The following is a 72089-nucleotide window of genomic DNA, read 5'->3' on the forward strand; positions in this document are numbered from 1 at the left end:
TAATTTGAAAGGTGGGAGATGGGCTCATACGGGCACAGATTTCTCTCTTTTTCTCCCCTTCAGGCCTTCCAACAATATCGGGATTAATGAAGACATACCTAGAGCTTCCTCTGGGGAATCCATTTGAATCTGAAACAAGGTGCTCTGGCTGGCAGTAAGAGGGTTTAGCACTGAGCAGGCCCTTGCACAAGGCACTATCACTTCCCTTTTGTTATTCTCCCTGGCCATTATTCTTTCATTTTCTATTCTTTGACAATAGGCCATAAATTAAAGCAACTAAGAAGAGCATCCATGAAAAGAAGCCACAAAATGCAGAAGTGATGGCAACAATAGGTAACTCACAGTGGAAAATAAAGGAGAGAGGCGGGGGGTCTGTTGAGGCTCCCCAAGACATTAACTTCCCAGGCTTTGGGCTTGGGCTGTGGGTGGTGAGTGGGTCCCTGAGAAACCACAGTGGGTGTGGCCTGATCTCCCTCTGGAATGTGTTGCACTCCTCTTTGGTGGTGATGGCTTCTTTGCCTTATTAAATGATTGAACTGTTATGTGATCATATTTTTTGTTTTACTTTAAAAAAAAGATAGAATGAGGCAAAAGAGCTTATGCTAAACAACGGAAGGTCTCATTTTCCAGCTATCTTTGAATGACTCTTTTTTTTTTTTTTTTTACTTTTCATTATGAGTAATTTTAAACACATACAGAGGTGGAGAATATAATACAATGAACCCTCCGGTACCCATCCCTCAACTTTAGCACTTATCAACTCATGGCTAATCTTTTTACATCTACACCTCCCCCCACTCTCCCATCCCATTTTATTTTGAAACCAATTCCAGACATCATATGATTACATGTGCAAATATTTGAGTCTGCAACTGAAAGTTTTGTTTTTTTTTTTTAACTTAGAAAAATGGTTTTTTTTTGGCTTCCTTTACTACCTCTGGTTTTCTGGTGAGATCAGAATTGCAAGTCGGGTCTCTAGACTCAATATTATGGCAGATTCTTAGGTATTTAAATGGAGAGCTTGTTAATGACATGAGCAACCGGAGTTGCTATTAGCTCTTGATTTATGAAGCCACATGTTCAGCTTGTATGACGGATGTCATTAACATCAGGCATGGCGGGCTCATTCATCTGTCTCTGCCCAGCGCTCTGCAGTCATGAACGCACTCAACAGATGGGGAATTTCATGGCCACAAATGGAATTGTTTATCCTCTCATTGTTCCCGTGTCAGCAATCAAACTAAATCCATTACCCACCAATAAAAAGATCAGCCTGCTGCCAATTCAGCTGTGGAAGGAGCCAAAGCTGTGTTGAAGGGATTTAGAGTTTTAGAAGGGATAAAAAGGTAATAAGAAGCCACATAAAAATTAAGATCCCAGAGAAGAGTTTAGTCTCTCATTGTAAAGCTGAAGGTTTTAAGGAATTTAAATGAGAAGGCCTAGCAATTCCATATGTTCTTTAACATAAATATACTCTAGAGACCCCTGATTATAAATATTGCATAGCTTTTATTGTGTGTTGATGGCTTTATTATTTCATTTCAAAAAATCAAAAGCACTCAAATTAGGCTTTGAAGAAGGAGGAAATGTCAGGTGCGTAATGGAAAAGCTGCGAAGATGTCAATAATGTTACTACTGGTAGGAAGATTTTCTTTTGTGTGGATAAATTGTTGTTCTTTATAAAGTTGTTCCTCACAGCTAATGGGTTCTCTGTACATTGATTTAAAAGAGGAGGCTCCTAACTTCTGTGGATCCATCCCTAGGCTTCTCTCCCAACGTTCTCAATGGACCCCATGGACTGTGACTTGAAAAAGTGGACCCTGGACACGTTTTGCTTTTTGCCAGATTGATTTTATATCAGGATATTATGGGCAAGAGATGTTGGTTCCACCATTCATTGGCTACAGCTGAGGATCCTGGGCATACAGATTTCACATTTATTTACTCAAAAAGGTTTCAGACTTTGGCCAGTGAAAAATCAAGTCGTCTGACTGAGAAAAAATCAGACTGATTGTTTCCATTCTACTCTGCAAATATTTTTTGCTAACTTATTGCTGTATATGCCAGGTGTTATGCTAGGTGATAAGGATCTGTGATGATTAAGACAGACTTTTACCCTCTGTTAACATATTAGTGGGGGAGAGAGGCAAGAAAATAAATGATTGCACAGAGTAAGATGTGTTCACGGCACAGAGGAGTAAGTGGAGGCACGCAGAGGATGTTACAGGAGTTCAGAGGAGACCTCATATTTGGGTTCCTTGGCTTCCCTAGGGAGGTGGTGGAGGTGACAGGGTACGGAGTTTGGGATGAGCTTTGGAAGGATGTTTCAGGCACAGGGAACAGCCTGAACAAAGCTATGGAGGCCTGAAACAGTTCTTGAGTGTGTGAGAAGCTGGAGAGACAGGAGACTGGGCAGGGAGGCAGGGGCAGGACCCTGATGGCCCTGCCTGTCTGTTGTGGGGCATGTGCCTTCTCTTGAAGGCCATGAGAAGCCACTGAAGGATTTTAATTAAGGAAAAGCCGTGGTTAGATAATCTGTGTTTTATCAAAACCCTCCTGGATGCAGGGTGAGAATGGAGACAGGGAAACCATTGAAGGCAACTGTAGTAATCCAGGTGAGAGGTGCTGGGCTCCAGCCAAGGAGCACATGTGTGTGTCTGTGTGTTTGGGTGAACAGGAAGGTGTGATAAAAACTCATGAGGCTGCTGAAATGACAACATTGAAAAATATATAAAGTGCTTAGAACAGAACTTGTATAATCTACACGGAATTAAGGTTAACTCATATTTCTCTTTGGGACTGTCTTGGGCAGGGTGGACTGCTATAACAAACCATCATAGCCTGGGTGGCTTAACATCCATTTCTTACAGTTCTGGAGACTGGGAAGTCCAAAGTCAAGATCCTAGCTGGTTCGGTTCCTGGTGAGGGCTCTCTTCCTGGTTAGCGGGCAGCTAACTTCTTGCTGTGTATTCACGTGGCAGAGAGCGAGCGAGCACTCTGGTTGCTGCATCTCCTTCTAAGGGCACTAATCCCACCATGGGGACTCCACCCTCATCACCTCTTCCAAACTTAATCATCTCCCAAAGTCCCCACTTCCTAATACCATCACACTGAGGTTAGGACTTCAATATATGAATTTTAGAAGTACACAAATGTGCAGTCCTTAGCAGGGACTGAGTAAATCCCAGTGGTTATGGCATAGTTATGTTTTGAGTATTAAATAACATGATGGATGTAAAGCACTTATAGTGCCTGGCACTTAAGTGTTCAATCACATTATCAATATTAGGTTTATAAGAAATGTTATTGAACTAACACCCTAGGACCTAGTCTAACAATGCTGATTTGTATGTAAATTTGGGCAAGACATTTTCCCTCTTACGGGTCTCTTGTTTTTAAAAACTTCACCTGTCAAACAGAAGTATCTGCATGGATATATCTAAATATCTAAATAGAATTATAATGGAGAAGTAAAAGATTGCTTTGTTTTTGATTACAGAGATAATCCAATGCCAGTAAATTATCTAAGCATAAATACCGGAGAGTAATAAAAGCTACTATGTTGTTATAATATTTTTAAAAGATGACACAGTTCCTTAAGTTGATAAAGAGTATCAGAAGACCTATAGCTAATGTCATACTACATTTGAAAGACTGAATGCCTTCCCCCTAGGATCAGGGACAAGACAGGATATCTGCTCTTATCACTCTTATTCAACATAGTACTGAAATATTATACCAGTGCAATAATGCAAGAAAATGAAATAAAACGTATACAATTTGGCTATGAAAAAATAAAACTGCCCTTATTCAATGACGACAATTGTCTACGTGGAAAATCCCAAGGAATCCACAATAAAACTTCTAAAATTAATAAGTGAGTACAGCAAGGTTGCAGGATACAAGATCAACATACAAAAATAAATCACATTTCTGTACAATAAGAATGAACATGTAGAAACTGAAATTCAAAGCATACCATTTACAATTGCTCCAAAGAAAATGCATACTTTAGGTATAAAGGTAACAAAACACATACAGGATCTGTGTCCTGAAAATTTTAAAATTCTGATTAAATAAATCATAGAAGACCTAAATTGATGGATTGATATACTGTGTTTGTGAACTGGAAGAATCAACATATAAAGATGTCAGTTTTCCCCAAATTATCAATAAGTTAATATTGATATGCAATTCCTATCAAATTCCTATCAAGTCCCAGCAAGGTTTTTTGTTGACATAGATAAATTTATCCTAAAATTTATATTGAATGGTGCAGGACCTAGAATAGCTACAATTTAAAAATATCTTTAAAAATTTTTGATTATTTGGTACATAATAGTTGTATATATTTGTAGGGTACATGTGATGTTTTGATACAGGCATACAATATGAATTAATCAAATCAGGGTAATTGGTGTACCCATCACCTCAGGCATTTATCATTTCTTTGTGCTAGGAACATTCCAATTCCACTCTTTTAATTATTTTAAAGTATACCTTGACTTATTGTTGATTATAGTCACTTTGTTGTGCTATCAAATATTGCTCATTCTATCTGTCTAACTGTATTTTTGTACCCATTAACCATTCCCACTTTATCCCCCCTTCCCTGCTACTCTTCCCAGCATCTAGTAACCATCATTCTACTCTCTGTCTTCATGAGATCAATTGTTTTTAATATTTACCTCCCACAGATGAGTGAGAACATGTTAGATTTGTTTTTCTGTGCTTGGCTTATTTCATTTAACATAACGTTTTCCAGTTCCACCCATGTCATAGTTACAAGAATTTTGAAAAAGAAGGATAAGTGGGAGAAATCAGTTTACTCAATGCTAAGGCCTACTATATAGCTACAGGAATCAAAACAGTGTGGATCAGTGGAACAGAATAGAAAACCTAGAAGTAGATCCACACGAATATACCCAGCCTATTTTTGACAAAAGTATTAAAAAAATTCAGTGAAGGAAAGATTGTCTTTTCAACAGATGACCAAATGATACCAGAGACATCCATAGGTTCTCTCTTTCTTGGATGTGTGCATGCATTCACACACACACAGTACTTCAATACTTCAGTCTTGTAGCTTATACAAAAATTAACTCAAAATGGATCACAGACTTACATGTGAAATGAAAACTTTTAGGAAAAACTTGGGAGACAATCTTAGAGATCTATGGCTAGGCAGAGGTCTTTGATTTGACACCAAAAGCATGATGCATAAAAGGAAAAAGTGATACATTGGACCTCATTAAATTAGGAACTTTTGCTCTGTGAAAGACCCTGTAAGAGAATGAAAAGACAAACAACAGATGGGGAGAAAATATTTGCAAACCACATATCTGACAAAGAACTTGTATCTAGAATAAATAAAGTATCCTCCAAATGCAACAGTAAAAAAACAAACAATCCAATTAAAACATGGGTGAAAGACATGAACATTTCACCGAACGGAATAGGATCTACAGATGGCAAATCAGCATGTGAAAAGATGTTCAATATCACAAGCCATTAGAGAAATACAAATTAAAACCACAACTAGAGCTTCCAACACACCTACCAGATTGACTAAAATACAACATAGTGGTTTGCTTTACCAACATTGTTTTCTAACATGCAAGGCATGGTATGAAGCTCACGCTGGTCCCCAGGCAATGTTGCCAAAGCCATCCTGGGGCCCAGGTGCACAGTTGCAAAGCTTCCAGAGTTTCTGATTACAGGAACACTTAGACCTTTGGAAGGGATCTTGGTGGTGTGTTTCCTTCGCCTTACTCACCTCCCTGATAGTGCAGCAGTCCTTTTGCTCACAGGCCTGGATGGTTCTAGAATACTCTTACAGAAAATAACATTTATATGTTGCCTTTTGGGGTCTTTTTTCCTGGCCAGCAAAACTGAGGACCGTGAATGTAATAACACAGGCCTATAGGTTTAGGGACCCAGAGAAGGTCCTAGAAGGGGAAAAAAGTAAGTGACAAAGAGTAGATGTGGTGATTTATAGTTTCACTTGAGAGGCAGTGATACAACACTAAAGCACGTTTCTTAAGGTCATTTGAAAATTTGAAGTTGTTCATGTGAACTGTTAAGATATATTGACATGAAAGAAAAACCACCATTGATTTTTGCAGGTCTGTACAAATAGTCTAGTCCAGTCTATCCATGGGAATGAACTTTGTTCCATTTCTTGTTGCTTTGCACTAATATTTATTTTCAAGACAAGTAAGATTAACGACAGAGGATGCAACACTTAAAACAACAGTGAGTTACGTATAAGTTGACAATATGAACCAAGAGCCATAAAAATGTCTGTATTATCATCTAAAATTTCAATCGAGGGGAATATAACTTAAGAAATTGATTTGGAATAAGAAAAAAGCAACATACACATTATTCATTTATTCATTGCTAAGTTATTGGTAGGAAAAAAACTTGGAAGAAATCTTGACGGCTTATAATAAGGATAAATTATTAAATTTCTATTTGATGAACTATGGTGTACCTTTTAAAATAATGATTATGAAGATTATGTGACAACATGGAAAATGCTTTAAAAAAGAGCTGAACATTACACCACCCAAATGGAAAAGATGGAAAGGAAATATATCAAATGTTAACAGCTGTGTTTGCGTAATAGAATGATGAGTAGTTCTTTTCTTCCTTTTCTCTCACGATTATTTTAATCAGTTTCCAATTTTATAAATTGGAAAACCAATTAAAAAACCCAAATTAAAAAGCCATAAACTTAAAGCCAGAATGAATGAAATGGAGTTACTTTCAAGTTAGCTGTCCTGCACATAGCTTCATGAGGGATTTCACATGGGACAAAATCTCCAACAGTTACTGCAATTTGTAGGGAGATTGCATTTATTCTGACAGTGATTGGGGTGTTCAGAAAAACAGGGGAATAATAGCAGGAGAAACTAGGCCCTCCCACCCCCAGCTGCCAGTAATTCAACCCAGGGCTTCAAGAACCGGATTTCTGTCTATACAAAGTGTGCTTGGCTCTGGAGATTGCCTCCCCCGGGCCATTGTGATGGTGATGGCCTGGTCCCCTCAACAGCTCCCAGAGGACCAGGCACTTACTGGCGGAGCCCAGGCAGCTGTCTAGCTTGGGGTTGCTGGTCATCAGAGACTCACAGCCTGTGCAATGTCCACCCGCAGGTGAACAGTCCCCTTTCTCATACCTACTCCCCAGAGGCAACAGCCCCTCATTAGGGTACAGTTTCTAATCCAAACAACCATTAATCTTTCTCAGGGTTAAAAGGCCAGAAAAGCAATTTTTGCTCCCTCTCTCTATTTTGATACTATACTTGTCTATATTTTACAAGAGTAGACTTCACTGACCACTAGAAAACACCCCACAGCTGTGTCTACAGCCACTCAAACAATGCCAAGCCCAACACAGCCCTTCCTGAGCACAGAGAAGGGACAGGCGCAACTACTTATTGTGGCACTTGACAATAAATCATAGAAACATGACCTGCTTGGAACAAATTAGTATTTTGCATCAAACGATAGATTATAGATGTGCATGTATTTTAAGAGAAAATGCCACCATAAATGACAGTTTTATGAAAATAGTATTTTAAAAACTGTTTAATACCATTCTATTAATTTTCCTTACCTTGGCAAATAAATTCACCCATATGAATGGGGGTGTGATTCCTAAGAATATTTCTTAAAGGAAATCAATAGAAAAACAGGATATGAAATTAGAAAAATGCACTCAATTGTTAATCTCTGAGACATGAAAGTGTTTGGTTTATAGAAAGAGACCCAATTTCCTATCTCACACTTCTATTTAATAGCTGGTTAAGTCACAAAACACATCTTTTCCATATTCTCTATTTGTAAGGGCCAGAATGATGGGTATCAAGATAAAAAACATTAAGGCTTCCTAAATCTGTTTCTTCATGCTTGACCTTTAAATTCTTCCTCTACAGAGTCATCATCAGTATGAATATCAAACACTTCTCTTGGTGAGTCACATTTAGACGTCTGGCTACTGTTAGCAAAGACATTGAATATTTAAGAGGAGAGAATGCATTTCTGTATCTTAAATTATTTTACATTAAATTTCCCAAATTCAAAAGTCTCACATTAAGGACTAGGTAATACATAAAATCTAGTCATAGCACTTTCAAGCCAGAAGCAGCCTTGGTTGAATAAAGTTAGCCTCAGGCAAGACTGGAGCAAAACCCAGGGTCCTCAACCTCTGGTCTAATGTTCTTCTATAACAATAATGTCCTATCACATTGCAGAACATGTTATGAGTTCTCTGACTTACCTAGACTGTTTTTGAGGTGGTTATGGTGAGGGAAAAAGCATATAAATAAATATATATATTTATATAAAGGTTTTGCTATGCCAAATGTATTTTGAGACATTCTTTAACAACTTTAACTAAAGTTTCCTGAAGGATCGCAGATTGGCAGCATTTAGCTGTTCTCTGCCTCACTCGCATACAGCTTCTGCTCTCAATCTCCATGAGCCCCCAAAAAGCTGGAGGGAATTCTAGCTAGATATGGTCTGCAAGGTGCGGCTGAAATTCTGTTGGTACTCTTACACTTGCCTTTTGGGCACTTGGTATAAACCATTTGAATGTTTAAATTAAAATTACAACTTAATGATATCATTTCTAAATAGAATATGTAGACATATATATAACTATTTATATAATATATATTTGTGCATACAAAATTACTCAAAAAACATATACAAAAATTTTAAGTAGCCATGTTTTGGATGGTACAATATGAACAATTATTAAATATTTTCTTTTGTGTTTATCTTTGTATTACCAGATTTTGGTACCGAATATAATTTCTGTTTGTAATTAGGGAAAAACTCCAATAAACATTATTTTAAAATCTCAATAAAATAAAGACTTTTATAGAGATAAAGTGGGCCACGGCAGGTTGAATGGTACAGTAATACTTTCCTCACCTGTTTTTAAACATCCTGATGTAATTATGTATACAATTACTCATTTATAAGACTAAAACTTTAATTCAATTTAAAATATGAGTAAATCTGCAAGTACACTGAAATTTATACTGCCAAAGCTTGAGCAAGCAAACATCAGTGGCTTAACCTTTGTGAGGAAAAATGAGCTCTAGAGATTTCTGTAGTCTGGAAATAACAGGGAGGAAGATTATCATGCTATTTAGATTCTATTGGTGAGCCTGAAATCTATAAACTACAAAAATGCTTGCTTTTGAATTAATTTATTCTAAGCACCAGAAACATTTTTCCAAAGAGGGAATTGCCACATAGTATGTCAGTGTTTTTCCTCAAAAGAACAATGTATTTACCAGAGGATTGGTGTCTAATAATTTACCCCTTTGGATTTGTTTTTACCTTTTAAGTATTAGTTACTAGTACTTTAATAAAATAAATCTAACCTAAAACATTAAAATAATATTTTTCTTTCTTTCCCCTCCTCCCTTTTAAAATTAGAAAAGTAATATATGCTTGTTCTAACAAACCCAAACAATACAGGTTTATAAAATAAAAAGTGAAAGTATAAAATATAAACATTTTCTCTTATTTCTCTATACCCTAAATTCCATTTCTTCAGTGATAACTTTTAATATTTTGATGTGCATCTTTCTTTTTATGTGTATAGACTTAAGTTTATATATAATTGAAAAAGTAAAAACCAGACCGTACTAATATATAATTATTCTGCAACTTGCTTTTTTGCCAACTTACCAGTTTATTATAGACATATTTTCAACACATTTACTTCATACTTATTAAGAGCACCATAGTATTCCATTGTTTAATATACTATGATTCACTTATTTATGAATATCAATATCAATGAATATTAAGGTTGTTTTAAATTTTTCATTATTAGAAAGAGCTGCCAGAAACATCCCTATCATATTTCTTTACATACTTGTGCTAGTGTTTCTGTAGGATATATTTCTAGACATGCAGCTAGTTATTCAACATAGGACATATACATTTACACTTTTGATGGATACTGAGTTTTTGCCCATTTGCTACATGGAGGAAGGGCAGAGTATTCTGTAGGGTTTGAGACAGGAACTCCTGAAATCATCCCAGGGGTCTGACATAGTGGGCATTTGTCCAGCCTGTTTTATGGAAGTAACTTGACTCCAGGCATCAGGGAATATCCTGCAGGATACATTTATATTACATTCAAATCGGTAGCAGGTAAGTTGTGTGGTGATAAAAGACAAAGCTCTAACTAGATCAACTTTTGTTTTCAGAACTAAGATGGCCAGTGGTAATTCTTTCAGTTAAAGTGACAATTAATACAGTTTCATCGAAGCTTCGAACAGAGCAGACAGATCCTCTTCTGACTGGGGACGGGGTGCAAGCTTGGTGACCCTTTCCTGAAACAGTAAATAAAAGAGTTACCCAGGGCTTTGAAAAGACATTTTGTAAGAGCTATAGAATTATGTAAATTAACTTGGTTATAAGAAACAATGACTTGATAATAGTCATAACTTTAAAAGTGGTATTTTTTTGTATGCTTTGCACTGGTTGGTCTTCAGCTTAGAGGTTTATCAAGTAATGCCTCTTCCCCAGAAAGCTTTTGAAAGCCATCACCCCTTGCTTTATGCCCTGGCAACAGCCTTCTGCCCAAATGTACAGACCCCAACCAGCCATGGGAATACACCTCCTTATAATGACCAAACTAGGTCAGTCAACAACTTCTGCCAGGTTCTCTGTGCACAGAGAGCTCTGTCCCAGGCGCAGCGAGTGTTGCCAAGGAAAAGAACTGGGTCGCCCTTGACTTCCAACTTGTATTTAAAATATATTCAAAAGAACTTCAGTAGAACATTAACTTTTAAGCTAGATGCAACAAGTGACTCCTTTTTTCTTTCTCTCTCTCCTTTTCTTCCTTTTTCTTTCTCTCCCTCTCCTCTCTCTCTCTCTTTAGAGAAAGGGTCTGGCTCTGTCACACAGGCTGGAGTGCAGTGGCATGATCATAGCTCACTGTAACCTCAAACTCCTGGGCTCAAGTGATCCTTCCTCCTCAGCCAACCGAATACCACGCCTGGCTAGTTTTTAAATAATTTTTTGTAGAGACAGGGTCTCGCTATGATGCCCAGGCTGGTCTCCAACTTCAGGGCTCAAGGGATCCTCCCACCCTGGCCTCCCAAAGTGCTGGGATTACAGGCATGAGCCACTGTGCCTGGCTAAGTGCCTCCTTTTTTTCTATTAACTAAAATTTTCTCTCTACTTTCCCAAGCAAATTTGCTTAATTTCTCCAATGATTATTGATGAGTCAAGTCAGCGAAGACCGCCAGCGCATCCTATTGTTATTTATATTCCTGCCAGTGGCTCCTTTATCCCGCTAGGGCAGGGGACTACAAGACTTGATGACTACCCTGTGGCCTACACGGAGTTGAGAAATTTGCCGTCTGGGGGCTCCATTTTCATGGGTCTCGGGGTGTGTTTCCGAAGACGCCCCGCGCTGGGGAGCGGACCTGCAGGGCGAGGCGGCCGGGAGGACTCCGCTGTCGGCGCGTCCCGGCGTCGGCGCCCAGTCAGCGGCCAGGGACGTCACCGACTTAGTGAAGACGGTGGGGAGGGGATGTCGCCTCTCAAAGTTCACGTCTACAAGATGGAAAGCTGAGTCCGTGCCAAGCCCGGCAGCCCCAGCTCTGAGGGGAGCCCGTCCCGGAGGTGGGAAGAGAAAGAATCGAGCACTTCCGGCCGTCCTCGCCGTCCTGCCCCAAACGCCTCCCAAACGGTCCGTTTCCGCGTGGCCTTCCTCTCGCCCCCTAGAGGTCGTTCTCCCCGCGGCGGCCAGTGTGATTTCTTTTATTCCCAGTATAACTCGGATCATCCATTCCCGTGTGTGACGCTCCGGGATAACTTCCTGTCGCGACTGGAGCAAAGCCACGGCCCGCGCGGCCGCCCTGCTCTGGCCCTGCCCTCGCCCCGCTGCGACTCCTGTCCCCTGCGTCCACCTCCCTTGGTCCCACAGACCCGATTAAGTTCCGTGACCATCCTGACCTTGACCCTGCCCCAGGGCCTCCCCCCTCTGCCTGGAAGTCCCAGGCCGTCTGGCCTCCCTCGCTGGGGCTCCCTCCACGCTGTCGCCACAAGATCATTCTCTCATTACCCAGGTTTTCCTTCATATCACTAATCATTATCTGAAATGACTTCATTTATATCTTATCCATAGCTAGCTGTTCACTGTCTGTCTCCCCTCACTAGAACATAAGCTTCATGAGAGAGAAAAGGGACTTCATTTTCCCCCTCACTGTATCCCACACAGTGCATGGTACACAGCAGGCTCTCAGTAAGGATTTGCCAAGTAAAGGGAAGAATGAAAACAAAGAAGGATGTATTAAAAAATTAACTCAAAATGGATCAAAAACCTAGATGTAAGAGCAAGAACCCTGAAATTCTTAAAAGAATACATAGGGGAAAATCTTCATGACATTGGATTTGGCAATGATTTCTTGGATACACCTCCAAAAGCACATGGAACAAAAGAAAAAAGATAAACTGGACTAAATAAAAATTAAAAACCTTTGTGTGCCAAAGCACACTATCAAGAGGGTGAAAAGACAACTCACAAAATGGGAGAAAATATTTGCAAATCATATAGCTGATAAGGGATTAACATCCATCCAGAACATAAAAATTATTCCTACAACTCAACAACAAAAAACCTCAAGCAGCTCAATTAAAAAATGGGCAAAGGAATAGATATTTCTCCAAGGAAAATATATAAATAGCCAATAAGCACATGAAAAGGTGCTTAATATCATTAAGCATTAGAGAAATGCAAGTAAAAATTTCAATAAGATACCACTTCACACTCATTGGGATGGTCTATTATAAAAAATGGAAAGTAACAAGTGTCGGTAAAGATGTGGGGAAATTAGAACCCCCATGCATTGTTAATGGCAATGTAGAATGGCACAGCCACTACAGAAAACAGTGTAGCAGTTCCCCACAAAGTCAAACATAGAATTACAATCCAATCCAGCAATTCTATACCTAGGTATATACCCAAAAGAATTGAAAGCAAGGACTTGGACACCAAAGTTCATAGCAGCATTATTCATAACCGCCAAATGCCCAACAGTAGATGAACAGATAAATAAAATGTGGTATACCCATAAAATGGAATGTTATTCAGCTATAAAAAGGAATGAAATTCTGACATGTGCTACAGGTGTCAGAACACTGAAGACATTATGCCAGGTGAAGTAAGCCAGTCACAAAAGGATAAATATTGTATGATTTCACTTATAGGAGTCACCTAGGATAGGCAAATTCATAGAGACAGGAAGTAGAATAGAGGTTACCAGGGTTGGGAGAAGGTGAGAATGAGGAATTAGTGTTTAATGGATGGAGAGCTTCTATTTGGGATGATAAAAAAAGGTTCTGGAAATGGATGGTGGTGATAGTTGTGCAACATTATGAATGTACTTAATGGCACTGAATTAATTGTACACTTAAAAATGGTTAAAATAGCAAATTTTATGTTATGTATATTTTACCGCAATTTAAAAAATAAATTTAAAAAACAAAAAGGAAAGGATGGGTGGACCGATGGGAGAGAGGTATGGGATAATGCTGATGAGTGTGGGTGAGGCGAAGGCAAAATTTTACATCCCAGCAGACCTTTCAGAGACCCTGAGAAATTCTAGAAATCCATAGCAAGGTAGAATCTTGTTCCCGGTTACATATGCATATGTTTGTGGTAGGGTCAAGAATTGAAGTTCAGCATTTGCTACGACCACAGAGGATCATCACATTATTCTGTTTATAACAGAAGAGTCTTATCTGATGAGCTCCAAGGCCCTTGCCATGGTCCTGTGTGTCTTTGGTGAAGTAGTTCAGCATTCCCAGAAATACCTGAGGCCCAGCCAGAGCTGAGTTTCTCTCTCACATTTCTGGTCTCCAATGACTGGTTGAACAGGGCAAGGACATAAAGTTTGTGACATGTCCCTACACAGATCAGCTATGCCATATGAAAGCCAAACTCTCTGCAAATTAAGATGTATTAAGCAATGATGTGCTATTATTTATAGACATGGAAAATTGGAGGACTACTGATTAACATGGGCACTGAAATAAATTCAGACTTCTACTTTTAGTACATTCATAAAATAATATTTCAGCTGGCCTGTCTACCAAGGAGTGGAAGTGCTCATTTGGGTAGACAGCTCTGTTCAGTAATGAAATGTTTTGATTTGAAATGTAAATGTTTCTTTCCAGAGGTTTCAGAACTCCAGCTTGGAAGATTAATTTATTCTTGCCTGTTTGCCTTATAGCCTGGCTCTGGCAGTTGGAAGCCTCTGTACACAAGGCTGCTATTTGCTGCCACCAGTATGGGCTGTGGTGTTTGGTCAGGAATACTACCCTGGTTGTTCCTTCCAGAGAAAACCAATCCCTCATTGCTAAACAGAAAAGAACCTTTATCAAATGTCAACTACATTGAATTACCTTCTGGCAATGTTCTTTGCAGGAACCAATATATCCTCATTGCTTTAAATCCTGTAGATACTAATAAGTGAACATTACTCTGCTGCATCTGATTAGTCTACCTCAAATTTTTTTCTGAAGTTGCCATAGCATCCCTGTAAAATGTTCACTGCTGCCAAAAATCCCCCAAACACTAAAACAAAACAAAACAAAACACCCTTAGTAGTTCTTCATCTGCAAAATGGATGAGCTTGTTTCTAGGATATTTTCCAAAGTCCTACGAATCTATGAAGTCATACATACCTCAACCACATCGACTCTAAAATGGAACTAGTACTAGTTAATTAAAATTAACTATGTTTCTCCTAATCATGACAACATGATCAAATGAAAACAGGCAGCATACGCCTTGGCGCTGCTTTATGAATACAGCTTGAGGAAAACTTGGCTTCCAACTTTAAGACACAACTTATATTCAAAAGATTCCATTTACCTCCCATCTTTTGCAGAACTAAAAAATTCATTTTTTCTAATTAAGGTTTTGCTATCTGTGGTTTCCCAGTATGACATGTGCACTGAGGCATTCAGAATGATTCCTAAATAACTTGCTATTTTAGTGGGGGGTCTTAAATGTTAGTCTGGGTCTGTTGCTGTCATAGCTTCTGAAAGTGAAAGTCTGATCACAGATAGAACAGAAAACACTTGCCAATGTATGCTAATAGCTGGAAGATGCCTTGCCACCAGCAATCAGATAGCCAAGAATATCATACAGGTTCATCTGAAAATCATGGCTACCATTCTTGGAGATGGAAAAACATATTCCTGAATACTTTCCTGGGCTAAATAAGCAGAACCTTTCAGGAGGGGACCTTGCAGAGTGGGCAGTGTCACTGGGACCATGCCGTAAACCCAGAAGCTACATTAAAATCATGGTGACCACTCAGTCTGTTGTGTTCCTGGATGAACTTTCATGGCTCCCCTGTCTTTGGTTGAGTCCTCATCAGTCTAAGGAAACATCTCAAAAAGTTACCACTGTTCAGCCATTAAGCTCACCTGGAGAGGAGAGGGCAGCAGGTATGTGTTCATGTAGCATGTTTACTAGCCTGTACTAGGTGCAGTGAAGGATGGGTGAGCAAAGCAGACAGATTCCTGCCCTCGTGGAACTTATAGTCTAGTGGGTTTGGGTAAAATAACTGTGACGGCCTTAAAGAGTCATATTTTTTGGCTATTAGTCCCATAGACTTATGGGTTAGAATTAGGGGGCTTTGCTACACTGGAGACACCTCTGTTTCTCATTAATTTATATTTCTAGATGCAGTTGAACCCACTGAGCTTGAATCTAAATCAGGGAAACCGGTAGCTCTTGGACCATGTTTCATGTGTGCATTGGAAACCAAGGAACTCAACACAAACATCCAGATTGCTGATTTTTCTTGAAAGTTGGAAGTTCTACCAACACTGGGAGCTGAATTTCTGCTTGGTGATAATAAACTGTAACTGAACTGTGGCTCACCCAATTAGACCGGTCACTTGTTTTCCAGCTCACCAAAGTCCCCACCACTCCATAACACCTTAAATTACTTTGTTCATTGCTGTTTCCTACCTGGCTCCTGTGGATAGATGAGTCTGTGAACCTAATCTAGACAAATATTGTCATGTGAATGGTGAGGCTGTCAACATTCTAAGCACTGATGAAGTGGGGAAGAAGCAGCTAGTCTGAACTCTTGCTTCCCTGGGGTAGAAGGAGGGAAAAGTGCTGCTGCTTGTGTAAGCAGGATGCTGTGTGAGTGGATATTCCAGCTGTTAAGTCTGTTCCAGGGTCAGGGAGAGATCCACGAATGCCTTAATGTTGGACAGGATGGCCTTATCCTCCTAGCCTCATGGTGTTGAAGTGACTTTCCCATGTTGGCCAGCAGGACTAAAGGAGCATCCTGGTGTGGCAGGTATGGTGTGGTGCACCAACCAAGGGCTCACACTCTGAGCCCTCTACTTTAGGGTGAACTGCAATGAACAGGATCTTGGCCCATTAGGATCTGATGTGCTAGCTCAACATGGGGCCAATGAGGGGTCATCTCCTTCATGAGAACCTGGGGAGAGGAAATGTCATAGCTAGTATGGTTCTGCCAAATAAAGGATGACGGCTCAGTTTACACTCTTTCGCAACATTTAACAAATAAAATAAGACCCACAGTGACACAGATAGGTATAAAATATAGAATCTCCCACATCCATTGAAAAGAAATTTTGTAATAGTGTTAGTTTAAAGCCATGCCTACTCTTCACAAAGTAGTAGAAATTTGTGACTCCTTTATAATGGAAAAGAACATTAGTGGTCTTTTTGGAACAGCTTCACATACTTTTACAGGAACACTCAAAAAAGCAAAATGGGGAAAAGGGAAATTTTGCCATAGCTCAAGATCGATTTGGTTGTTTTTACCTTGAATTGTCATAAAGGATCTTTTCAGGTGTACCGTGAAAGCCTCACCTTCACCACAGTTGTGTGGAAGAACATAAAGGCGAAGAGCCTTGGCCCCTTCCACCAGGGCCGGGAAGAAGAGAACCACTGTGTTGTCCAGGAGACCTGAGAACCGCTGGACGACCCCTGGTTTCATCCTCTCTGACACGCCCCAGTTGGAGCATGTCTTTCTGGAAGCTCTGTGCTCCACTGCAGGGAGTGAGGAACCCGTGGTCTCTTACCTGGGGCAGCGTTCCTTTCACTAATGCGGGAATATCGGCCTTGGTGTAACCAACTGCTGCTAGGCCATCATCAACATCCAGATCGAATAAGAATTTCCGGAGTGTGTCTGCTAACACAGACCCGGCATCTTGGGTCCTGGCATTGCAGATGTCAGCTCCTAGAGGACATAAACCACTGACTGTAGAGAGGAAGAAACAGGCTCTGGGCACAGTTCAGTCACAAGGTCAGCTGAGCGCATAATGTGCATGTACTGATCTCCCTAACACGGAGCAGGGGCACCGCGTGCTGCCCCCAGAGGCCAGCCCAAGTCAGCTGCGGGAGCTCACTCCACTCAGCGCTCACATTTCCAAGGGACTGCCAGTTCCTACGTGCCAGCCCCTCGTGTGGTGGGAAGAAGAGGAACAGAGCCAAGAATAGAGGAGCAGAAGAAGACCAAGAAAGAAGGCTGGTGTCTGGATGAGGAGGAATGAACACACCTGTAGGACAAAACGCAACCTACATAATTTTCAAGGCTTGGAATTTGCTGACATCTAGAGGTGTATGTGTTCAACGTCTTGGCTCACAGCAACATTTTAGAAAAAGGCTAACCCTTTGTGAACACTTTGTGAGACACGGATATAGAAGTACAAAAACTCCAAAATAAGGCCGGGCGCGGTGGCTCACGCCTGTAATCCCAGCACTCTGGGAGGCCGAGGCCGGTGGATCGCTCGAGGTCAGGAGTTCGAGACCAGCCTGAACAAGAGTAAGACCCCCGTCTCTACTAAAAATAGAAAGAAATTATCTGGCCAACTAAAATATATGTAGAAAAAATTAGCCAGGCATGGTGGATGCCTGTAGTCCCAGCTTCTCGGGAGGCTGAGGCAGGAGGATTGCTTAAGCCCAGGAGTTTGAGGTTGCTGTGAGCTAGGTTGACGCCACGGCACTCACTCTAGCCTGGGCAACAAAGCGAGACTCTTGTCTCAAAAAAAACAAAAAAACAAAAAACGAAACTCCAAAATATACCACCAAAAAGGAAGAAAATAGTCTGAAAAGAATGGATTACATATGATGAGGGAAGAAAATATTTCCTCTCTATAGCTATACAACTTTTTATTTTGGACTCTGTTGCCAAAGGGCATGGTAAGTTCCTCTAAATAAATATTACAGAACCAGTTAGGCAGGACTAAGAACAGGAAGACTGTCAGGAAACAGTGTTTCATATGTAGGTAATAATAATGACAGCAGTGAAGTGGGAAGAAGGTTGCTAAAGGTTGGAGATTTGTAAAGCCAGAATTTTGATACAATTTTAATAATTAATACATGTAATCCAGAGATGGCGATGTGGAAGAGCCATGCATGAGGTTCTGCCCTTGGGTAGGGTGGCTGTGAAAGTCCCCAGAGGAAGGGCACCGATTTCACAACTCTCAGCCTCCCCCAACCCCCATCTAGTCTAGTCAAACACATTCACTGCCCAGAAGCGAAGTGCTCTACAGACAGAATGTGGCATTGTACGAAGTCTTTCCAAATATCTCATACACTTTCTCTTGTATTATTTAAAAGGAGACCTGAAGGTACAGTTCACCCCCATATTGAAGCACAGTATTAAATTGGTTTTGAGCTGCTTGTCTACACCAGTGAGAACTGTTTCAGTGATCCAGGAAAAGGTATGAATAGAACGAGGTACAGGGCTAGCTGGGAGAGCAGCTGGATGGAAGGTAAACCTTGCCTGACAAGACCAGTCTGTGTTACCCAGCGGCTGCTAAAATATGGATTAGGTGGAGAGGTGACACATGATACGGGGTTTATGAGGTTTTTATGTTCCTGGGATTGCTGCCATAAAACACACCATCAAAACCTCTGCGGTTTCCTACGAAGCGTTTTAGAAAAAAAAGAGGTGGTAGGAAAGAGAATACATTGGTCTCAAGCTAAGAAAAATCTAAGATTACGTAGAGAATCAAAATACTGAATAGAAAAATGTGGACTAATATTACAATTTCCTATTTAAGAAGACAGAATGGGTGGGTTCTTCCAGCCTGGAGTTTGTCTAACAGAGGATCTACTTTTTCAATAATATTGCTGGTTGTCTGGAATGTTAGCTTTAAGTTCTCTAAGGTTTTCCCTTTTACCATAAATCTCGCCTATGATTTGAGCTCCCCTCTATTTACTTGGTTTGCGTATTTACAAATGGAGCTGAGTTCCAACATATGGTTGAACAACATCTCCAGTCTGAAAAGGAACAGGGACACAAGATGTTTGGTGCTGTTTCCCTGCAGCACCCGCTAGGAAATGAAGCCTCCCCCACCTTCCCCGGCCAGAGCTCCTGTCATTAACATTCTCTGCACAGCACCTGGGACTCCTGGCAAGAGGATGTCTGCGGTTCTTCCTACCTCCCTGGAAATAATCTCTCCAACGGCTGGGCTAGAAGAATATAATGAGGTTTTCTTTTTAGCCTTTCCCTTCCTACTCTAACTAAACACAAGCAGTGGAATAAGATGTTTTGCAAGTTAAGGAAATCCTCAAGTCTGCTTAAAAGAGTTTTTGTATTAGAAAAACACCTACATTTTACTTACCACTAAAGCTATCCTGAATATCATTTTATTTCTGGTAAGATTCAAAAGGCATTGTGGATATCTCATTACAGACATTATTTATTTTACAGTTTCCTCTTTTGGGATATTTTTACAAAGTTTCTAGTTGTTTTGACTCTCTATGATTGAGAATTTACTGTTGCTTCCTGATTTTGTGTCATTTTATTATCAATTAAACATAGGAAAAGCCATTCATAACATTAAAAGTATATAGAGTTATACTTTCCTTTGGGATGAAAACAGAGGAAAAAATATTATTACAAATGTAACAGAATCAATATTTGGTTCCATTTAATTGTGAACAGACTCTTAGAAGCATAAGATTACAGAATTTTAGTGCTAGATAGGACTTGGGCAAGTCACTGGTATTTTATTATTAAGTGATCCCAAAGCAATATTTTTTGTTATTATCCTTTAGGGTGGATCTTCAGAAATGCTCCATCTGTATGGGTCATAGATTTATGAGTAATAGTCCATACCTAATATTTCTGCTGTCTCCAGGTGCCGCTCTGGAAACATCTGGGCAGTGAAAGTGAACACGGCTGGGGCTGTGAGCACCACAGAAAGGCCATGGGGCTGGGGAGAAATGACACACGGTGACTGATGTGTTTTCCCTGCATATTCTAGATATTATATTAAGCTACTTTACCCTGTACTCCGAGCAGTCAAGATTTGACAAATATATTTATGGAAATTGGGAGGAACATAAGATTTAATTAAAGAATTTATTAATATTAATCATTTTACCACCAATGGGTGATCCACATTGTAATCCTTTGCCTTATACGTCTTCACTAAACCCGAAATTGGGTAAGACATTCCATGGCTAGAAAAGAAAGAAAATCTTTATATTGACATACAGATGCTAAGATTCAAGTCAACAATACAAAGAAAAATCTCATGACAGAGCCCGTAACAGTCTCTGGACAGTATTATGATTTCACAGAGTTATATGTTCTGTTTTCTTGGATGTCAGGATATATTATGATGCACAGGATGTTTAGTGTATACATTAACAAAATCTCTGAAATGTTCAGATTCAAATGGTCAGAGAACTGTACGCCATTTAAAAGTATTGATCCAGAAGTAGCTCCCCAAACACTCTGGTTAACCTGATGATCTTGAAGAATGGAGAATTCACTTTGAAGTTTCTGTCATAAGCTCTGGGCATGTGTTTTGTTTTGCCTTGGCACCTCCTTGGCAATGTGCTCCTGCACCAGCTGACGATGTTGGGGGGAGTTTTGTGAGCCAAGATGTGCTGCATTTGATGACACGCAAGGTGGACCCACTAGTGATTTGTCCCACCAATAACACATAGATCCTTTCAAACATTTCATACTAATGGAGTCGAGCCATAAATGAGTATTCTAGCCTGAGAAGCTATGTTAAGCAGTTCTATTTGACTGATTTCTTGTGCCTGAATTCTACCTTAAGGATTATTTAGATTTAGTTGTCACCAAGAAAGGCCATCATGGTTTTTGTTTGCACTGAAGTTCTTTATATCCTCTTAAATTCTCAGTGAACAAATAGGGAAATATGATAGTTGGCTAGATGATTCAGAAGATAAACACTGTGACAAGTTAATATATTGAAAACGAAATGCTTTACACAATTAAAATGGTCGGTAAGTCTTAATGTGGGTTATTGGATGACTTTGTGGATATTCAGCAAAAGAGTCACATTTCATGGAAAGAAGTATTTTGGTGAGCTTGATGAATATCTATCCAACAGAAGGTGTTCCCTGCCCATCCTTCGTGAAGCAGATTGGAAGCTATTGGTTCTCTGAGTTGTTAGGTACTTTGAAATGTGATTTACTTCTCTTGGGCTCCATAGTGTTCAGAAAATTACTGCTTAGTGTGCTTTCATGATGTGAAAGGGTTCCTGAAGCTTTCAAAGGTAGCTTCCTAGCAATATTCAATATTTTAGGCTGACTGTTTTTAAAAGTTGTTTATGTTCTTTGTAGAAAATAAAAATTACCCATAATCCTTTTTCCTTCTAGTCATTTGATCCGTATATTTAATATATAATCATATGGTGCACATAGTTTTATACATTGCTTTTATCAATTAGTATTATTTGTAAACATTTTGTTATATAATTTTCTGTCTAAAATATTATTTTTAACAGTCTTATTTTATTCTTTTTTATTTTTTAAAATTTATATATATATATACATTTTTTTTTTTTTTTTTTTTGAGACAGAGTCTCACTTTGTTGCCTGAGCTAGAGTGAGTGCCATGGCATCAGCCTAGCTCACAGCAACCTCAAACTCCTGGGCTTAAGCGATCCTACTGCCTCAGCCTCCCGAGTAGCTGGGACTACAGCCATGTGCCACCATGCCCAGCTAATTTTTTTTCCATATATATATTTTAGTTGGTCAGATAATTTCTTTCTATTTTTAGTAGAGACGGGGTCTCTCTCTTGTTCAGGCTGGTCTTGAACTCCTGAGCTCAAGCAATCCATCCGCCTCGGCCTCCCAGAGTGCTAGGATTACAGGCGTGAGCCACTGCACCCGGCCTATTTATATATTTTTTATTATTTTATTCTTTAAGTACTGTACTTTAGTTAATCATTACCAACTGTTGAAATTTAAGTTGCTTCCCAGTTTTTCAATTATAAATAACACTTAGGTGTATATTCTTGTACATTCTTACAAGGAAATTCTTTGATCATATCAATGGGTATTTCTTTAGGCTAAGTTCCTAGAAGTGAATTAGTGGGCCAAAGGGTATAATATTTTTCTGGCTCTGGGTACATTTTGCTGACTTGCTTTTTGGAAAGGTGTTAACTAATTTATGCTCCCATGAGTGGCAGAGTCTGAGGATGACTATCTCGTTGCACTCCTCCTACCAAAGGACTGTTCTTAATTCTCAGTGTTCACTGGTTTTCAATTTTAAAGCAACATATCAATAAAGTTCTGATCAAAGAGATTAATTCTGGGCTATAGACAAACACTCTGATCCCTTTCTTTTTGTGAGCATTTAGGAGTAAGAAATCCTGCATTTGAGTATTAAAAATCCACAACATGTGGTGAGGATGTAGAGAAATCAGAACCCTCATCCACTGCTGGTGAGAATGTAAAATGGTGCGGATGCTGTGGAAAACAGTCTGGCAGTTTCTCAAAATGTAAACCAGAATCACCACATGACCCAGCAACTCCACTCTTATGTATATAACAAGAGAAATTAATACCTGGACACAAATGTTCATAGCAACATTATTCATAATAGCCAAAAAGCCTAACAACCCAAATGTCCATCAACTGATGAACAGATAAACACAGTGTGATATATCCATACAATGGAATTCTATTTGGCAGTGAAAAGGAATGAAGTAGTGATATGTAGATAAACCTTGGAAACCTTATGCTAAGAAAAACAAGCTAGACACAAAAGACCATATATTATATGATTCTGTTTACATGAAATGTCCAAAATGGGGAAATCTATAGAGATAGAAAGTAAATCAGTAAATCAGTAGTTGCTCAGTACTGGGGGAAGTGGAGGGATTGGTGAGTGACAGCTAGGGGCTATGGGATTTCTTTTTGGGATCATAAAATGTTAAAAAATTCCAGCCTGAGCAAGAGAGAAAACCTGTCTCTACAAAGAATAGAAAAATTAGCCAGGCATGGTGGCGCATGCCTGTAGTCCCAGCTACTCATGAAGATGAGGCAGGAGGATCACTTGAGACCAGGGGCTTGAGGTTGCAGTGAGCTATGCTGACATCACTGCACCCTAGGCTGGGCAACAGAGAGAGACCCTATCTCAAAAAAAAAAAAAAAAAGGTCAAAAATTGATTAATTGATTGTGGCCTGTCTATACAACTTTGTATATATACTAGAAATCATTGAACTATACATTTTAAATGTGTGAATTGTATAGTATGTGAATTATATCTTAAAAAGCTGTCATTAAAAAAATCCATGATCCAATAAACTGCATTTGAATTAAGAAAATATTTAGGGATCTAAAGTTAAATTTCTTCCTTCTACAGCATATTTAAATTTTACCACCTATCCTGAATTATAAACATTAAAAATTTTAAAGCAATAGCTTGAGTAAAGAAATAAAATCTCACATTCACTTACCACAGATGAACACCAGCATTTCCAAAGCCAATGCCAGCAAAAGCACTTGCCAAGTGCATATGAGACCTTGCTTCAAGATCATCAGGATTTCTGACAGCCCTGTGAATGATATAAACACCTAACAATAACACATCAACATTGGCATTTCCTATTGAGTAAAGAGTCGCCTTAAGGAAAGATCTGGAAAAACAGAAATGCTGCTCAGCAGGAAAAAAAATTAGGCAAGTTATTCAAATGATGCCTTGTCTTCTAAATCAAAACCAAAGGGAAGCATATTTTCTCATCAATGGTTTTAGCAAAGGCATAATAAATATGCTGTCAGGCTGCTCACGTGATATAAAAGGACCAGGGGAAGCAAAACACTGATCCTTGGATTGTGAGAGGTGCTCTAGGAAAGTGCCCGGAGACTCATTCTTCTTCTTCATTTGTCAATGACCTTGACAGCAGCTGTGAATGAGCGTAGAGTAAACTTATTCTCAAAATGCACCAAGCGAGACTGGCTTGCTGAAGTGACCCCTGTTGCCTGGGGCTACCTGCAGGCCAGACCCAACCAGGCCAGCTATCCTTGGTGACACTGCCTCAAATGCACCCACCCGCGGCCTCTTTTGGTGCCTCTGGGAGCTGCACATCTTTTCTTCCATTACTGTGGAAGTGGATATTATTGTAAGACACCCTTGCTTGCTCTGGGGTCCCCAATGCCACTTTGGAAAAGCAAATCCTCAAAGGCCCCTTTCAGATTCTGCTCAGCCTTCCTGTGCTCACTGTTTAGAAATCCTGCCCCAGGGAGGAAGTCTGAAGACTGCCGAGCAAACCCACTTCTCACTTTTTTTTTTTTTTTTTTGTGATTCTGTCGAGTAAGGGTTCCTGTTATGAAATAAAGGTGCCACAGCCTTTTTTCCTTTTATTTGGAATGTTTAGACATTCATACCTTCTTTGCAAAACCCAATGTTAGTTCCCAGCTCCCTGAATGACAAGGTGAAGCGGCAGATGATGGGGCTCTCAGCCTTTCCTCTGTGCACCATACTTGCTCACCTCCCACTGTGGCTCTCCAAGCCTCTGTCACTGCCAGACAAGCTGGCTCCCTGTGATCTGTGTCCATTTCTACCTGGTCAAATGTTGCTGTCCTTCACTGGGGTCTCCCACAGCCTGAAATCGTTCTGGGTCCCTCCCTGCTGCTCTACTAAAAAACGCAATTCCAAGGCCTCCCTAACCCCTGACCAGTGGAGCTTCTAGCTCAAGGCCAGAGCAGACACCATGTTCACGTCTAGGCCTAGCCTGCTTGTGCTCTGTCCTTCCCTTATGTGTGAATTCAAAAGTCAGTCCGACTTTGCATATGTCCTAACGTCGCAGGTATCAGCCTTCGTCTCTAAGAATATCTTTGCTCTCTCCGGAGCCTACTGCCATGTGCTCTCCCATAGCCTATGGCTAGAAATGCATGTATGTATGTATTAATATTCATAAATCTTTCACAACTTTTTAGTAATACTTTTACATTTTCTGCCTTTTATATTTCCTAGGACACTAATCTCACATTCTCTTCCACCAATTTCTTAAGTTTAGTTCAGGTGAGTTCACTCAGTGGATATGGACAGGGCCTTTGGACAGGGCCTGGGTGGGCACAGCCAACATCTGCCTGTGTGGTTCTCAGTTCCGCCCTGGGTAGCCAAATCTCAAGGGACCTCTCCCCTCATCCTAGCTTTGGTTTGAGGCTTTATGAACACACTTCCATTCATTCTATCTGCACCCTTAATAAATTAGGGACTCCTGTTTGTCCCCTGGCAGCCTTTGCCTTTTCAGACTGAAGGATCCAGTTTTCATCTGCTAGGTCCCCTGACCCCTCCAGAGGCTGCTGGTGTCTGGTGCTTCTGTAGGTCCATGGACTGATCTTCTGTCAAAAAGATCAGTGAATGGATATTGCTCGGGACATTTCAGGATCAGGCACTTTATGCTTCAGGTGAGGGCAAAACGTGGGTTTTCTGTTCCGTTTCTATCCCCTTTGGGGTGACGTACCTCTTCATATACTTAGCAACGATCCGCAGCGCATGGACGGCCCAGAGGTCGCTGATTGGGTTGCTGCCCTGGTACGCCGGCCGCATGATGGGATTTGAAGGGCAGGGGCTCCGCATGTGGTAGGGGAGGGCAGTGTATGACTCCAGAGCATGGCTAACATGAAATATTTGAAAGACACAGATTGAAAGTGTGGTCTTCCTCCTTCTCTCCATTAGGATTACAAACTGTCGTGGAAACGTTTGGTACTTGTTCTGCTGGGGATACGCTGTCTAATGCTGATGATCACAGTGCATTCCACCAGCCAGCCTCCCCTCTACGACAGTCATGGCTTATTATAGAAATTAATAGACTCAAGTTTATATTAACAGCACTACAGTGTTTTTGACCAGTATGTATAAGATCATATATGGCCTTTTCCAGTGTAAATAACTCATTTTGATGCAGAATTATTATACAGTTGAGCCACAAAAAAGCACTGACTCTAAGAAATGACTACCTTGTAGAACGTATTTACCATTTTATAACTTGCATTGATCAATTATCATATTACCAAAGGAGGGTCATAGTTAGACGAGACTCCTATTGAGAGCACAGTATAGTGGGTGAGAACACAGGCTTTGGGGTCAGCTGCCCAGATGTAAATCCTGGCACTGGACCTTCCTGCTGTGGCCCTGGCAGGAGGCACTACCCTTCCTGTGACTCTGGGACAGGGATAAATGACAGTCCTACTTCATGATGCAGCTGTGAAAATTCAATGACTTGACACATGTATTTAGAATAGTGCCTGGCACATTGAAAAGCTTATTATTCACTATTATTATTAATTCCTGGCCTGAAAAAAATCTGATGCTTTCTTCTTATGTACCTGAAACTCAGAGTTGGTGATTTCAAGAACTAAGCTTCAGAGCTGCCTGCACCTGCTGGCCTGCCACGGATTCTAGCTCATCAACCGCAGAAGATGAGAAGAGCCCTCACCATCCAGGTCAGTGAGGCAGTGGGAACACAATGTAACGCGAACTATGTTTTGCATGAGTTATAGTTTTCAGTCTTAGAATGGAGGATTTACTTTCTTCTACATGTGAGAAGCAGATAACTAGTTTTTGAACAAAGCATTAGAAAAATTTCTGAAAAGGTGTTGGTAGATGGATGCTATGGCTTTGTGGTTCTAAACAGGGAATGCATGAACAATGCAAGAATGAGGGTGTCCACATAGGAAGGACAGGGTGGCCTCTGAGTCAGCTGTGGTCCAGAGTGTGACCCTAGTCTTGCAGCACATCTAGATTGCATCTAGATTCTGAATCCGACAGCAGATCTGTTTCTCAAGGGCAGGCTCGCTGAGCTGAGCTTACAGAAACTATGTGGAAAGCCGGAAGCCAGATTATTGATTTACAATGAGAAGCGTAACTGTTGAGGAGGATAGACCCAGAGTCTCACGACGGCACCCTCTCTCCCTATGGTCAAGCCCAGGATGGCCAATTGATGGTCAGCATGCCCATGGAGTCCTAGCGAGGGGAACACCTCGAAGGTTTAATACACGGCTTGTCTGCCTTCAGAACAGGCCCCTGGGCCATGGGGGCAGACTCCTTGGGCCAGGTGTTTTCTCCCTTGGACATCACCTAGAAGAGCAACTGCCATTCTCCTTCCTTCTGAGCCCACTTTCCCCTTTGATTGACTGTGAAGTCTTCGGGCCTCTGAGTCATTCACCTAAAGTGATTGCTTTGGGCCATGATGTGTTTATTATACAGTTTACACTTAGGGAGGGTAATCTCATTTCCTTTATTTCCAGATTATTATGGGACAGCTCATCAAAATTCTAATGATATTGAACAGAAAGGAGTCTGACACGATTGTCTACAGTCTCTTGGCAGGCAGCATAACACAGTGAGGAAAGCAGACCACAGACTTGGACAGACCTGGATGTGAACCCTAACTCTGTCGCTGCCTGCCTGCATCAACTTCATTCGACAGGGACTGATTCAGCACCTGTGATGTGACAGTCACTGTGCCAAGAGGCAGGGATAGAGAGGTGAGTGTGACAGCCCTATTCTCACCAAGGTCACAGTGCAGTGGGGAGACGGGCACGTGTAGACAGAGTGTCTCAGAAACAATATGCAGGCCACCCCCGGGGCAAGAACAAAGGACAGATGGTCAGTTGTACTGAGGAGAGGGGCAAGGGGGGTCAGTAAAGGCTCTATCAAGGAGTGGATGCTCCCATGGAATTGAAAGATGAGTTCTCCAAGCAGATAAAGAACTGAGTGTTGGGGATATTTCAGGCCTTAAGGAGTTTGGCTTTTAGACAGTAGGTGTGGAAAGCCACTCAAGGACTCGTAAGGTAGCAAGGTATGTCTGTCTGTGTGTGTGTATGTGTGTGTGTGATGGTGAGATCACATTCCGGAAGCTTGTGGAGGCCAGTGTGGAGGACAGACAGAAGGACGATGGGAGGGAAGCATCGAGGCCAATAAGGAGACTACTGCAACAGTCTGGGCGAGAGCTGGGGCGGGACTGAGCTGAGGCAGGGCAATGAAGCTTGGGAATAGGGAGCAGATGGAAGAGAGACTGAAGCAGGACGAGAGAGAGGATCTGCAGGCCGGGAGTGGGCATGAGAGGAGGGAGAAGTTCATATTGAGTCCTGACACTTGCTGAGCTGGGGGACTCAGGAGGAGAAGCTGTGGGGTGTAGGAGGATGCAGTGAATTGGCAGATTTCATCAAATTTAAGATGCCATACATTACAAGATGCACCATTTTTAAAAATGTACCATTGAGGATAAAAATATACTGTCATGCCATAGACTTTAAGATATGTCCTGATTTCAGAAATGTTAAAATGTGGAAAAATGTTCATGTGCTTGTGGATGGACTAGGATAGCTCGGGGACACGCTGCATGTGAGGTGCACATGGGAACTCCGTGAGGCCCGGGGCCCAGGAGGGAGGTCTGTGGTGGAAATACTGATTAGGGGGCCGTCAGTATGTTGCATCTGAAGCCAAGAGAGCATGCAGTAAGACTGTAGGCAAGTTACCAAACATCTCAAACTGTTTTCTTTTTCAATAAGACAAAGGTCTTGTACTGCACAGCCCTGCGGTGAAGTGATGATGTGTGTCAGGTGGTGACACAGCGTGCATGGTCTGTGGGTGCCCTGGAGGTGTCAGCTCCCTTCCCTGCCCTCTCCTGTGGCGTGCAGCCTGGGGCGTTCCCTAGTTAGGGTGGCCCTAAAGGCAGGTGGTGTGCTCCTGAGACGCTGCATGCCAGCTCAAACTGCTCCTTTAGCTGCGTCCCTGTGGCCATGACTGTGGCTGGGGTGGTCCAGCCTGAATTGCAGGTTTGTGGCCCACACCTCCCCTCACCTAATCACCACCCTCTACAGCTTCAATGTTTTCATCTAGGAAAGGGGAGAATGACAGCCAAAGCCAGGGGTTGTGGGGTGTTAATCAACAAACGCTTAGCAAGTGCGTTGAGCAACAAAATACTGTACAGAGACCCAGTATGGAGCAAGCCCCTCTAAATGGCACTGGTACCTACCAAAGCACATCGAAGCCACTGTTGGCAACCAACCGTTCAGGCATGTGCAGGGTGTGCAGAGGGTCAATCAGTCCCAGTGTGGGTTTGATGGCTCTTGAAGCAATGCCTAGAACATGAGGATTTGTCATAGAGGCTAAGATAGGAGACTTTAGTTTTAAAAAATAAATAAATAATAATAAACAATAAAATAAAAATTAAATAACTAGGATAATAAATCACCCTGAAAATATAAAAATATGAGAAAAGATTCATTTTCATGTAGGGAGGCAGCAAGGAACGGTGGAAAAAGATTTGGAGTCGGAAGCCTGGGGCTTCAGTGCTGTGCTGGGGACGCCTCCTGCACGTTCCCAAGAGCCAAGTGTATGCAACTTTTCTCAACTCGTGGACGAGTGACATCATTGGCCATGGTGCAAGTATTTACACTACAGAAATTGGCAAACACTATAAATCAGGGCTTATTTGTTTATTATTAAATTCCAGAGAGCTGGTTTATTAGCACATCACTGCCGGTCCTTGCTCTGTAACTTACTTTGTGTCTTCAGGCAAGTCACTTAGCCTCTCTGAGTTCTCTGTAAGATTAGACTGTAATAATACAGGGCTTCCATCCCTCACAGGGCTGTTGCAGGGATCAAATAAGATAATATTACATAAAAGTGTTTTTAAAACTGTACGGTAGAATATAAGTGATGGCTACTATTATTGTCTTTTACAATGTCAAAGGATAATGTAATTTAATTTCAAAAAATGAAGTTACTATAAACATGCAGTTGAATGGCAATTTATTCTGCTACAAAGGCCTGAAAGCAGAAAACTGAGCCAGATTCAAGGACAGGGACATCTCTATCACGTTATCTCAGAGTCAGTGAGTGAGAAGAAAACAGCATAAAAATGACCAAGAAGACAGAAGCAGAACAGAAGTTACCTGGGAATAGGGCTGGAGGGATCAGCTGGGATGGAGCATGAGGGAACTTTCTAGAGTGATGGGAATGTTTTACATTTTGATTGGGTTGGTAGTTACATGGGCATATATATTTGTCAAACTAGATTCTTAAAATGAGTGCATTTTATTATATAAAAATCACATCTAAAATAAAATTGATTTGAAATGTAAAAAAGTTGTCAGAGAGAGGGAACACCTATTTATCATTGATACGCAGTCACTAACTTGGGCAGAAAATAGCCAACTAAGGTTCGTGGCACTTCAATATACTTTTGTAGGTAGTTCTCAAAAAGAAAGATTATTAGACTGCTTCACATTTTATATGTACTTCAAATAAGAAAGAAAATGTGCATATGTATATACCCTTTCCTTAACTCCATAACTCCTTGATTTTTAAATATTAGGATTAACGAGAAGGATATTGAAAGGTACGAGAGAGAATTTTAAAAAAATTATAGGCAAAGTTCTTACCGGTTTTTACTTTCAAGTGTTGATAGTCAAAAACGGCAACCCCGGTAGTTTCACTCCCAGTTCCTGTGGTAGTTGGAACTGGAACAAAATAATATTAATGCTAATAAAGCATCTAAATAAAGGTCAGTGGAGATATTTAATTCAGCCTTAGGAATAAAGAACAAAGTTAGAGAAGGAAGTTCTGTTGACCCTCTTGCTTGCCTGAAATATGTATCTGTATGAACATGTATGTAAGGCTAACGTGTGTGATGTCTGTGACTGCATTAATAGGCATGTGTGAGGTCTGTATCTGTATTAGCACACATGTATGTTCAACATATAGGTTGATGTCTGTGTCTACATTAATGTATATGCATGTTTAACATGTATCATGACTGTGTCTGCTGCCTGTGTGTGTTTAATGTGTGTGATGTCTCCATTAACATGCATCTGTACTTACTACGCATATGTGACCTCTGTACCTGTGTTAACATGCATGTATGACGTCCATGTCTGTATGAACACACATGCCTGTTTAGCATGCCTATGTGTTTACTATGTATGATGTCTGTTTCTGCATGAACATGTGTGTTTGATGTGTATGGTGTCTGTGTCTGCATTAACATGTTTGTGTGTTTAATGTATGTGTGATTTCTCTGTGTTAAGCATTTATGATGTCTGTGCCTGTGCTGACATATATGTATGTCCTTCATACATACATGTGATGTCTGTGTCCGTATTCCCAGCGATGAGCTCTGGGAACCTCGGGCTCCTCTAGTGCCAGAACTTAAGCAGCTGCAGCGGGGTATTCAAAGGCAGGCTGCTCGGCACCTCCAGGAACAAAACTCATACATGCTTGCCGTCTTTAAAAGACATCTTTATTCCCTCTTGGCAGCAAGCACAGGAACACTCTGCCTTTGCTGGGCTCTGTGGTTTTGTAGTTCTGTCAAGTTTCTAAACTTTACTAATCATCCCTCTGTGTGATGCTGACACGGTTTCACCAGAGGGTTCCATTTGCCAGACGCCAATTACGCTGCTCCCCGCTGCTCCCCATTCACGGCAAAGCAGCTCATCTGCCGTCACAATGCGCTTCACAGTTGGGTGGGGGGGTGGAGAGAATAACACTTTAAACTGAGGATACTTCCCAGGTACCAGTTAGTGCATTTTAGCTCTAAAACTTTAAATAGTAATATGTTAGCAGCCCTAAAAATGGGAGAAAAGAAAAGACCAGAAAACCCCAGGGTTCCCTGTGGAAACAAACAAGCTGTTCTGATTTGAATTTCTATGTCTGTGCCCTGGGCAGCCACACAGCAGATGTCCCAAGGGCAATGTGGCCATGCTGGCCACATGTCTCAGGGAAAAGACAAAGCCTGAGGTCAGCCGAAGAGCCATTATGTGGAAGAAAGGGTTGAGTCATCACCAGAAAAATAACAGCCAATGTTCTCCTTGAAGTCCACAGGGGCTTGCAAAATGGGACAAAGCAGAGGGGTTTAGAGGACAAACCTGCCAACAGAGGGATCTAATCATTCGTAAACGGTGACCCTCATCCTCTTCCACATGGTGACCCCATAGCTTAGATCTGCAAACTTTCCTACCACTGACCCAAATTGTCTCTAACAAATTCTGATAATGAAGATCAGAATTTTAAAATGAATGAATTGCTATCTATTTTGATTTCTAAACAAGGCATTGATTTGAAATGTACAAATCAGAAAGCTTTAGAAACATATATGCTAAAAGGACTGGCTTGCATCTCTCCTAAGGCCTTTAGCCAACTGCAAAATAAAACAAAGAAATAAACAGTCTTTACCTGCAATTAGAGGCTTAAGAGGCACAGACACAGGCTTTCCCTTCCCAATGGGGGCGTTGACATAATCTAGGAAGTCAGAGTGAGGGCTGGACGCATACAGGTTAGCAGCTTTACATGTGTCCATGGTGGAGCCGCCTCCCACAGCAACGTAGGCATCAAAAGCTCCCTTTTTGGCAAATTCAATAGCTTCCTTGAAGCTTGGAGAAGGGAAAATAAAGACCATTATGTCATATTTTCAGAAATAAATTACCATGCCATCAAATAAGGCCTGGGGCAAGTTTTAATCCATAGGGATGTATTGGCTTCTGCTTAAAGGAAATGACAACAGCAATATAAGAATACCTTGTATCTGTTGGTTCTACCCTCACATTGTCATAAACCTGAAAGCGGATGCCATTCTTCACTAGGGAATCCATAACTGCTTGGACGGGAGGGAGCTGGGAGAGGTTCTTGTCTGTCATCAGGCAAACATTTTTAGCACCCATGTTTTGTAGGTCCTACAAAAAATTATAAGTTAGACTTGATTGCATTAGAACTGTAATAAACTCTTCTGGCAAACTTAACATGGTACATTTTAAAAAATAAAAGACTCGATTGTCATCAGTTAGCACTTGTTTTACAGGATATGTAAAATTTACGGTAGGAGACTGGAGACATCTCAAATACTTGCCATGCCCACTTCCTTTGTAACTCCTGCTCCATATCTAATATTTGAAACAGCCATCTGAAAAAAACAAACAAACAAAAAGATTTAGGTGTAGGGTGTATTAAAGAGTTGATCACTCCATTTCCAAAGCTCTAAAATGATTCCTCATTGTCTAGAGCACTAAGTACATAGTCCTTAGCATGGTCTTCAGGGTCATCCCTGCTCTAGCCTCAGATGCACCACACTTGGCTCCAGTCACATTGGACTGACTTGTCTTTTCCCAAATACATCATGAACTTTCAGTTGTTCCCTCAGCTTCAAATGCCTGCCTTCCCCACCTCCACACTACATTGACTCTTAAATTTCTCACTTTCTGAGTTAAAAGTTGTTATCTTCCCTGTGTATTTTTTCTTTTCACTCACTCATGCAGCTCTCCAACTCCCCCCAACCATGTATCCATCCATCCTCCCACCCTGCCAATGCTGCTGACTGTCTGCTGTGTTCCAGGCCCAGTGCTAGGCTCTGGCCTAATGCTCACAGGTGAGAGAAGAGCTTTTATACTGATGGTTGATGGGTCTCCTTTGGCCTGAAGACATGTTTCATTGTATCCATGTTATGTTTAAATTTCTTTTTCTGAATGGACTTATAACTCTTAAAAATCAGGATGAAAAAAATCCAATGTGACCATCTCAATTTCATTCTCTCTTGAGCAACCTGGCGACCCTGGCACTGCATTCCCACGTGGCAGCAGCCAGGTGGGGATGTGTGGAGCCACAGCCTCCACCTGTGGCCTGTGCTCTCAGGGAGCTCAGCACCCGCCTCCCAGAATGAATTGTACCTTTACTCTTGCTTCAACAGATTTCTCTGACCTCTTTTGGGATTGTTACAATTACAAAATTAAAGATTTAACATATAACATATATAAGTTGGAGAAGTTGTAGAATTGAGAATTTATCCTATTTTCATGGCTGTACAGAAAGACAGTATTTTAGACATTTTTCAGAAGTTCTCAGAAGATTTATATTCCATTATTCTAACAAGGTACTTTGTTAAATAGGCAAAATAGAGATTATTAAACATTAATTAATAACAGATTAAAAATGAAATAATAATTTATTAGCAAAATACTCTAGTTTTATTTTTTCAGGTCATTTATGAAAGAAAGAATGGATTGATTAAAACTACCTCAAAGGCATAATCTGTTGTTTTCCCAGAAGGTGAAAGTCCAGGAGCTAAAAATGTAAAAATTAACATCAGAGTAGGCCTCAGAAATAAAGCACACATATTGTTATTTGATAGTAAAATCCAGCAGTAAACATAAGCATTTCCTTTGAAGTCTTATGTAAAATATATTTTGCAGGTTTCACCTGTATCAAATTATATAAAATCAATACTTGCATTTTAAGATAGAATGCTAATTTGAGGCTAACTTAGTGAAGATAAAATATTTTCTCCCTTGAAATTAAAATATATGTTGGAAAACATAATGTATAAAAATCCTCTAGGAAAAAAAAATTGCCTGGAGTCTAGAGTTGGATTATTGTTAGAGAATAACCATTAGCAAATTCATTAGAGGCCTGCTCACACTTTTTATTGCAACTGTTATAATTTGTGTGAACCAATTTTTTTTTAATAAGGATAACTTATCACAGTAAGATATTTATGTTTCTCAAACTTATACAAAATTTAGTATTCTTGGTAAAATTTAATAAAGATTTTTATAAACTGCTATTTCTTTGCAAAGTATCAGGTTTTAATTATGATAAAAATAATTTTCTGTCATATTGGAACAAGAAGGACCTCATTAATAATTTTTATCCTTGTTTTTATCTACTTATTTATGTTAGTCCTTGTCAGTTATATGATAAAATCTATGGAACAATTTTCACTTTTTTTTTTTTTTTTTAAGAAAAAGAGACCGGAACTAGATAACAGTCTACGTTGGGCTCTTTGAAAGCAAGTGCACCCTTTATGAAAACTCAAATATCTTTGATTCCTCTTGGCTTCAAAGAAATAATATATTAGTCCTATTACTAAGATTTAGATATAGACACAAATATGATCCTAGAAAACAATGAGGTTATCTTTCTCTAAATTATTAATTTTATTCCCCCAGTAGGAAATTTCTGATTCTTTGTGGAAACCAACTAGAGTTAGAGAAAACTAACTGACGATAAAATTCTGCATATGTTCAGAAGCCTTAAAAGCTGGGCATGCTTCTGCCTGGTAGATGGCGGTCAGTGGCCGGGAAGTCCCTAGGCTTGTCCTAAAGGGTGAATTATTCCTCAGAGAGGAGAGAGCCCTCGGCTAGTTACGCCTTCTGTTCTACTCCTCACTGGGCTTCTCTGAGGGTTTCTGCTCAGGATCCTGTAAGTTCAGACCCCACCCCTTTCCATCCCTTGCCTTGCTGTTTAGTTTTGACCTTCGAAGAGACAAAAATCAGCTTTTGTGTCTGTAATTCATGTGACATCCTAAGGACATCCTAAAGCTACATGGAGCTTCCTGCTGCTCTCTGGACTATGGAGTTTGGAGAGTTTGGTAATGATTAAGACATTTGTGGCAAATGAAACATGTCTTTATTCTTAAGAGATGGAATATTAGTTTAAAAATTGATACAAGCAAGCATTTTCTTTCTAGGAACCATCTTGTTCTTTAGTCTCTTTCTTTTAGAGATGTCTCAGAACAATCTAAAGACTTCATCTTGATTAATTCTGTTTGATGAACTCAGACATTCTTAAAATCCTATCTGTGCACTTTTAGCTTTCGCAAAGAATTGTATTTAAAATAGAAAAGCATTATAAATGACACTGAGTGTATATTTGAGCCAAACCTGTAACTAGCAGCTTACATTCAGCTAACAATGCATAGAGCTACATATGACCAATCTCGTAGTGAACAGGTAAGCATTTCATCAACCTCCATCTCACTTGCCTTGGTTTTCTTGCTTTACAATTTGCCCAAATGGATATAAGTGCCAACTGTAGAAACCAAAACTGTGGCTAGTTTAAAAAACACAAAAGTATTACCTTGGGAGTAAGTATGAGAATGAGTTGGGCACTGGCATCTAGGGAAAAGAAAAGAAAGAAAGAAAGAAAGAAAGAATAAAAAAATGTAAAGTGAGAGTGGAAACCCCAAAATGAGAAGCTGTAAATTAAGTAACTCACATTGCACTCTGAGATGCTATCAAACTGGTGGTTATTGGCAGACACTGTACGATAGAAAACCCCCCAGAAATCACGACGGACAAAGAGTTGACTCAGAGCCTTTCCAGAGCTGTAAGATTATTTTACCACGAACTCATTTATTCAGGCAGTGCCTACGAAATGCCTGCGGGCGGCTGCGGTAAGCACTCCGGAGGGACACCCAGGTTTAAGATGGGGTCCCCGATTTCCATGAGGCCCAGCTCTTACTGGGTTAGGGGCCTTGACCAAACTGACCCAAGGTTCACTGTGCCCGTGCGCCTCTCCTCAGCCCCCCACGCTGGGAATGCGCCTTGTCCCAGTGTCTCCGAGGCGTTTTCCTTCAGACAGGCTCCAGCCGCGAGCCCGGGGCAGCCTTCCCTGGTCCCCGGCTCGTCCCGCCCCTTCCCCGCCCGGCCCCGCGGACGCGCCTTGCTCGCCGGGGCCCCGCTTCTCAGTCCGCTTCTCTACAGTGTCCACGTCCTCCTTCTGGAAACTTTCCCGGCCCTGGCTTCCGTCTCCCTTTCCTGTCCTGGTCGTCTCCTATTTCCTGGACCGTCCCTTCTCTGGCTTCTCTTTCTCCTGCTCGCTGATGCGGGGGGCGGGGGGTGTCGGGACAAGCTTTTCAGTTGCTTTGGGGGGCCCAGGGGACCCTGTCAGTAGCGGGGTCTCGGTGGATACCGCGTGCGTAACTCCTTCCTCCCCTCCTCCCCGCCAAAAATTCAAATTTGGAATTAAAACATCCGACGCGGAAGACGGGGTCAGGAAGGAAAAGGGTTGATCCTCAATAGCCGTGCAGATCTCAAAAATTCGCAGAATTGTGAAGTCAAACCGATCCGAGGCGCGGGAGGCAGCGATCCCGTGGGCCAAGGCTGCCACCTAGCGGCCCCGCCGCGCAGGGCTCCCGCGCGGGAGAGGAAAGCGGCAAGGCCACGCCCGCTGCTCCACAGGTGGCCTTTACTTTCGAGAACGTTCCCTGCTCTGCGCCCTCCAAGGACAAGACAGGAGAGGCAAAGGGGAGAAAAATACCCAAACTCAAAGCTTTCTAGCGCGAATGCTCCTGGGAGCATATGCTCCTCCCACCCCGCTTCTCTTATTTATTTTTTTATTTTTATTTATTTCTTGACAGTTTTCATAACTCAAGCTCTGAGACCACCTCAATGACTCATTTCCACCCCTGACTTGCGGTCTGTCTCCTGTGCCCTCGTGCCTTCTCAGGCCAGCCATCTGTCTGTGTTTCCTAGTCCCCACCCGCTCCATCCTCCTCAGTATGTTTTGGAGCCTCCCGCCTGAACCCTTCCCCCTCCCGCGCCCTCTGGCCTGCTCACCCCGTGCTCCCCTCCTGGCCCGCGTTTGTTGGCTCCACTTCTCGCCGCGCACACGTTCCTCGGCCCCCGAAATCAGGCTGCTGCGCCTGCAAGTCCCAGCCTCCCGGCTGTTCCTCACCTCTCGGACCCCAGCGCCTGCCCCAGCAGCACCGAGCGCCGCGAGCCACCCCTCCGCGGGCGGGGACTCTTTCCTTGGTGTCCGGGACTGCCCGCTTGCCTGGCTTCCCTCCAGCTCCTCTTTCTCCGGCTCCTTTTCCACTCTGCCATTCCTAAATGTTGGGTTCTGTCCAGGGCTGGCTTCAGCCCTTCTGACCCTTCTTCCTCCCTCACCCTTTGTAGCCCACCTGTTTCTTCACCCGCATCCACCCCCTTCTCTAAGGACCCTTGCTGTCCCCTGGTTCCTGGTGTCATCTCTCATCTGCGTTACTACCAAAAGTTCCTAACTGGCTTCCCGAGGCCCCCGCGTTGTGCTTCTATTCCCCTCACTGTGGTGGTGGCGGGGTTTGTTTCCAGTGATGTCCCTCCCTTGTTTAAAGCTGCTCCAAAGGCTCCCAGAGCTCTTACAGAAGATTCTGACCTGGCCTCTCCACCCTGCATCTAGCTCCATCTTGGGCTAGAGCTCCTGGAAAATTATTAATAACTTTGTTTTTTTCCTTGAATGAGCCACAATCTCTCTCTCTCTCTCTCTCCTCCAGAACTCTGCCCTTGTATTTTCCTTTGTCTGGAACATACTTTCCTTCCCTCTTCTGGAATAACTGCTGTTCTTTCCCATCAGGGGCAGTCTTCCCTGAGGCTGGAGGTCCCAGGTAGACACCCCTTCTCTGCGATCATAGTACCGTGCCTCCCTCCCTATTAAAACTGTTACCACACTGTGTTGCTGGTGCGGTTTTCCTGTTTCTATCTGCCTCTGGATTGTAAATTTAGTGACACCAAGGCAAGATTTACCCTTTCTCACAACTTTATTTGTAGTGGCTAGCACAGTGCTGGGCACAACGTAATTAATCAATCAGTAATCAGTACTGATTAAATGAATAAGTAAATGAATGTAAACTTTTTTTTTTTTTTTTTTTTTTGAGACAGAGTCTCACTCTGTTGCCCGGGCTAGAGTGAGTGCCGTGGTGTCAGCCTAGCTCACAGCAACCTCAAACTCCTGGGCTCAAGCGATCCTCCTGCCTCAGCCTCCTGAGTAGCTGGGACTACAGGCATGTGCCACCATGCCCGGCTAATTTTTTCTTTATATATTTTTAGTTGTCCAGATAATTTATTTCTATTTTTTAGTAGAGACGGGGTCTCGCTCAGGCTGGTCTTGAACTCCTGACCTCGAGCGATCCACCCACCTCGGCCTCCCAGAGTGCTAGGATTACAGGCGTGAGCCACCGCGCCCGGCAAATGTAGACATTTTTATCCCCCTGACCGTCTTCTCTCTTTTCCTGGTGTGCCAACATAGAGAGCCTGAACTGGGGTGGGGAGAATAGGCTGTGGGCTCCCCACCTTCTTAGGATGGCCTGAAACCACTGAAGGGCTTCTCTGGACTCCCGAGGAAGGAAGTCTTCCTTTTCTCTCCTGCGTCATCAGAATTCCCCTCCATGTTAGATGTTACCTGTCTGCATCTAGCATATTTTTAGCCTATCCATAAGCATATTTCCCCCATATTACATTACAAAACCAGAAACCTCTTGTCCCTCTTTCCTCTCTTGTTCCTGCTCCTACCTCTCTCCCCTACTGATGACCATACCCACTCTTCCCATTTCTATTCTCCCATACTCTCTGAAACCTCCTGCAATCAGCTTTCACCCCTGACTCTAAAATGACAAACTTCCCAGCTCACTAATGTCCTCTGTCTGGTGAGTTCCCTGCTAAGTTCTCAGTTCAGTCCTCACCTTACTCGACCTATAAGCAACATCCTCCTGTTCCTCTCCTCCCCTGGAAACATATTCTTCCCTGGCTTCCAGAACACCACTCTCGGTTTTCTTCCTGCTGCATTGGCTGCTCCTGAACTCGTTTCTTTTCATGCTCTTGACTCTGACCCCTGGAGGATTCAGGCTTCAGCCAGTGGACCCTTCTCTTCTCTCTCTACACTCACTCCCTAGTGACCTCCCCTGGTCTCATGGCTTTTTTATTTTTATTTTTCGAGACAGAGTCTCATTCTGTCACCTGGGCTTGAGTGCCATGGTGGCATCAGCCTAGCTCACAGCAACCTCCAACTCCTGACCTCAAGGGATCCTCCTGCCTCAGCCTCCCAGAGTGCTAGGATTACAGGCATGAGCCACTGCGCCTGGCCAGTCTCGTGGCTTTGAATACTTTTTATGTGGATGACTTTATCACATGTATTTTTCCGGCTTGGGCCTCTCTCCTGAACTCCAGATTCAACTACCTACTCGACATCTCCACTTGGGTGTCTATGAGGTGTCTCCCATTTTCCATGTTACAGACTGAGCTCCTGGTCTTCCCCATCCCAGCTTAATGGTGATTTCATCCTTCCAATTGTTCAGTCCAGAAAACCAGGTCATCCCTGGCCCCCTCCCCATCTGCCTCAGTCTCTTGTTCTGAAACCCCACTGGGCGTGCTCCACCTCTGCATACCTTTCCCAGGAGCTACGTGGTTTGCTCCCTCCCTCCGTGGCCTTTCTGCAGCAGTTACCTTCTCAGCGAATGTTGTGGGCTCCTGAAGACAAGATCCTAATCCCGGGAACCTGTGACTGTTACACTATATGGTAAGAGGGACTTTGCAAGTGTGATTAAGGCTCTTGAGACGTGGAGATTATCCTGGAGTATCTGGGCCCTAGATGCAATCATAGGTGTCCTTATATAATAGTATTATAGGAAGGCAGAGGGAGATTTGACAGAGACAGCAGAAACGTGACCACTGAAGCAAGATGTGGCGCTGTTGGCTGCGAAGATGGAGGAAAAGGCCGCAAGCTAAGGAATGCAAGCTACAGCTATAAGCAAATGAATTCTCTAGAGCCTTCAAGCCCCCAGAGGGACTGTGGCCCTGCTCACACCTTGATTTCAGTTTCGTAAAACTAATTTTGGCCTCTGACCTCCAGAACTGTAAGAGAATAAATGTGAGTTGTTTTAAGCCAAGTTCGTGGTAATTTGTAGGAAACTAACATGGTGAGTGCTGCTCTGACCAGCTCTAAAATTGCATCCCTTTCTCAACATCCCACCTCCCTTTATTTTCTCTTTAATACCTGTCAACAGCTAACGTACTTTAAATTTTACTAACTAGTCTGTCCCCCATGCCCCACGCAGGCAGGTAAGCACCATGATGGCTTGGTTAGGCTGTTCTGGTCCCTGCTGTGCCCCAGGGAGGAAAACACAGCCAGATAAAGGGAGGCTGTACACCTGTGGACAGTGTGACTCCCTCCCTCCAGGGCTTTCCCCCACCTCTCTGGCCAGGCCCTGCCTTGCCTGTGTCTCTCAGTACTGGTTCTTGTCCCTCCACTCAGCTGCCTGGCAGTGCACCTGCTTTGTGGAGTGAGTGGTGATCGGAGGCTGGAGTGCATGCCATGTCCAAAGGAGGTGGCTGTCATCTCACCTCAGCCCCAGCTCACTTTCTCTGGATGAAGTGTGTGCCCAATGATGCCATTTTCCAATTTTCCAAGATTTTTATCTGAAACCTCCCACTTTTTAAATGTTTACCCTATTAGAAAAATAAACCCGTGCAGAAGAAAGCACCATTTTGCTGCGCCTGCTATGGCGGTGCGGCTCCCCGGGAGTTCACCCCTCAGCCCTTTCCTTCTGGGTCTACAGTTTGCCGAGGCCTTTGCTTCCACAGGTTTCAACTGTCCTATACACACTGTGAATCCCCAACTCGCTCTTGAGCTCCAGAACAACACTTTCAATTACCTACTGAGGGTCTTCACGGGGATATGCCAGAAGCACGTTCAACTCAAAAGTGCCCACGACTGCAGTGACCATCTTCTGCCCAGAGCTAACCCTCCTACAGTCCCTACCTTGGTGAATGGCCCACCGTTTACCTGATGCCCCAGCCAGAAATCTCAACTCCTTCCTCTGTGTCACTAATCAGATACAAAATCCTGTGGATTCTAACCAAGTCCTCAACAGTTCTATCTGCCCCTTGTACCAGCTGCCTCTCCTTGGCGCCTGAAGCCATTACCTTTAAGCTGGAGCACTACAATGAATCCTCATCCTTCTCTTCACTTCACGCTGCCGCCAGAATGTGCTAACATAATTCTAATCTTGCCACAACTCCCTTCTTATGCAACCATTCCAAAAACTTTGTGTGACACTGGTTCCATGGGATATGAATAGTGTTGCACGATAAAAAGAGTTCTATGATGACACAGGCTTAAAATCAAGAATTTGAACACAGCTAAACTTTTTCCTTCTGCAGAATTTCTTGGAGTCCTTCCTGTTCTAATGTATATCTCGACTTTCCAAGAGGGCAATACAGCTATTAAGTAGTTTCCCAAACTTATTTGGCCATGGCATTCTTTTATCATGAGGCATTTCAAGGTATTAGTGTTTCATGATGAGAAATATTGCCTCAATAGCTTTCCACTATCTACAGGACACAATTCAAATTCCTTAGCATAGGCCTGAGAACAAGGACTGTGAGGCCAGAGTACAAGTTCAAATTATGACTGTGCAGTTTGCTTAACTGTGTGACACTGGACAAATTATTCTTCATGCCTTAATCTATGAGGAAAATGATACCGTATGTCACAGCATTGTTGTGAGGGTTAGAGTTACTATTACTTAATAGTGTATGCAAAGTGTGCAGAACGGTACGTGGCACATGGTGTTAGCTATTTTCTTATTCATGATCTTTCACCAGCTATCTTCTCCTTCTTCACCTCCTAGGAAGGTAGGTCCAGACTTGACTTTTAGATCCTGGAACTACATCTCTCCATCTGTGGTGTGGCTCTTCCCTCTGCCTGAAATTAATCTCCCGTGCCTCTCCTTTCCCCCTTTCCGTTTTTCCAGACCTACTTGTGCACTTGCACAAGCAACTAGTCGTCAGGTGACTATTATGTACCTGGCATTTCTGGAGAGGCATCCAGGGATGTCATAGCATTGAACACCTGGACTGTCTGCACCTGCCAGGCAGAGTGACTCCTTGTGATTTCTCACATCTATTTTTCCCTTCTACCCCCGTCTGTTGCCTTGGAACAGGCCCGTTTTACTCCTGTCACCCCATCCTGTTCCCCACTAGACTTTAAACCGCTCCAGAGCCTTTCATCTTCGTTATCTCCAGCACCTAGAATAGTGCCTGGTGCTTACTATACACTCGATAAACGTGTCAATTGGATACAAGAATTTGTCTTGGCCACCGTGCCGAGCTCTCCTCTGCCTGCCACGATGTGGGGCCAGGCACTGTCCTCTCTGGGCTTTGGTTTCCTTAACGGTAGACAAGCAGAGCAAAACCTGCCTCACTGCATCGTGCAAGGTGGCATCGCACACTCTGTGACCTGGCTGTCCCACGTGGTGCACGGCCGGAGCGCACTGCAGTATCCCTTTCCCCAAGTTCTTTAACCAGAGAAGACTGCGCGGGGCCCGGGTGGGTCACACCTGAGGGCTGCGTGGGCACAGCGGCCTCCCGCGGTCCCCCGCCCGCCCCCGGCCCCGCACTCACGATGCGCGCTGCAGTTGCCCCAGCAAGTGCGCGACCCGGGCCCGGGCGGCTGCGGCCATGGCTGCTCGGAGTCCTCCCCTCCGCCCGCGGGCACCGCCCTCGCCGCCGGCCAATCCCGGCCGCCGCCCTCCTCCCGCCCCCTTGGCCACTCGGCCCGCAGGCCCCGCTGGGTCGCCTGCCCAAGTTCTAGCCCGGCCGTGGCTCCGAACAAGGAGTCACAGCCAGACCCACAACTGCCTCAGCTGTGGTGGAAGGTAACTGCTCCGCAGGGTCTTGGGTACTGCCTTAAATCTCTCTACTTAAAATACTCTATTTTTCTTATGTTGGATACTTCAGGAAAAGTAGAGGAACAAGGGCATTGTTTTCACTTTGCCTTCTAAAATTATTTTAAATTATGAAGACCCTGCATTTAGTCCGTTTTAACAGTAAACAAGAACCTTGCAGAGTCTTTTTTTTTTTTTTAAACGGCCAATGCTGCATCCCACTGCTAAATCAAGCAAGCCTAAAAACAAACAAAACAATAAGCAACAACAGAAAAACCCAGGAGAATTTAAAAGTTGTTATAGGCTCCGTGAATAGATTTGCTTTTCACGGTGCCATTAAATGGGTTCACCAGTAGTTAAAACTTGCCATGATTATATTATATTCTGAGAGGGCCTAGGAGTGCCATATCCGTCATGTCCCAGTGGAAAAGTTAATTAATGATGGCAAAGTTCAATTTTAACTTAACCAGAAAGCATCCAAAGACAGTAACAACTAAATATTTGCATTTTTAGTAATCTGTTATTATGAAATCTGAATCCTTCTGAGATATTTTTACAGAGTTGTTTACTGGGATCAAACTGGAAGACTGATGGACAGGAAGGCAACCCAGTACAGGTATAAACATTTTGCCTCCTAATCAAACCAGCTCAGGCCAATTTGACAAGTGCATCAAAAGATAGTGTTTGAATTAAGGATTTTTTGTTTCTTTTTCTCTTTCCAAAACAGACTCTACCTGAAGCCAAACTTTAAAAAAACCGGGGATATAGATGTTAAGAAACAGCTACGTATTTTCTGGATTAATAAGGATTGTTACCATTATTTAATGAGGCCCAAATTTATCATTTACAGCAAATCAATGTGTTCAGTGTTGAAAAGCATGAGATCCTTTTGAAAAGACTTCAGTTGTAGTACACTTTCAATATGTTTGATATCAAAACAAGTACGAATTTTTCTAATAAAACCGGTCTCGCTGAAACCATTATAATTTAACTGCCTGTGTTTTTTGGAAAGTAAACGAAAATAATCTGTACTAGGTATCCAGGTAACTGGCTTCACTTACAATTTCTACCAATAGTTAAAAAGTTAAAAGCAGCACAAGATACGCACACACACTTTTATTAAGTAACTTTTAAAACAGTTACTTGTCAATCCAGTTTTGAAAAGGGTTGTAGTCTTTCCTCTCTCCCTCTGATAAATACATAAACTTGTTATAAAAATAATGCAGAAACATACAAATCAACCTATTGTAAATCTCTGAAATATGACCAACTCTCCCTCACCCCATATCCAAAGTTACAAAGAAAGAAAAAAATGGCTATTTAAGAATAGAACTCATTCCCAGTCTCGACCAAATTATTTCCCTAATTCTTATGTCCACAAATGCATCCTCAGTCTCCAGCCAAAGTTTTGGTTGTGGGAAAACTGATTTGTCCAACACTTACATACTCTTTTGAGGGGAGGACAATCTTGTCCCTTCAAGCTCAACGAAGGCGGCAGCCACATCCTTCTGCATCCCCTACAGTTCCTAGAACTTAACATTTAGTATATATACAGCTTTTGGTTTACAGTAACGCGTGAAACTATTACTTCCTCCTCTTTCCTCCTTGGTGCTGTCCTCCCTTCCTCTTGCCACCCAAGCCAGGCGGCCTGGAATTCATCTTGCCTCCCAAGCCCCCTTTCCTCTTCCCTCCCTGGCTGGGCGGGCCCCCTCTTCTCTTGCCCCCAGGACCCTGCCTGCCCCCCTTTCTTTTGCCCTTCTGGCTCATTTTCCTCCTCTTGGCGGCCTCCTCCTGGTCCTCCTCCCTCATCTGCTTATTGGTGGCCCTCGTCACATCCAGCCGAGGCTTTTTGCTGTTCATGACTCGAAGCAGCTCCAGCTGATTCTTTTTCTCGGCTGCAAAGTCCCCGAAAAGGGGCTGAAACTTCCTCTTCTTGCCGGAGCCCCGGGGCGCCTTCTCCTTGGGCAGGCGCTCCTGGAAGCGCCCCACAGAGGCGGTGGAGACCTTAGCCACCTCCATGGCGCGGCCCAGCTCCTCCTTACTCTGGTGGCCGGTAGGGTGCATGCCGGCCGCGCTGGGCAGCTGCATCTTGTGCGCGCGGGCCAGGTTCCGCAGCCGGTTCAGCTCGTTCTTGGCCACCCGTTCCTTCTTGGCCTGAATCCGCTTGGCGAACTGGTCCTCCATGGGGTCGGCACCGCCCGGCACCTCAATCAGCCATTCCTTGGTGTCGTCCCGGGCGCGCTGGTAGCCCCAGCGCCGCCGCCACTGGCCGCTCACCTCGTCCCACACCAGACTGGTCTTCTTCTTCGGACGGATGCCCTTCAGTCGTGCGAACTGCTGCCAGCGAGTAAGTGGTCGCGGCCGGGGCACCGGCTTCTCCCGCGGCAGACGCGTGGTGGGCTCAGGCAGCCGCGCCACCAGCGCCTCTTCCACGCGCTCCGTGGGCAGCTGCCACAGCTGGTTGATGAGCAGCTGCGTATTGTCCCGCGCCAGGGCTCGCAGCTCGGCCTCCGGCGTGGGTCCTGCGCTCCGCAGCCCCGCTGGGGGGTTCCGGTCGGAAGCCAGCAAATTGCCCAGATCGAACTCTAGCTCTATCTCCTTGTTCACGGTGATGCGCTGCAGCTTCTCTGCCTCGTCCCGCTCCGCCTTGGCCAGCAGCTCCTCCACGCTCTGGCCCTCCATGGCTCCGGCTCGGCTCCCTCGCTTCGGGGCCGCAGCTGAAGTTACTTCTTGGACCGCAGCGGCCCCAGCACCGGCAACACAACCACGTGTAGACGCCCGGAGGCTCAATCCGGAAGAGGAAGGTTCGTTTCCGGAGCAGCCGGAACCGGCTCATAGTCCGGGCGGCCAGAGGCGAGGCCGGCAGAGGGCGGTGTTGGAGAGATGATGGGATTAGAAGCGGGCCCTTTGGGCTCGTGCCCGGATGAAGGTGGAGCCGGCGCGAGGATCCCGGACTACAAGCTCCAGGGAGCGGCGGGGCAGAGGGTGGCCCAGAGGGTGGGCCCAGTTCTGGGGCTGCAAATGGCGTGGGTTCTGGATCACGTTAGTTACAATTTTTGTGTTACAATTTCAGTGTAAATCTGTTGCAAAGACGTTTAGCTAATAAGCCCTTCTTAGGGCTAGACAGGTTATTTGACTGGAATCAAAACCCGCTTTCAGAGTCCTAGATCTAGGCCAAGAAAGACATCCCCTAGATACTCCTAAGGCTAAGCATGAAAGAAGACTCAGTTTACTTTGGGAGTCAGTGGGGCTGGCAATTAGACCGCCCTGGGTGGGCGCAGGTGTGCATCGACCCCGGTGAGGTGACTCAGAGCTCTGGGGTCACATCCTCTCGTGGCAAAAGAGTGCCAGGCTTTTGTTTTTTGAGACAGAGTCTCTGTTGCCCGGGCTATAATGCCGTGGCGTCAGCCTAGCTCACAGCAACCTCAAACTCCTGGGCTCAAGCAATCCTCCTGCCTCAGCCTCCGGAGTAGCTAGGACTATAGGCATGCGCCACCATGCCCAAGTGTCAGGCTTTTAAGTTACAGTGCCTCGGTTCCAATCCTGACCTTGCCACTGTTTGATCTTCACCTGTTTAACTTGTTTGGGCATATTTCAAAACTTGTAAGATGGGTATACTAATAGTACTCACCTTCTAGGGCTGTTATAAGTGGGCTAATATACCTCAAAGGAGGCTTAGAGTAAGGCCTGGAACATCTAGTGAGTACTCAATAAAAGTTGGCTAAATACCAATTATTATTTAATCTTCACAACGGCTCTGGGAGCTAAACTGAAGAGGCAGTGTTATTATATACAGGTTTCTTCAGTCAAACTGCCTAGAATCAGATCTCACTTTACCATTTACTGTACTTACGTGGACAGGTTGTTTGACCTAAACCTTATTCATAAGTTGACAAATATGAAACATTAATTCCCGGTACCTAGTAAGAAATCAGTGTTAGCTATTATTATAATTAACTATGTTATCTTTTATTGTGTTAACGATATTATTTCCACTGGTCAAAAAAGGAAGGCTGAGAGAGGTGACTTATCCAAGGTTATACAACTAGGAAATGTGGGAACAGGAGGTATCTTAACTCTGATTTTAAGACTATATATTAATACATATTCTTGGCAGTGTCATCCCAGCACTTGATACTCAAAAATGTGGTTCACTAACCAACAGCATAGCATCACCTGGGAGTTTGTTAGAAATGCAGAATATCAGGTCTCATCATAGATATAATTTATCAGAACCTTTATTTTAATAAGATCTCTAAGTGATTAGTATGTACATTCAAGTTTGAGAGGCACTACTGATTGTGTGGTTTACAGGATTTATTTTCCTTTCACTGGAGGCTGGAGAATTTTTTTTTATTTTTTAAAACTTTTTTAAAAATTTCAGAATATTATGGGGGTATAAACAGTTTGGTTACATGAATTACTTTTGTGCATTTTGAGTCAAAATTGTGTGTCCTTCACCCAGATAGTGTGCATTTTACCAGTTTAGATGTGAATTTACCCATGCCTCCCCTCCCCAGGCTGGAGAATTGAAGAATAGAAATTAACACATTAGCAGTTAGGAAATAGACTCATTTGAGTTTAAGGACTACTAGACTCTCCTTTCTTTCTCTTATCCAAAGCATTTTAGGATTTGCTGTTTTTTTTCCTGAGCTTTTCCCTTACCACTCAGCATCAAGTTTTTAACATCAGTCACCCATGGGACCAAGACCATGTTAGGTAACTGCCTTGAACCTTAAGACTTTTGGGATTTGTCATAAGAGAGAGTTAAGAATATTGACATGACTGCTGTGGGTTTAACTTGGCTTCTGATTCATTGATTCACTTGACAACCATTTAATTGAATGGCTACTATGTGCCAGATACCAGATACAAAGATAATTGAGACCTTATAGAATGCTGGAGATAGGAAGATAGAAATTTATGGCTGGGCGCGGTGACTCACGCCTGTAATCCTAGCACTCTGGGAGGCCAACGCGGGTGGATCGTTTGAGCTCAGGAGTTCGAGACCAGCCTGCGCAAGAGCGAGACCCCTGTCTCTACTAAAAATGAAAGAAATTATATGGACAACTAAAATATATATAGAAAAAATTAGCCGGGCATGATGGTGCATGCCTGTAGTCCCTGCTACTCAGGAGGCTGAGGCAGTAGAATTGCTTGAGGCCAGGAGTTTGAGGTTGCTGTGAGCTAGGCTGACGCCACAGCACTCTAGCCTGGGCAACAAAGTGAGACTCTGTCTCAAAAAAAAAAAAAAAAAAAAAATAGAAATTTACTATACAGTATGGTGTAATTGGACTTTAATAGGAAGTATTTAATATAACTATTAGATTTAGCTCCTCTGTAAATCTAAATTAGGAAAACAAGAATAGAGGTATTTCTCACTAGAGGAAATTCTGTTTGGTCTTTTAGTCTGGATCATACTGGTCAGCTCTTATTTTTTATTTTTATTTTTTTTATTAGAGACAGGGCCTTGCTCTGTCACCAGGCTGAAGTGCAGTGGCCCAATCATAGTTCACTGCAGCCTCAAACTCCTGGGTGATTCTCCCACCTCAGCCTCCAGAGTAAGTAGGACTACAGGCCCATGCCACCACACCTTGCTATTTTTTGTCAAGATGAGATCTCAGTCTTGCTCTGTTGCCCAAGCTGGTCTTGAATTCCCGGCCTCAGGCAATCCTCCTGTGTCAGCATCCCAGAGTGCTTTCTGGGATTATAGGCGGGAGCCAACATGCCCACCAGGTCAATTCTTAATTGAACTCTAATTGTTTTATGTTCAGTGGTTATTTATTTATTTATTTATTTATTTATTTATTTATTCATTCATTCATTCATTCATTTATGGAGACAAGGTCTTACTCTGTCACCCGGGCTAGAGTGCAATGGCCTCATCATAGCTCACTGCAACTTCAAACTCCTGGACTCAAGCCATCCTCCTGCCTCTGCATCCTTAGTAGCTGGGACTGCAGGTGCATGCCACCACACCTGGCTAATTTTTCTATTTTTTGTAGAGATGGGGTCTCACTCTTGCTTGGGTTGGTCTTGAACTCTGCCTCAAGCAATTCCCCCACCTCAGCCTCCCAAAGTGCTAGGACTACAGGCATGAGCCACTGTATCCGTCCTGTTCAATGGTTTTTAATAGTCCAAATGGATTTTAATTTCCTTAAAGACTAGAGACTGATTTTCATTTCCACATAGTGTTGGATACATGTTAGATATTCAATATATGATTGTTTGAAAGAATAATAATTATAGGTTTTTCTAATTAAAAGAATATTAATGTTGGCTGTTTTAGAGTCAAGGTGAGCAAAAGTAGTAAGATTGGGATTTGAGGCTTTAAAAAAAAATCTTATTGAGGCAAGTGGTAAGTTGTGGTCTTCAGCTTGCATTTGTTACCATCCTTATTTTAGGTAAGATTATACCATGTCAAGAAAAAGAAAGCCTGCCAGAGTTGTATAAATATATGTGAATATATTTTCATACTACAGCAAATGGTGGTATATGTTGTCTTTTCCTTTTGTTGGTTTCCCTTCCTCCTTTGTCTCATGAATGCAGATAAATCCCAACTTTTTGTTTCTTCTCGGTTTCCCTTCCTCTTTTTTGTCTCATAAATACAGAGAGATCCTAAGTTTGATCGTCAGACCCCACTTCTTTTTTCTCTATATCTGCCGTTTCACCTACTTGTGGTGTTGGGTGGTACTTTTGTATGGATGGTTCTTAGAAGTACATCTTTATTCCTTTCCTTTTCAGAGCTCTAGGCTTAAATCTCCAACTACCTGCTGGGGTCTTTCCCCATACTCTAAACTCAATATGTCTAAAAGTACGTAACACATTATTTTCCCTCATCCATCCACTCCTTCTTTTCCCCCCAAAATGTTTATGGAAGGCCTTTGATGCCTGAGGCACTTGCTGGCAGTGGGAATACAATGGTTAGTAAAAACTGGCTCAGTTGATGTTATCATCATTTTATAGTCTAGCAACTTTGGCTTGAAATTATGAAGTCATCCTTAACTTTTCTCTTCCTATCTACAAAACCAATCAGTGTAAAAGCCCTGTTAGGTTTGTCTCTGTATAGTACCTTTCCATTTCCACTGCCATGACCTTCCCATTATTCTCCTAGACTAGATCTCTTCTATCTGCTTCTCCAGATTCTCTCTCCACTCTGCCCCCTGGCTTCCAGCTGGGTTCTGCCAGAGGAGACAGTGATAGACCAGAAGATGTGAAGAGAGTGAGGGCAGGGCTTGTATGCCTCAGCCTTCTGCAGATTGCCATCAAAAGGCCATGAGAGGCCAGGTGTGGTGGCTCATGCCTGTAATCATAGCACTTTGGGAGGCCGAGGTGGGAGGATTGCTTGAAGCCAGGAGTTCGAGACCAGCCTGAGCAAGAGCAAAACCCGGTTTATCTTTCTTAAATTACCCAGCTTGACTGGTACCTGTTTGCTGCCAGAGTGCTGACTGATACCCTGGGAACCATCCTAGGGGCATCCTGAGAATTTCCTGCCTGCGTATTCTGTGGATCTTGCCAAATCACCCTTCTCAAAAACTGTCCTCTTAAGGCTGGGCGTGGTGGCTCACGCCTGTAATCCTAGCACTCTGGGAGGCCGAGGCGGGTGGATTGCTCGAGGTCAGGAGTTCGAGACCAGCCTGAGCAACAGCGAGACCCCGTCTCTACTAAAAATAGAAAGAAATTATATGGCCAACTAAAAATCTATATAGAAAAAATTAGCTGGGCATAGTGACGCATGCCTGTAGTCCCAGCTACTTGGGAGGCTGAGGCAGTAGGATCGCTGAAGCCGAGGAGTCTGAGGTTGCTGTGAGCTAGGCTGACGCCACGGCACTCATGTCCTCTTTACCTAACAAAATAACGATTATTTTTGGTCTTGGATATTCATGATCTGGACCCAAGCATCTCATTTTAGTCACATGTCATGATAGTCTTCTTTATGCTTGTTTTCCAAACATTTCTTCCCGTCTTTTATTTTCTATCTTGGCTATCTCTCTCTAGAGCCTTGAGGACATTACTCATGAAAGGCAAAAATGAGGTGCAGGACAGAAAAAGCAGCAATTATATCTTTGTAGCAACTATTGCAAAAATTTTTTATTAACAAAAGTGAACCTGGGGGGAAGAGTTTTTTCCCAAACAGGAGCAAGGAGTTTAAAGACATGAAAGTAATACATTTCATGTTCTCTGAAAATATAGTTACTTTGGTCAGTAACATATTTTTGTAAACAATTTCCTTCTTCATTGACTGATATCCCACTAATTTAGATTTACTTTCTAAATGTTTCTCTGTTGCCTCTTTTTGGCAGCGGAAATTGTTAGGGATGATTCAACCATTCTTTAATCTTGCTGTGAACATAGTATTTTTGTCTAGGAAATTCAATGTGCCAGTAATTTGATAAAATAGCAGAAAAGGGCCCTTCAAACACTTACATTATATCCACATGGCTCATTTTTACTGATTTATAATTTTAATTTGAAAGTACTTGAAGGAACAATTTAATTTTGAAAATTTCTTATTCATCCACAAAACTTGTATTCATGTGCTTCAGCTTAGATAGAAACCTATACTAAAATCCATTATTTTATTTTAAAAAGAAACAAAGAAGAAATAGCATTAAGATTTCAGTATAGAAGTAGACAGAATAACTACCAAACATTTTCATATGGAGAACTTTGAATTTTAGGGTAGTAAAAATGATGGTAGAGTTTTGGAACTGATTTAAGTTGTTTTGCTCTCCATTGTAGGGGTGGAAATGGTGTGATACCTTTCCTCACCCCTCATAAGGGTTACAGCTGACACTCCTATAACAAAAGACAGGTTAACAAAAGTATGACAGATTTATTTAAAGTTTTATGTGACATGGGAGCCTTCAGAATGAAAACCCAAAGGCCCAAGGGAAAACTGTCCATTTTTATGCTTAGATTTGATGAAGAATTGACGGCCATGTAGAAATGCGAATGGACAAAAAGGAAATAATCTAATAGATTGAAGGGGGAAAACCCAGCAAAGTTTGTCTGTTCAGAGTCTTCTTGGCCTCTCCATGTGGCATTCCTTCCTCCTGGGTATAGAGCAGGACCCCTCCTGGAATGAGGGTCTTATGATCCACTATCAGACAAGGTAGATCTGAGAATTTCTTTATAGCCAGCTCTTACACAGAAAGGCAGGGGAAGGTTAAAGTAATATTTCTAGTTTCTATGACCTGCCTTTGGGAAGAGGAATTCTGGTTTCTATGGCCTGTCTTGGGGTGAAAGGCGGAGCAGAAGACAGGAGGGCAGGAGAAGATCGGAGAGAGACCTTGCTTCTGAGGCCCTTCCAGTGTCCTTCAGTTCAAAGTACTCAGCATACCAAAGTGCCATACTTTGAGGTGCTGTTTTCTGAGCCCCAACACTGTAAAATAAAAACACAACAATTGGTTTTCCGAAAATTGCTGCATTCAGTTTCTGCATTTGTCACAATCTTATTACCACCTGTAAAATATGTAAGCACCACTAGCTAGTGGTTTCTGTTCATGAAACATCATCGTCATGTCCCAAGAGAATGAGATTGGTGTTAGCCTTTAGATTTTACTTCTATAAGGAGGTCAACATATGGATGAAAGATTGATGTAAAAAGGAAAACTGAAGTTCCAGAATTTTAGGGATATTTACACTCAAAGAATCTAACAGAAAATTTAGGTCCACTCATTAAACTATCATTTTTAAATACATTTTAATTTATGAAATTAAAATTGTAATAATAAGAAATCCTTTTGTGTTTTTATTATTAAAATGGGAACAATTTTTGTAAATTGCTTTAGAGTAGATTTATGCCAGACGAGGCTACTGAGTCCTAAATACCTTCCCTCTAAGGAAAGCCTTGTTGGCATGCAGCCTTCAATCTGTCTTTGCAGTCATAGACCACATATGAACTATATTAATCCTTTCTAAATGAAGTATCTGCCAATCAAATTTTTCTTTTAAATTTCCCACAGGAGCAATATTAAGAATACACAGAGAAGTTTGAAGTTATGACTGTACCTAATAAACATTAATTGTTGCTTCCTCTTTATCATGAACTGTTGCTGAACATTATTAGAATGTTTTAGAATACATCTACTAAAAAGTGAAAACAATGGGCTGAAAACTAAACCTAGGACCACGTTAAGTGTTAAATTCTGGAGTCTGCACTTTTCTAAGTATTTTTACTCACCAAAGGAAGACAGCAAAGGAAGAACCTTTTAGTGGCAAGTAGGTGTCACTGTATACTTGCCAACATCGGAGAGTGCACCAGTCTCATTTAGCTCCCTGAACCACTTGGTGATTCAGAAGATCCAGTTGCTTGTAGCGTACTTCCCCCCAGGCCTACATAGGACTTATTATTTAGAATGTATAAATAATGTTCCTGGAATTTGCCAATATTTCTTTCCCTTGCCTCATTATCCAAGATAGTATGAGTTTTTAGCTGGGGAAGCTGACTTATGGTGTGTCCTAGGTTCTCTTCCCTGGAAAGCTGGTGGATTTCAAAGGAAACACAGTTTAGGTCTCAGACTTCCCCTTATTCATCTAGAAAATGAAGGGTTTTGACTAGGTGGCTTTTATGATTCATCTCTATGATCTTTTTCTTTTATTAAAACTCTATATCCTTCAGATGCTCCAATATTATTTTCTTATGAAGTGCTTTCTTTCCTGGTTGTTGATTAAAATTTTTGAGCAATGTATTCCATTTTACAAACCTCCCCCTCTTCCTGAGTCATTTATCTCATTTCCTAGGCTGATTGTATGACTTCACCTAGTGACACAGCTCCCTCTATGCACAAGGAGGCTGTGATTGTACAGGTGTCAATCAGTTTTTAATTACGTGGAAGTCGATTACTGTGTCTTGTAGTTTATTCATGATTCTTTTTTTGTGCTCACCATTAAAGAGAATGAGCAGGGTATACTCCATCTTACTCTTCGTTAGTTGTTCTGGAAGAGTGTCTTATAGAGAAGATAGAAGATATATTTATAAAATATTTACATTTATGAAGTCAAATCTGAGAATAGAAAGACTGGATTGACTTTACCTGTCTCTTTTCTGGCTTGGTAGCTAGAACTGATGATGTCCTTTGATTATTACAATTATAGAAAAGTTTTAAAGAAAGCTTCAAAATTAACTCCCCCAAATAAGAAAATTGGGAATGTTAGTGAGGGAACTTTAATACTAGGAAGGTAAATTAAAAAAAAAAATCCAAACTCCCCAACCACCCCCCTAAGACCCCCATTCCTAATATGTTTAGTAATTATCATTCTGAGAATGAATCTTCATGATTTCTGGTCTGATTACCTGGACAAATTCTCTAACGGATCATCACCCCATCTGAAAAATGGGCTAACATTATTTCTTAATTTTAGAGTTCTGTGAGTTGGAGATGAATCAAACATATTTTCGTAAAGAACCCTACAGGGGTAGTCAGGAGACTGGTTCCAGCTCCATCTCTTGTCACTCCATAGTTAAGTGTGGCTTTGGCCAGTCACTTTACCTCTCTATGAGTCAACTTCCTTCTATATGAAGTGAGCTTCACTAGCTTCTCTCTATGCCTCTTCCAGCTCCATGTAGCAGTCCATGCTTTTGTTAAGATGGAAAACAGGGTAGGTGATGCGTAGCATAGACTTGCAGTCAGATACTTTTAATTGGAGTTCCATGGCTGAGCTTCAGAGGGACATGAATCCCCGGATGTTTTATACAAATGTGTGTACATGTGCACTTTTATGAATAGAAGATCCCTCCCCTCCCATCAGATTCTCAAAGGCTCCATACCTCTTCCCTACAAGGTTTACAACTACCGTACTATAGGAGAGGGAGATAAATGAAAGCTGGAGGGAGTAACTGGTGAAGGGTTTATGAAAGAAGAGGAACTTGAGTTGAACTTTAAGCCTGGGTAGAGTTTTAATAGATGGAAGGAAGAAGAGGAGGGTTCCAGCAGATGGTAGCCACATGAAAAAAGCCATTGTTGCCAATATTTTTGGAGCAAGTACAACATATCAGGCACTGATTATCTTTATAAATCCTTACAATAGGCCTAAGAGGTAGATGTTATCAGTATCCTCATTTTATAGATGAGAAGACCGAAGATCATAAGGGTTAAGTTACTATGCAGTTACTGTTAAATAGTCGGTAGAACCAAGATTTGAACCTTTGCATTCCAATTGCAGAGCCCAGGCATATAAGTGCTACACTATAAAACTTCTGCTCTCTGGTCCATTAGCAATTGGGTTTGCCTAGGACAGATGATTTGTGTTGGGGACAGGTAAAAAATAAGGTTGGCAAATAGGCAGGACGGTGCCAAATGTAGTGCAACTTTAGGATCAGGAAGAAGAATTTTAACTTGATGCCATGGGCAACAGGGAATCATGGAAGATTTTAGACCAGTGAAAACATAACCAAATGGTTTGTCTTTTCCTTTCTTTCTTTCTTTTCCTTTCTTTCCTTCCTTCCTTCCTCCTTTTGTTTTTGACAGAGTCTCACTCTGTCACCCTGGCTAGAGTACAGTGGGATCATCATAGCTCACTGCAACCTTAAACACCTGGGATCAAGTGATCCTCCTCCTGCCTCAGCCTCCTAGGTAGCTGGGACTACAGGCATCTGACCCCATGCCTGGCTCAAAATGGCATTTTCTGAATTGTATTGTTTAAATCTTTCATGTGCTCACTGATTTTTTTGTTTTCTTGATCTATCAGTTACCGAGAGGAATGTTGAAATCTCCTACATTGACTATAAATTTCCATTCTATATTTTGATGTTATGTTATTAAGAGCATGAAAATTTTGAATTGCTAAATCTTCCTGGTGAATTTTTACTTTTATCCTTTTCTCATAGTGACCATCTTTGTCCTCAATAATGCTTTTGATGACATTATAGCTATATTACTGTTCTTGGTTAGTATCTGCCTGATGTCTCTTTTTCCATTTTTAATTTCCAACCTTTTTGTGTTCTTTTGCTTTAGATATATGTCTCTTGTAAACAATATAAAGTTGAATTTATTGTTGGTTTGTGTTTTAAATCAAACCTGACAATGTCTGACTTTTAATTAATATATTTAGATTGTATTTATTGTGATTACTGATATATGGAATTTATTTCTACCTTATTTTGTGCTTTCTATTTACCTGCCCTTTTCTATGCCTTTTTTTCTCTACTCCTGCATTTTATTAGCTTGCTTGAGTTTTCTTTCATATTTAATCTCCTACTAGTTTGGAAGTTAATATTCTACTTTCTTCCTTTTAGAGTGGTCCTTCAAGTGTGGACCTTCAACTGCATAATTGATTTAAGTCTAAAGTTAAACAATTTTACTTCCCTCTTGTCAAATATATGAATTTTAGAATGCTTTAACTCTGATGTCCCTCTTTCATACACACCACTATTTTCCTGAATTTTAGTTCCATCTTATTTTTATGTACTACAGATTAATCATCTTAAAAATACTGTTATTTTATACAGTCAAATTTGTCCATCTGGGTATATACTTCTTTGCATCTCAGCCTTTCCTTTCGAGGCCATTTCCCTTCTTTCTGAAATACATCTTTTAGTAGTGTTGTTGGTGAGGATCAGGTAGTAGTAAACACTTTTAGTTTTTGTTTATATGGCTTTATTTCATCCTCATTCTTGAATGTTAAGTTGGTTAGGTATGAAATCTAGCTTGCCAGTTATTTTTTTAGTTCTTTGAAGGTAATATCCCATTATCTTCTGTTTTATTTATTTTTTATTTTTTATTTTTTTTGTTGCTGTTGGTGCTATTAAGAAATCTGTCAGTTGAACTGTCATTCCTACGTAGATAACTTCTGTGGTAGGTGCAGAGATGTGCCTCCCAGATCCATCTTCAAGGAGGGACTTCCTGTCCAGTGGAGGGGACTGTGACCATCACACTGTCTCTACCTGTCAGCTCAGGGAGAGGGTCAGTCTCAGCTGCAAGAAGCTGCTTTCCCTGAGATCATATTCTTCCCGAGGCAACCTGCATTCTGTGACTGAGCAAGGTGGGGATAGAGAGGCCTGTTTCACCCCGATGCAGGACACTCTGAAGGGTAATTCTTTCCCCTGAGCGACCTGTTGGGTTGGTTGAAGCTTTTTCAGGCCACATCACACTGTGATTTCTCCTTCTGTTCAATTCTCTTTCCATCCCCTTCCGTTCTCAGGAGTTGATCCCTGATAAATATTTTGTTCCTAAAACTCTATCTCATTGTCTGTTATAGAGAACCCAACCTACATAACTTTTCTTTTCTCTGTGGCTTCATGCAAGGTCTTCACAGTGTCTTTGGCTCCAGAATATTTCTAAGTGTGGATTTCTTTTTATTTATCATGCTCAGGACTTTCTCTTTCATTAGCTATAAATCATTACTAGTCATTCTAATTTTGAATATTACTTCAGCTATTTCTTTTTTCTTTTCCTGGAATAGGAATAAAAAAACTGGAATTTTCTATTGCTCTTTGGGTGCTATGTTGAGTGTACTTCCTCAGATCAATTTTCCAGTTTACTAATTCTCCCTTTAGATATATCTTAACTGCTTTTTAAACTAACTATTATACATTTAATGACCACATTGTACTTTTGATTTGTAGAAATTCTAATTGTTTTGTTTTCAAGTTTGTTCTTTTCACATGGTACCTTCCTTTTTTTTCATATTTCAAGTTTGTCTTTCAGGCCTTTATTATATAGTCCCCATCTGTTAGTTCTATTATCTGAAGACGCTGAGAGCATAATATTGCTTTTGTTGTGTCTGTTGATTTATTTTCCATGTGTTTGGTGATTTTGAATTATGAATTTTTCTTTAGCAGGGCTTTATCTGTGGGAATCCTATGTAGCCTGGACTGAGGGCATGTCCCTCCAGAGAAGTTTTGAATTTGCATCATCATTAGCCTGAAACCCTTTTTTATATTAGTAACTTGGGCTGGGGGCTCCTAGATCATTTGGGTTATATAAATCTAAAGCCCAAACCCACATGAGAAAGACCCTTTAGCAAGATCTAGGTAAAACATTTTTTTTCCATATCTGATCCAGGCTGTGTCAGTCAAGCTTCTTTATTAAAATTTCCTTCACTAGTGATAGCATTTTTTGTTTTTCTAGTATACTCTTTCATCCAGGTCCTTCATGACTCCTGGCTTCTTTGGGCATCTTGGTTCTAACTTCCCACCTTATGTGGCCCAAGACCTTTTCCCTGGGAGCAGTAAAATCCAAATCCCCAGGTGCTGGAGTCCAGCACCCCACTGCTTCCCCCCCACCAGGGCTGCCATCACACCCACTCTCAAGATTTCAACTCCGGTTTTTAATTATGTCTTTGCTTTTGGTCTCTGAGACTATCTTTTCCTTTCACGATAGCTCAGCTATGATTCAAAATTATGTTTGTCTTATTTCATCCTACATTTTTGAGTGTTTCATAGTAGGAAGATTTTGGGTTATCTAGTCTACAATATTGTTGGAAATGAAAGTGTGGTGTTTGCCATTTGAAATTAGTGGTATTAGAGCTGATAATATGTAATATTTGTGAGAATTTTGAGGTATAAAAAGTGAAGGGCCAAATATCACTTCCACATAGGAATATTCCTTGAATATACAATTTAGGGAGAAAAGAGTTAAAGCAGCTGGTCAGTGATCCATTTGTTCCCTTCACCAGGGGATGTTCCCAGGTGAAAGAAAAGAATGTGGGTGATCTGTCTAATCTCTGTGTTAGTTGTACCTCTAAATAAATAGTTTAATGATATTTGTTAGGAGGAAGAGCCCTTATCTACAGAATCTTCTTAACAAAATGTTCTTGACAAAAGGATTAGTTATAGTAAATAAACTCAGAATGTATGAATATATAAGGCATAGTTGCCTGGAGAATATCATGTAAGCTGTACAACTCTCTGGGAGAGAGGATGGAGATATTCATAATATAAGCATTCCTCTTGCTATGTGAAGTGAGCTGTGAATCACACTTAGAAACCTCATCTGTTTTTCTGGGCTAGAGAGTACCTATGTATGACATGGAAGGGAAGGACCAGGGAACTGCCCTGAATGTCCCTGACCTTTTCTTCTGAGCCTTTTCATTGCCTATATCCTTGAAATTATTAACTAAGCCTGATACTGCTAAAATGCCTGGTTCATAGTAATCTAATTAGAAAATCTGCTATTTTTTGTTAGCTTCCTATCTAAAGAAGCCACCCACCTCCATCAAATTAGCCTGTTTTATTGTCTTTATAGCACTCATTTATTTTTTATTGTATGTCCTCTCTTACTTTCCCAAAGTAAACTTTGTCATGTTCACTGCAGTAGCCATAGTGCCTGGACCATTCTAGAACAGTGCCAGAAATATTTGTTGATTAATGCTCTAAATGCCTATTGAATGAATAAGCTATAGTCCTTACCCTCAAGGATTTTATGGTCCAGTAGGGAAATTAAAATATATACATATCAGACAGGAAAAATATGAAGAATCAAGCCACCATAAAGCAGTAAAGTAGAATGGTTATGAGTGTAGGCTTTGAAGTCACAGACCTTGGTTCAAATTCTTGTTCTACTCTCAGAATTCGTATGGTGAAGTTCTAACATGCAATACCGCAGGATGTGACTGACAGTGTCTTACAGCTATTTCAGTATCATACATAAATCTGCTAAATTTTTAAATAACTGCATTGTATTCCATAATGTGAATGCATTGTAATTCAGTTAACCATTCCTATGGATGGACGTTAGGGTTATTCTCATTCTTACACTGTTGCAATGAACATATTCACACATACTGTATAACTTTGTACATATGTGGGATAGATTTTGAGTAATAGAATACCTGAATCGATACTTCATATTTAGTTTTGATGCACACTTGAAAATCATTTCACTCATAATATTTCATTTCCATTTTTTATTTTTACCAGAGGATTTTCTACCTTATTAGTTTTTGTAAAGATCTATTTTTTGGCTTAATTGATACTCTCCATTGTATATTCATTTTCTATCTTATTAATTTATGTTCTTTCATCAATCTTCCTTCAACTTAGATTTTTTGTTATTCTTTTTTTAAACTTCTACACAGTTGACTTAAGTTCACTAATTTTCAGACTTTTTTTTTTTAATATGTAAGTATTTAAGACTATACCTTCCCTTCCAGTGCTGCTTTCACCACTTCCCACTTGTTTTGATTTATGGACTTTAATTTTTCACTCAGTTCTCTGTATTTTCCTGGAATATATTTTCTTCCTTTTGAATTCAATTTTTCTATGCCTTTATGTTTTTTTGGTATATTTCTTGTGAGTAGCATATATCTGGATTTTAAAAATCCACCTGAGAATCTCTATCTTCTAAAGTAAAGTTTAACCCCTTAATATTCATTAGAATTTAGGATATATTTGAATTTATTTGTAAGTGTCTTCATGCTTTTTATTTGTCCTGCTCATCTCCTTTGTTATCTCTCCCTCCCTCCCTTCCTTTCTTCCTTCTCTCTTTCTCTCTTTCTTTTCTTTCTTTCCTTTCTTTCTTGACAGGGTCTTGCTGTGTTGCCCAGGCTGGAGTGAGTGCTGTGATCATAGTTCACTGTAACCTGGAACCCTGGAACTCCTGGGCTCAAACAATACTCCCACCTCAGCCTCCTGATTAGCTAGGACTATAGGCAAGAACCACCATACCTGGCTAACTTGTTTTTATATTTTGTAGAGACAGGGTCTCACTCTGTTGCCCTGGCTGGTCTTGAACTCCTGGCCTCAAGTGATCTTCCCACCGTAGCCTCCCAAAGTGCTGGGATTACAGGTGTGAGCCAATATGCCAGGCCTCTCTTTATTTTGAATGATAGTTTATTTGTGTTTATTCTCCCATTTTTTTCTAATTGTTCAGAAGTTAGACACTGTTTTTCTTTTCACAGTTTCCTTTGGATCTTTTCTGTTTATATTTAACTTAATGAAGTCTAAGATTAATCAATATCTTAACACTCCCTACTGAATAGTAGAAGATACTGAACTTTGATCATCTTCCATCAAATTATTGACTGTTGTTGGCCAGATTTTAGTTTTATCTTTTCTTTGTTCTAAATTAGACAACATTATTATTGCAGATAATATGTTTAATTTACTAGTTTGTTTATATATTTACCAATATCTTTGCTCATTTTTCCTTTCTGTCTCTTAAAAATTCTTTTGGTCCATTTTCTGTCTTCCTGAAGTACATCCTTATAAAATTCCTTCATTAAATTCTGCTGCTGGCAAACTCTTGTAGTTTTTGTTTATCTGAGAATATCTTTAGTTTGCCCTAGTTAATGAAAGATAGTTTACTTGAATATGCAAGTCTAGAGTGACAGTTCTTTTCTCTCAGCACTTGGAAGATGCTATTTGCCCTGTCTTTTGGTTTCTATTCCTGCTCTTGAGAAATGTGCTGTTTTTCTTACATTATATAAATATTAATATAATATCACCACATATTTAGACATAACTATATATTTTACTAGATTCATTGATCTCCATTGTTTTGATATACTTTATCTTCTCCTACAATGAATTTATTATTTAGATTTAATCTTCTTTTGATTGAGATGTTCTGCCTTGAGTGATTTCCTCAGAAAAAGTCATGGGTGGTATAAATTTTCAAGTCTTTTTATGTTAGAAAATGCTCTTCTTTGACCTCTTTTGTGGTTTGATCCTGTCACTGCTGGGCTTGTTGTTCCCCCCCTTTAAATGTATCCATGTCAAGGTGCACCACGGCAGAGCCATAATGGAAAGATATTCAAAGCTTTATTATCCGTTCAGGCAGAGGGGCAGTGAGGGAAGCTGGCGTGGGCAGGCGGGTGGATTTTTATGGAAGGCTCTGTGACTTCTGTATCAGTGATATTCTTGCCTGGCATGGACTTCTTGGATCACAGTTTGCTTCTTTTGAAAGTCTCTAAATAGTGTTCCTTTTGTTTTTTTCTTCTGGTTTTTAATACTACCAATGAGAAATATGATACCAGTTCTGATTCTCTTTCCTTTTTAAGTAATCTGACCTGATCTCTCTCTAGAAGTTTGTATAAATTTGTCTTCATCTGTAGAATTCAGAAATATTATTGGAATGTGACTAAATAAGTTTAGTTTTTCGTTAATCCTGTCTGGCACTTCATATGACCCTGTTATTTGAAATGTCAAATCTTTTTTCAGCTTGGAGAAGAAAAAGAAAAGAATGGAAAACTTTCTTTTTCTTTTTCTTTAATTGTGGTGTCTTGTATTCTTTTCTCCCCTTTGGAATGCCGTTATTTTCATTTGCTTATTAGGCTTCTTGAAACTGTCTTCCATATTTCTTTTCATGAGTGATTTCCTTTTATTTACATTTTTCTCTCTATCTTAAGCTATTTTCTCCATTTGATCTTGCCAGTCTTCTAGCTCACCACTCCCGGTTACTACTTTTGTTTACAGCAGTAGTATTTTTTTGGGTTGTTCCCTTTGGTTTTTAATTCAGAAGTGATGTTTATTTTTTAACTTGCTAAAATATGTCTCTTCCCTTTAAATGAATCTACTCAAGAATTGTCATTACATTTTTATTAAAGTTCCCTTCAGGTTTTCTCCCCCATTAAATATGCCTCAGTGAGAGCCACCTGTTCAAGTTATGTTCTACAAACTTTCTTTGTCTGCTCGTGTCAGCTGGTAGGGGGTTGGATCTAGTCTGGAGTGAGATTTGGGGTCTGTTTAGGCGACATGGTCCTCAGTGCTGGCGAGGTTCGATGGTCTCAGTGACACCCTGCAGCAGCTGTGTCTTCTTGAAGTCGTGAACAAGACGCCAGAGGTGTCCGCCACTGGCTGTTCTCTCAATTTCCCTGGAAACTAAATGTCTCAGATATGGGTAGGATTGCCTCTGTCTTTAATGTTTACACACACACATACACACACCCTCCTCCCTCATTAGCTGTTAATTTGCTTGTTAAATGATATTGAATAAAACCTGACACATGGAAGCATTTGTAATCCAGGCCAAACCTACCTTTTTGGCCCCTTTTCTGACTCCTCCTCTATACGCAAAGTGTTTCATAAATTCTGAATTATTCTTCTGTTCCTTAAACACATGATATATTTTCTCATTTCCAGATTTTCTATCAGAAAGTAGAGAAATAAAGGCCGGCATGGTGGCTCATGCCTGTAATCCTAGCACTCTGGGAGGCCGAGGCGGGCGGATCGCTGGAGCTCAGGAGTTCGAGACCAGCCTGAGCAAGAGCGAGACCCGGTCTCTACTAAAAATAGAAAGAAATTATCTGGCCAACTAAAAATATATATAGAAAAAATTAGCCGGGCATGGTGGCGCATGCCTGTAGTCCCAGCTACTTGGGAGGCTGAGGCAGTAGGATCGCTTAAGCCCAGGAGTCTGAGGTTGCTGTGAGCGAGGCTGATGCCACGGCACTCACTCTAGCCCGGGCAACAGAGCGAGACTTTGTCTCAAAAAAAAAAAAAAAAAAGAAAGTAGAGAAATAAGAATGAGAATATTAGAAAAGTGGACTCAGGCTGACACCACCCCAGATTCTGTCTCTCAAACACATTTTTTAAAACAAATAAGGAAACTGAGTCTTGTTTAGGATCACATAGCTAGTTTGAGTTAATAATCAGCATGTGATGGAATGCGAATCTTGACAGGAAGCAGTAAGACTGTGAATGGGGAAGTCTTGCTGGTGAAATGCAGGAATAGAGGCAGATGCGTAAGGAGAATTGTTAGTTCATTCATTCATCAAATGTATATGAGTGTGACCTTCACCAGATGAATTGGGAGGAGATGGAATAGAAATGGATGAGGAATATTTTAAACAGAGTGTACCTTCCTCAAAGATCAGAAATGTGAAAGTGCATCATGTGCTTGGGAAACAGAATAATTCAGAGCTGCTGAATCACTTGGAGGGATAGCTGGAAATGAGGACTATGAATGAATGGGGCCAGATTGTGAAGGGATCTGCATGTCATGCTTTGTTCTATATTTATTCAGCCACTTTTTACGGAGCACCTACTGTGTGCCAGGAGCTGTGCCAGGCACTGGGGATGTCGGAGTGAGAGAGGCAGCATTCCTGCTCTCCTGGACCTGCAGGCATTAAGGAGCTGATAGAATGAAGTAATTAAGCCTGTTGATGAATGGACAGTTCACTCTAGTGGCAGTCAAGGGGAAGCAGGAAGTCCAGAGAGGAGCCAACTGCGTCAGTTCAGGGGAGGAATGATACAAGCCTGGGCTATGGAGAGGGGTGGCAGGTGGCAGAGCAGATGTGATAGACATGCATGGGCGGGGAGGAGGTTGAGGAGGCTGAACCTGGAGAGGGAGGCCAGCCAGTAGCCTCTAGCCGCATCCTTCTTTGGCCTAACGATGGTGGTGGTGATGCCACACCTCGGCTCTTGTTTCTGCTTCTTGTGGGTTCTTGGAGAGAGACGGAGAGAGAGACAGTCTGACCATCCATCTTGCTCTCCATGGCTTGAAGCATCACACTGGTATTTCCAGTAAACACTGGGTGCACCTGGAAGCTGTTGTCCCAAGCTCAGCCAGGTTAGAGCTCACCATAATTGACTTACTGGAAATGCTCCTGTGCAGGAATGAAATTATTTTCTAAGTTTTACTAAGGTAGTTAGAGATCCCTTTGAGGCAATTCTGTGAATTGTCTCATATGGCTGTTGTAAAAAGAATTGCTAAATAAGGCAATATTGCACCCTTGAATTAAAAAAAATATATATATACATTATTTCAAATATTTAGAGACTATTAGTTTTTGTTGTCTTCATTGTCTTTTAAAAGCTACAGAAATAAAGGGGAAATGGTAACTGCCATTTTAACAAAGGATATTTTGCCAAATATCTTTTCCCCTCTTTTTTCCTCTTCTTGATATCTTGTTTAAAGCTGTTTTCTTAAGACATACTCCAAAAGCGTTTATTCCCTTGACAATATATTTAATAACAGACAATTTAGCAGACACTATCAATACCTTCTGAATCTCAATTTCTTTTAAGCAAATAAGTGCTGAGAACATTTTGTTACATTGTAGTTTTCTCCCTGTTGATAGCTCCCAGGTTAGCCATATATGTAAACTGCACACCGGAGCGCTCCTGCTAAACCTCTGTGACGGCATCTCACGCTCTTTGCAGCCTTGCAAATGGACACATGATAGGACATCTTAAATTTTTTCTCTTTTCTAGCTTGTATCAGTCGTGGGTCAACATATACTTGGCAAATGCCTAATGCAACAGAACACCAAGTGACACATGGAAACAACAAGATGACTGCATTGCAGGGACTGTTAATCTAACTGAAAAGACAAAATGCCACCATGGGAAGGTGTATATTATGAAAAGCGTGGCAGAACTTCCCAGACATTGTACTATGCTGTGGCACATGTATTTCATCCCTTCCCATCATACCCCAATATTGGGCTGAATGTTCTTCATTGGCCTCGTATGACCTACTCATCACATGGGGCCATCATCTGCCTCAATATTTTTGGAATAAGACCTAGTGCCTCTCAAGAGGAAATAAGATCTGGTTAAGTACCATCAAAATAAGCTTGAAAGGATATCTCAATCTTCATGAAGCCCTTTCTGATATGCATAGTAGCAACCAGTAGGAATTAAAAAATGACATAATTTACCAACTTGATGCTGGCCAAGGAAGAGTCATAAGCTTAGGAGTTTATTTGGAAAATGCCAGTATTTCCTTATTTGGTGATGCTGCTGTCTTCTGCTTTGCACACAGAGAAGAGGACAGGCCTTCCCTTGGAAACTGTGTCTTCTGACTATAGTCTTTGGCTGGGGCCTCAGCTCTGCTCTCCTTCCACCAGCACCAAAGGCAAGGGCAAAGCTGGGGCCTAGAGAGTTCCTTGGGAGTCATCAGAGTTGGCACTTTCCAACTCTGCACCATCTGCTATTCCCCCTCCTGGATCCTGTCCTCTTTGGGTTACAAAAGTCAGGTCTGAGCACACTTCAGAGATGCTCTAGGCCAGCAAACTCAGGTTAGGGCTCTTTCAAAACCGCATAATCATGCTGCCTTACGACCTAATTTCTGTTATGGACTCTTAGTCATTGTGCACTTTTGCTGAATTTAGGTTCAACCTATAAATCAAACTTATTAATGTTTTGTATGACTAAATTATAAAAATATAATGTGGTATCATTTTAGAATTTGAGACAAATGAAAAGTGACCACTATAATTTAAAATGTAAATCTTTTTTTCAGCAGAGCTGAAGCCAGAAATAATTAGAATTTAGGAACAAAAGCCCATGAGATATCACCAGTTTGGACTTTATGATTTAAAACATGTCACACTTTCTAAAGATCCTCTGCCACTAGATTCTCCGTGGCATGGTATGCTGAGTCATATGGCTTTTCTTTTCTTTCTTTCTGTTTTTTTGTGATATAGTATTAATAGATGGGAAACGTAGTTCCAGGGTCTTGAACCTGTGAGAATGATGGATCTATGTTGGGAATGGTAACTCCAGGATCAGAAGGGCCAGGCAGGAAGTGTACATGAATGAAGCCGGATGTGGCACAGCTGACATGAGCATGCCAGAGATGCCACTCCTAGCACAACTGATCGGTGCCAGGCAGGAGTGCCGACCACAGCTGCCACACCTGACTATTTGCAGAGATCTTTGGGCTTATGGCTTCACTGGTCCAGAAATTTTGGAAATATTATTTAGTGACTATGGGTTAATCTAGGTCTAAAAACAATTACCCAAGGAACCTGTTGTATTTGCATAGTCTCCTGGAACTGGCATTTCCCTCAGAAGGAACCTGGGCAATCCCTTCAAGTGTCTGGTGTGTTTGTTTCTCTAAGTAGCCAATTACTTTGTAAGTTCTTTCCAGTTCATTAGACTATAGCATAGTCTCACGTGCTCTTAAACCTTATCAGCAAGCAAAAAATAGTAAAAGGAAAAAAAATCAAGATTAGAAAGAACTGGAAAACTGTCATGGGAATACAGGTTCCTGAATGTTGACGCCAGAGAATCAGATATGGCTGAGAAACAGCAGCATGTTTCCTAAAAATCACACTCATCCCCACCAAAGTTGTTATAACTCAGAGCAAGAGAAATCCATCTTAAAGGCGAATGATGAAGGTTGCTATGGAGATGATGCAGGAAATGATTCAGAAGGTTGCCCAGAAAAACATTTCTTTGAATATTGATAAATCCCATTAACATGTGTCAGTCTATGGCTATTTTAAAATGAATCGGATATCAGGGATTCCTCTGTCCTTCGGCTGTGCCCATCAGTGGTGACTCATACTTAATTGCCACGATAGGCATCAAAGTGGGAACTTCCAAATGACACCGTGTGCCATGGAGTTACACATGCAGAGTGGGTGGTTTTCAGATTTCAGTATGAATGAGAATCACTAACAGTGCGCATTACAAAAGTCCATTTTTTTCTGATTCAGGGTCTGCAGACAGGTTGTGAGAGAAATTACTTTAAAATGAAAGAACGGAAAGCGTCATAGGGTGAAGTTTTGCCTTGTTTCTTTGATAAATGCTCTTGTTCACACTCTTTGGAAGCCATTCCTTCAGCTGCAAAATGTTAGGATCTCTTGAAGAAAAGAAAGTATGTTTTATCATTGTTCAGAGCCCTTTATTCATCTGTTCATGATGACTCCAAATTTTATACTCATAGCCCAGAAGTTTTGTTTGAATTTCAAGTGTGTATACCCAGCTGCCTGCTGGACACCTGAGCTTGAGTGTCTCATAGAAGTCTCTTACTTCATATAGCCACACTAAAACCTCCCCCTGAGCCTGCTTCACCTGCAATTTTCCCTGTTTCAGAAAAACTTCAAATCATCTTTGATTCTTTCTTTGTTTGTTGTTAGAGACGGGGTCTTGCTCTGTCACCCAGGCTGGAGTGCAGTGGCACAATCATAGCTCACTGCAACCTCAAACTCCTGGGCTCAGTGTTCCTTCTGCCTCAGCCTCCCAAGTAGCTGAGACCACAGACACGTGCCATCATGCCCAGATAATTTTTAAATTTTTTTGTAGAGCTGGGGTCTCATTATGTTGTCCAGGCTGGTCTTGAACTCCTGGCCTCAAGCAATCCTCCTGCCCCGGCCTCCTAAACATGAGCCACCGCACCCAGCCTGTTTCTTTCTTTCTTCATATCCCATATCCAATTGGCCAACAAATTCCTTTGCCTCTACCTTCAAAGTATATCTGATCATTTTCCTCCATCTTTTACTACATCTAGTCCAAGATTTTAGCCATCTTTTACAAGGGTTATTGCAGTTCCCCTAACTGGTCTCTCTGCTTTCATTCTTTTTAAATAATTAATTAATTAACTTATTTATTTCAAAATATTAAAGGGATACAAATGTGTTTGTTACATGCATACCTTGTATAATGCTTAAGTCGGAGCTTTTAGTGTGCCCATCACCATAATAGTGTTCTTTATACCCGATAGGTAAGTTTTTATTCCTCACCTCCTCCCTGTAACCCCCTTCTTGGTTTCCAATGTCCTTTACATCTCTTTGTGTCTGTGTGTGCCCATCGTTTAGCTCCCAATTATTTGAGAGTACAATTTAGTGTTTGTTTTTACATTCCTGAGATCCTTCACTTAGGACAATGGTCTCTAGTTCCATCCAAGTTGCTGCAAAAGATATTCTTTCATTCCTTTTTATGGCTGAGTAGTACTCCATGGTGTGTGTGTGTGTGTGTGTGTGTGTGTGTGTGTGTGTGTGCGCGTGCACACACCCCCCCCACATTTTCTTTATCCACTCATGAATTGATGGGCATTTAGGTTGATTCCACATCTTTGCAATTGTGAATTGTGCTGTGATAAACATGCAAGTGCAAGTGTCTTTTTGATAAAATGACTTATTTTCCTTTGGGTAGATACCCAGCAGTGGGATTGCTGAATCAAATGGTAAGTCTACATTTATTTCTTTGAGGAATCTCCATACTGTTTCCATAGATGTTGTACTAGTTTGCAGTCCCACCAATAGTGTATAAGAATTCCTTTCTTTCTGCATCCATGCCAGCATCTATTGTTTTTTGACTTTTTAGTAATCACCATTCTGACAGGGGTAAGGTGGTATCTCATTGTGGTTTTAATGTGCATTTCCTTGATGATTAGTGATGTTGAGCATTTTTTCATATGTTTATTGGCCATTTGTCTATCTTCTTTTCAAAAATTTCTGTTCATGTCTCTTGCTCACTTTTTAATGAGGTTGTTTTTTCTTGCTGATTTATTTGAGTTCTTTGTAGAGTCTGGATATTAGTCCTTCGTGGGATGTATAGTTTGTGAATATTTTCTCCCAAATTCTGTAGATTGTCTGTTTACTCTGCTGATTATTTTCTTTGCTGTACAGAAGCTTTTGAATTTATTTAAGTCCATTTATTTATTTTTGTTATTGCTGTATTTGCCTTTGGGATCTTAGTCATAAATTCTTTGCCTAGGCTAATGTCTAGAAGAGTTTCTCCTATGTGTTCTTTTAGAATTTTTATGGTTTCATTCCTTACATTTAAGTCTTTTATCCATCTTGACTTAATTTTTTATATGGTGAGAGGTAGGGGTCCTGTTTAATTCTTCTGCACATGGCTATCCAGTTGTCCCAGCACCATTTATTGAATAGGGCTTCCTTTCTGCAGTGTATGTTGTTGTCTGCTTTGTCAAAGATCGGTTGGTTGTAGGTAGATGGTTTTATTTCTAGTTTATCTCTTCTTTTCCATTGGTCTATGTCTCTACTTTTGCACCAGTGCCATGCTGTTTTGGTTACTATAACCTTATAGTATAATTTGAAGTCAGGCAATGTGGTACCTCCAGGTTTATTCTTTTTACTTAAGATTGCTTTGGCTATTTGGGCTCTTCTTTGGTTCCAGAGGAAGCATAGAATAATATTTTCTGGATCTGTGAAATATGACGTTGGTATTTGATGGAACATTGCCTACTGAGCAGCTTGTCCAACGTTTGTCTTCTTCACTTCACTCCCACCTCCTGTCCATGGATTTCCAGTGCTCTTGCTCAAATGATCGATCCAAAGGTAGGGTATCTATTCACCACTTTCAATCCTCTCCATGAGAGAGGTGTTGTGCAGGCTGCTTCTAGCCCACCATCTTGGCCTCTCTTCTCTCTGCTTCCATTCTCATTCCTCTATAATATGTTCTCCACACAACATCCTGTCCCTCTTCTGCTCCAAGCCCTGCAGTGGCTCCTCGTGTCTTCACGTCAGAGCCACAAAACAGAGATTGACCAGTAAGGTTCAAGATCTCTCTGACCTTTTTTTCCACCTCTCTCTCACCTGCTCGCTCTCCTCTAGACTCAGTGTCCTCTTCACTATTCCTTGAAGCCACAGGGCCTTTGCACTAGCTGGTCCCTCATCATAGTAGCTACCTGGAATGCTCTTTCCTGGGATATCTGAATGGCTCCCTTACTCACCACCTTTGGGTTTGCTTAAACATTATCTTCTCTAAGTACCAACTCTCACTCCTTTATTTAAAAGTTGACCCCCTTCCCTTCCTGCCTTTCTTCTCCACTGTGAGCTTCCCAATCCCCTTTGACCTGCTCTGATTTTCCATAGCACCTCTCCCCTTCTAACATGCTGGATTATTTATTTAATTTTTTCATTGATTAATTTGATGTTTATTGTTTATTTTTTTCTCTTACACTAGAACGTAAGTAACACAGGGAAGTGATTTTAGTCTATTTTGTTCACTGATGTGTCTCTAGTGCTTGGCACATACTAGGTGCTCAACAAATATTTGCTGAGTAAACTGGATGAAATATTTATTAAGTAGTTACTGAACGTCAAGCATCATTCTAAGTTCTAAGAATATAGACTGTGAACTAGACTACCACTGCCTTTTTGGAGCTGAGTTCCTGGTGGGAAGTAACTGCAAAATAGCAGAACTGCAGAGTGGGCAGCATTTTGTGTGGAGACTGCAGTGTGATGGGCTGATAAAGCAGCCACAGGGTCAGAGATAGAGGAGAACACCTGGTGTGGTCCTAAGCAAAAGACAGAGTGGATTACAGAAGGTGCCATGTGCAGAAAAGCTAAAGCTTCCAGAAAACAGAGTGAATCACAGTGTTCAAAAGTACAGGAATTACAGAAAAGAAAAGTGAGCATTAAGAGGAAGTACTGTGCAGGAGAAAGAGAAAACTTACATAAACAGCATATAACAAAACCTCCAAGTAGCAGTGGCTCAACCACACAATGGTTTATTCTCCCACATAAAAGAAATCCACAGGAGGGTGACAGGTCTTGGATGGAAGCTTCACAATTCTGTTCCACCATCCTCAGCACACACCTTCTAGCCTCAGAATCACTTTCCAGAAGGAGACAAAGGGAAGGGCAAAAGGAGTGCATCTCCTACCTGAGGAATCTTCCAGAAAGTGACACAACAGTTCTCACTAGTAGACCTTAGCTGCATGGCCACCCCTAGCTGCAAAGGAGTATAAGAAAACTGGTCTTTTAGTCAGGAGCATTGCCACCACAAACATCTCTGCCACAGGAATATATGAATAAATTACAATTCATTAGAAGAGGACTCAAGATTAAAACACAGGGTGTGAAAAAGCTGGAACAAGACCCTGACTTAATCATGCCTAGGGGGAAGGATTGGTAGTTAAAATCTTCCTGTCTGCATAATTTATCATTAGCTCTTTTTTAAAAAATAAATTTTATTGTGTAT

The 72089-nt window shown here is 41.5% G+C and overlaps 2 protein-coding genes across 7 annotated transcripts; both read right to left on the minus strand.

The window, feature by feature from the left end:
* Positions 1-9707: 9707 nt before the first annotated feature.
* On the minus strand, positions 9708-43338 carry ADHFE1 (alcohol dehydrogenase iron containing 1). Of its 6 annotated transcripts, none has more exons than XM_045560570.1 (14): positions 43260-43338; positions 36181-36218; positions 34340-34386; positions 33179-33232; positions 32851-33005; positions 32509-32705; positions 30720-30797; positions 29309-29414; positions 25790-25942; positions 23780-23878; positions 20440-20518; positions 20172-20268; positions 17125-17282; positions 9708-10364 (listed from the first exon to the last, which is right to left on the minus strand). In XM_045560570.1, the coding sequence occupies exons 1-14, from the start codon at positions 43316-43318 to the stop codon at positions 10281-10283; spliced, it is 1404 nt and encodes a 467-aa protein (XP_045416526.1). In that variant the 5' UTR covers positions 43319-43338; the 3' UTR covers positions 9708-10280. The 6 variants fall into 6 exon arrangements, with proteins under 6 accessions (XP_045416526.1, XP_045416531.1, XP_045416528.1 ...); XM_045560575.1 differs by lacking the exon at positions 43260-43338 and adding an exon at positions 37662-37766; XM_045560572.1 differs by lacking the exon at positions 34340-34386 and having other exon boundaries at positions 43260-43337.
* A 1288-nt stretch (positions 43339-44626) lies between these two features.
* Positions 44627-46322, minus strand: RRS1 (ribosome biogenesis regulator 1 homolog). The gene has a single exon (XM_045560576.1). The coding sequence runs from the start codon at positions 46202-46204 to the stop codon at positions 45107-45109; it is 1098 nt and encodes a 365-aa protein (XP_045416532.1). The 5' UTR covers positions 46205-46322; the 3' UTR covers positions 44627-45106.
* Between the last annotated feature and the right edge of the window lie 25767 nt (positions 46323-72089).

Source organism: Lemur catta, chromosome 9 (genome assembly GCF_020740605.2).
Source record: "Lemur catta isolate mLemCat1 chromosome 9, mLemCat1.pri, whole genome shotgun sequence".
Taxonomy (NCBI): Eukaryota; Metazoa; Chordata; class Mammalia; order Primates; family Lemuridae; genus Lemur; species Lemur catta.

What these genes read in the sequence shown, in the direction of transcription:
- ADHFE1 (XM_045560570.1), bottom strand. Translation starts at nt 43,318, where the DNA reads ATGGCCGCAGCCGCCCGGGCCCGGGTCGCGCACTTGCTGGGGCAACTG. An exon ending in ACACTTGAAAGTAAAAACCG is followed by an intron (nt 29,415 to 30,719) that starts GTAAGAACTTTG and finishes CTCATGTTCTAG; the next exon opens with GCATTGCTTCAAGAGCCATC. An exon ending in GGAGACAGCAGAAATATTAG is followed by an intron (nt 17,283 to 20,171) that starts GTATGGACTATT and finishes TATGTCCTCTAG; the next exon opens with GAGCTGACATCTGCAATGCC.
- RRS1 (XM_045560576.1), bottom strand. Translation starts at nt 46,204, where the DNA reads ATGGAGGGCCAGAGCGTGGAGGAGCTGCTGGCCAAGGCGGAGCGGGAC.